The 60,948-nt window shown below is 34.6% G+C and overlaps 2 protein-coding genes and 2 pseudogenes across 2 annotated transcripts; 3 read left to right on the plus strand and 1 right to left on the minus strand.

Annotated features, from left to right (window-relative positions):
- Window positions 1–18,878: 18,878 nt before the first annotated feature.
- Window positions 18,879–26,106, plus strand: LOC18054403 (annotated as a pseudogene).
- Window positions 26,107–28,011: 1,905 nt separating this feature from the next.
- LOC112095711 lies at window positions 28,012–38,812 on the minus strand (annotated as a pseudogene).
- Window positions 38,813–47,501: 8,689 nt separating this feature from the next.
- On the plus strand, window positions 47,502–50,879 carry LOC18054404 (G-type lectin S-receptor-like serine/threonine-protein kinase At4g27290). Its single transcript, XM_024177594.1, has 7 exons — window positions 47,502–48,856; window positions 49,061–49,162; window positions 49,267–49,478; window positions 49,556–49,766; window positions 49,875–50,112; window positions 50,215–50,362; window positions 50,510–50,879. Exons 1-7 carry the CDS (start codon window positions 47,590–47,592, stop codon window positions 50,819–50,821), a joined length of 2,490 nt encoding a protein of 829 aa, XP_024033362.1. The 5' UTR covers window positions 47,502–47,589; the 3' UTR covers window positions 50,822–50,879.
- Window positions 50,880–54,639: 3,760 nt separating this feature from the next.
- On the plus strand, window positions 54,640–56,146 carry LOC112095712. Its single transcript, XM_024177819.1, has 4 exons — window positions 54,640–54,747; window positions 54,821–55,119; window positions 55,265–55,443; window positions 55,581–56,146. The coding sequence occupies exons 1-4, from the start codon at window positions 54,640–54,642 to the stop codon at window positions 56,144–56,146; spliced, it is 1,152 nt and encodes a 383-aa protein (XP_024033587.1).
- Window positions 56,147–60,948: the final 4,802 nt, after the last annotated feature.

The following is a 60,948-nucleotide window of genomic DNA, read 5'->3' on the forward strand; positions in this document are numbered from 1 at the left end:
ATGTAAATAATAATATTTAATAAATGTAATATTATTAAATAATATAATAATATTATTTAAATAAATATAACATTATTTTATTTTAATAAATATAATTATGTTATATATAGAGGGAAGGGTTAAGAAAAAAATATGTGCGAGTAGATTCTTACTCCTATCTCCCCATGGGCGTGGAAATCTCATTCCTCACTTGAAAAGTGGGTGGGACTTACAGAGTGGAATTCTCACTTCCACCTTTAAATAAATATGTAAACACTGGAGCAGAAGGATTTCAAACTTCTTACTTCCACTCCAGTAAGTAAACACATCTTAAAATGTTATTTTGATGGTTCTACAAGTTTGCCACATTTTGAAAACAAAGATGAAATAGATCATGGCTTGAAAGAACTGTTGATGAATAATTGGTGACAAAAACATTATAAGGATATTTTTAGAATGAAATGGGGTTTCATTAGAATTTGTGATAGGATGGGGCTATTCAATCCTATTAATTTTATCTTTACGCCCTCTTTTTAATAAAATTTTTAATTATCAAAATTATATTTGATAAAATTACCTTACAAACCCCCATCGCTTTTTTTCTTCCAATTCTCATTGTTCTTATTCTTCTGCACCTCACTAGTTGGCTTGATATTTGTTTTTGTAATGTAAAATTGCGAATGTATTCTTAATGTTTGTCTCCTACCAATTAGCAATTGCCAATATTAATTTGATTTTAGGCTTTACAACTGGAGGAATAAAATTGACCCATGAAATATGAAGAGTCTTTTTATCGACCATGAAAACCATAAAAATTATTTTCCTTCAAGTCTTCAAAAATAAAAATTAACATATGTCCCAACTCAAATACCATAAAGAAGATGTTGAATCTTTAATGGCTACATATTTTAATTCGTGAAGAATTTAATGAATTAAACCTGAAAGAATCGAATCAAATTAACAAGACAAAAAACCAATTTCAAGAAGAGAATATTGAGCACTGTTTCAAGCACCCATTTTAATGAAGGAGAAAAAAATTACTCTTTATTAATCACAACAATCGAGATACAAGTTGGATTATGCGAAGGAAATTACAAGGATCATAAAGAACCAAGTCTTAAACAAAATAAGCAAGAAATGAAGAAGAAATCGATCTGAAACCAGGAGCTAATCATCAGTGCCTTTTATACTAATATATCTGAGAAGATACACAATGAAGTCAGACTGCATACGAACTCTTCAAATCTTGTATTTATGCCCAAAACACCAGAAGCTTATAACCTTACACTCTCCACCTTGCAGACGTAATTCAATTGATCATTTTAGTAAAGCAACATAAAAAAAAAAAAAAAAAACCCTTCAAGCACACAGCTTAGCAACTAGAGTTATTGCCAACACCAATTCTATTTAAGCAAAACTTAAATTTGCCTGTTGGGATTACTTTTGTCAACATGTCAGCAGGGTTGCCATCTGTATAAATCTTTGTTACTACAATAGAACCTTTTCCAACTTCATCCCTGATAAAGTGTAGCTTCACATCAATGTGTTTGGTCCTCTCATGATAGACTTGATTTTTTATGAGCTGAATTGCACTATGGTTGTCACAAAATATCTGAACTGCCTTTTGCTTTAACAAAAGTTCATTTAGCAACGCTCTATACCATATTGACTCCTTTACAGCTCTTGTTGCTGCAATAAATTCAGCCTCTGTAGATGATAAAGCTACTATGTGTTGTACAGTAGCTTTCTAATTTACATGGCAGTTGTTCAGCATAAACAGATATCTTGAAATAAACTTTCTCCTATCTAGATCCTCTACAAAATCAGAGTCAACATAGCCTTTGACTTCACCGACTTCTTGTTTAGATTTACCATACACCAGACCATGATTAGAAGTACCCCTCAGATACCTCATGATCCACTTCACAGCATCCCAATGTGCCTTACTAGGGTTGGTCATGAATCTACTAACTACACTTACTAGATATATTATGTCTGCTCTGGTACATACCATAGCATTCATCAAGCTCCCAACAACTTGTGAATATGGTATTTGGACTATTTGAAGCTTCTCAATTTATGATTTTAGAGACATTTCATCAAAAAGTTTGAATTGACCTCCCAAAGGTGTCAAGACTGGTTTTGAATTCAGCATCTCAAACTTATTTAACACCTTGTTGACATATCTTTCTTGGCTTAGAAATAAGGTTCCAGCAACCCTATCTTTATGTATATCCATGCCAAGAATTCTTTTGGCATTAGAAAGGTCTTTCGTTTCAAACTCACCCTTAAGTAGATTTTTAAGCCTTTCAATATCACTAGAACTCCCACCTACAATGAGTATATCATCAACATACAACAAAAGATACATAACTCCACCTGAGTTTATGTTTCCATAATAGACACAACTATTATATTGCTCCTTAAGTAGCATTAGAGATCATAAACTGATCAAATCTCTTATACTACTGTTTAGAAGACTATTTCAAGCCATATAGAGATTTATGCAGAAGACACACATAATCTTTATGTCCCTATGCTTCAAAACCTTAAGGTTGTGACATTAATATCTTCTCTTCAAGATTTCCATGTAAGAAGGCAGTTTTTACATTCATTTGTTCAAGCTCTAAGTCAAGTAAGGCTACCATAGTAAGGAAGGTTCTAATTGAGCTGTGTTTAACAACTGGTGAGAAGATTTCATTAAAATCTACCCTCTCTTTTTGTGTGAAACCCTTTGCCACCAATCTTACCTTATACCTTGAGTCTTCAACACTTGGAATGCCCTCATTTTTCTTGCATATCCACTTGCAGCTGACAATTTTTCTATTCTATGGATTAGGAACCAATGTCCAAGTGTGATTCCTTACCAGAGAATCCATTTTTTCTCTAATTGTTTTAATCTAATTATTGTTGTCCTTGCTACTTAATGCTTTTGTGTAGCTATTAGGTTTCTCAATTGAATTACCCTTTGCACTCATTAATGCATATGCAACTATGTCTGCATATTCATACCTTGCTGAAGGTCTAATAAACCTCCTTTCTCTATGTCTGGCTAATAGATATTCCTACATTTACACCCTCTGTTAATTATCAAAATAATATTTGATAAAATAACCTTACTGACCCCCATCACTTTTTTTCTTCCAATTCTCACTGTTCTTATTCTTCTTCACCTCGCTAGTTGGCTTGATATTTGTTTTCGTAATGTAAAATTGCGAATGTATTTTTAATGTTTGTCTCTCACCAATTAGCATTTGCCAATATCGATTTGACTTTAGGCTTTACAACTAGAGGAATAAAATTGACCCATAAAATATGATGAGTCATTTTATCGACCAAAACCATAAAAATTTATTTTCCTTCAAGTCTTCAAAAATAAAAATTAACATACGTCCCAACTCAAATACGATAAAGAAGATATTGAATCTTTAATGGCTACATACTTTAATTCGTGAAGAATTTGATGAATTAAACTTGAAAGAATCGAATTAAATTAACAAGACAGAAAACCAATTTCAAGAAGAGAATATTGGGCACTGTTTCAAGCACCCAATTTAATGAAGGAAAACAAATTGCTCTCTATTGATCACAACAATTGAGATACAAGTTGGATTATGCGAAGGAAATTACCAGGATAATAAAGAACCAAGTCTTAAACAAAATAAGCAAGAAATGAAGAAGAAATCGATCTAAAACCAGGAGCTAATCATCAGCGCCTTTTATACTGATATCTCTGGGAAGATACATAATGAATTCTCAACGAGCTTTGCCACATCAACATAAAATTACAATAAGACCCCTCCAACTGAAGTCAGTCTGCATAAGGCCCCAGGAACTCTTCAAATCTTGCATTTAAGCCCAAAACACCAGAAGTTTATAACCTCACACTCTCTACCTTGCAAACTTAATTCAATTGATCATTTCAGTAACGAACATATAAAAAAAAACCATTCAAGCACACAGCTTAGCAACTAGAGCCATTGCCAACACCAATTCTATTTACACAAAACTTAAATTTGGTTGTTGGGATTACTTTTGTCAACATGTCAGCAGGGTTGACATTTGTATGAATATTTGTTACTACAATAGAACCTTTTACAACTTCATCCCTGATAAAGTGCAACTTTACATCAATGTGTTTGGTCCTCTCATGATAGACCTGATTTTTGATGAGCTGAATTGCACTCTGGTTGTCACAAAAAATCTGAACTGTCTTTTACTTCAACAGAAGTTCATTTAGCAACCCTCTAAGCCATATTGACTTTTTTACAGCTCGTGTTGCTGCAATAAATTCAGCCTTTATAGATGATAAAGCTACTATGTGTTGTACAGTAGCTTTCCAATTTACAACGCAGTTGTTTAGCATAAATATATATCCTGAAATAGACTTTCTCCTATCTAGATCCTCTGTAAAATCAGAGTCAACATAGCCCTTGACTTGTTGTTTAAATTTACCATATACCAGACCATGATTAGAAGTACCCCTTAGATACCTCATGATCCACTTCACAACATCCTAATGTGTCTTACTAGGGTTGGTCATGAATCTACTAACTACACTTATTGGATATATTATGTTTGCTCTAGTGCATACCATAGCATTCATCAAGCTCCCAACAACTTGTGAATATGGTATTTGGACTATTTGAAGCTTCTCAATTTTTGATTTTGGAGACATTTCATCAAAAAGTTTGAATTGACCTCCCAAAGGTGTCAAGACTGGTTTTGAATTCAGCATCCCAAACTTATTTAACACCTTGTTGACATATCTTTCTTGGCTTAGAAATAAGGTTCCAGCAACCCTATCTTTATGTATATCCATGCCAAGAATTCTTTTGGCATTAGAAAGGTCTTTCGTTTCAAACTCACCCTTAAGTAGATTTTTAAGCCTTTCAATATCACTAGAACTCCCACCTACAATGAGTATATCATCAACATACAACAAAAGATACACAACTCCACCTGAGTTTATGTTTCCATAATAGACAACTATTATATTGCTCCTTAAGTAGCATTAGAGATCATAAACTGATCAAATCTCTTATACTACTGTTTAGAAGACTATTTCAAGCCATATAGAGATTTATGCAGAAGACACACATAATCTTTATGTCCCTATGCTTCAAAACCTTAAGGTTGTGACATTAATATCTTCTCTTCAAGATTTCCATGTAAGAAGGCAGTTTTTACATTCATTTGTTCAAGCTCTAAGTCAAGTAAGGCTACCATAGTAAGGAAGGTTCTAATTGAGCTGTGTTTAACAACTGGTGAGAAGATTTCATTAAAATCTACCCTCTCTTTTTGTGTGAAACCCTTTGCCACCAATCTTACCTTATACCTTGAGTCTTCAACACTTGGAATGCCCTCATTTTTCTTGCATATCCACTTGCAGTTGACAATTTTTCTATTCTATGGATTAGGAACCAATGTCCAAGTGTGATTCCTTACCAGAGAATCCATTTTTTCTCTAATTGTTTTAATCTAATTATTGTTGTCCTTGCTACTTAATGCTTTTGTGTAGCTATTAAGTTCCTTAATTGAAATATCCTATGCATTCATTAATGCATATGCAACTATATCTGCATATGCATACCGTGCTGAGGGTCTGATAAACCTCTTTTTTTTTATCTCTGGCTGATTGATATTCCTACAAGTCAGTAGCTTATGATATTTCGCTTTCTGTTACTTATGTCCCTTATGAAACACCTTCAGTAGCATGTGAAACATCTTGAACAACCTATGGTTGCATATCTTCTTCATGAATACTAGATAGCAGAACTTCACTTTTTGTAATTTGATCAATGGTTTCAGCATTATTTGTCTTATTTACACTGATATCGGTCTTAGAAGTAGCATGATCAGACTTATTGATCATTGCAGCTTTATTAAACTGAACATCTCTTCTAATTAAACACATATAAACTTTACCACACCAGATTTTGTAACCTTTGATCCTATCTGGATAGCCAACAAACAAACCCTTCACAGTCATTGCATCAAGCTTCCTTTGTTTAATATGGACATATGTAGGACATCCAAATATCCTGAGATGTCCATAACTTGCAGGTTTTCCAAACCAAAGCTCTTTAAAGGTTTTGAAACCAATTGCAGCAAATGGACTCCTATTAATAAGATAACATGTTGTCGAGACAGCTTCTGCAGAAAAGCTCCTAGGAAGCTTAGAGTTGATCAACAAATATCTTGTTTTATCAACAAGTGTTCTATTCATCCTTTCAGCTAAGCCATTTTACTGAGGGATGAATCTCACCATTTTATGCCTCATAATTCCCTATTTCCGGCAATATTCCTTAAATTCTTTATTGCAGAACTCAAGTCTATTGTCAGTTCTCAAACATTTCACCCTGAAACCAGATTGAGTCTCCACCAAAGTCTTCTAAATCCTAAACTTTTCCAAGGCTTGTTCTTTGGTTTTCAGTATGTAAATCCATACATTCCTAGAGTAAGCATTTATCACTGACATGAAGTATCTCCCCCCACTTAAAGATGGCATTGTGCAGGCCCACAAAGATCAGCATGCACATAGTTTAAAGAATGTTTAGACATATGCATCCCTTTTGTAAATTTAGACCTGTGTGCTTTACGAAAAATACAGTTTTCACAGAAGTCTAACTCATTTATTTCGTCACCACAGAGCAATCATTGATTTGAGCTTATGGTCTTAGGAGGAAGAAGAAGAGCTCGGTTTCTTTTTGGGAATAATGTTACATTAATAAGTTATGAATATTTTATCTTCCTTGAGGATGATATTTATTTAAGGATATGTTATTTCATTATTTTTTTCTTTTGGAGGTTTAGAACATTTGTTGTTGGATTAGAATAATGAAATGCAATTTCACTTCAATTTCATCGTAGTACCTTGTTATGGAATTGGGGTGTTACATTTGTGGTATAAGAGCAAAAATAGGATAGGATTTCGTAGACATATCAGAACAAAATTTAGGAGTAAGACATAAATATGATGTGGTTAAAGTGGTTCACTTCTAGGGATAATTCTAGCGGTTATTTTGGATAGTAAAAAGAGCTGATTTTAGGTATGTCGGAAAAAAAAAAGTGTGTTTCTTTGTTGATAAATTCGATAATTGCATGGTTTGATGATTTTGCTTGTTTATTAAATGTTTGATCTTTTCTTAAAAAGAAAATGATTGAGTTAATTGTATATGAACTTCTGTAATACTATTAATGAAGGTGAATGTTCGATTGGTTTTGATTGTGTATGTTTGATGACCAATAGGAAAATGCTTCCTAAAAGTATAAATAATGCTAACCGAGGCCAACTTCAGATTGATAGTAGAGCGGCCTCTAGTATAGCTAATATCCCACGAGAGGATGGTGAGGGAACGAGCAATTTTCACCGAGGAGATATTAGGGCAAACCCCCTCTTCGTGAGATGGCTCGTGATCGTATGCCAGCCATGTAAGTGTTGGCTGATAGTATGATAATGAATCAGGTTTATAAGACTTGCCCAATTAGTTTTGGTGATAGAAAATTCATTGTTGATCTATTACCAAATCTGGTGCAAGACTTTGATGTTATTTTGGGGATGAATTGGTTGATGACATGTCACACTGATGTTGATTATTTCTCTAAGGAAGTGTTGTTTAATATTTTTAGAGATTCTGAGTTTCAGTTTCAAGGGAAACGAAACAGAAGTAGTGTGTTAATATATATTCTAAAAGCTCAGAAGATGTTGACTAAAGGATGTGAGGCCTTCCTATCTTTTGTGGCAGTTGATAATAGTGGTGAAGTTTCACTTAGTGACATTCGTATGGTCAAAGAGTTCTTAGATGTTTTTCCAAAAGATTTGCATGGGTTTCCTTTTAATCGAAAAATTGAATTCTCAATAGATTTACTGCCTGGCACAACACCCATTTCCAAAGCACCATATAGGATGGCACTAATTAAAATTAAAAAGTTAAAGATCCAATTGCAAGAATTTCTTGATAAGGGTTTAATTCGACCTAGTGTGTCTTTTTGGGGTGCTTCAGTGTTGTTTGTGAAGAAGAAGAATGGGTCTATACGGTTGTGCATTGATTACCGGTAATTGAACTTAGTTACCATCAAGAATAGATGTATGTTCCCTTGTATTAATGATCTATTTGACCAATTGCAGGGCGCAGTAGTATTATCCAAGATCGATTTACAATTTGGGTACCATCAGCTTAAGGTGAAAAATAATGATGTACCTATAACTGCTTTTCATACTTGGTATGGCAATTATAAGTTTCTGGTAATGCCTTTTGGGTTAACAAATGCCCCTGCAGCCTTCATGGACTTGATGAATAGAGTATTTCAACCATATCTTGATCGATTTGTTGTCGTGTTCGTTGATGACATTTTGGTGTACTCTAAGACTATGAAAGAGCATGAGGAGCATTTGAGGGTGGCTTTTCAAACACTTTGAAAGAAGAAGCTTTATGCAAAGTTTAAGAAATGTGAATTTTGGTTAGACCGTATGGTTTTCCTTGGGTATATAGTTTTCAAGGATGTTATATCAATTGATCCAGCTAAGGTTGAGGCCATAGTGAAATGGCCAAGACAGACTAATGTTACTGAGGTTAGAGTTTCTTGAGCTTAGCTAGATACTATCGGAGATTCATGAATAAGTTCTCCAATCTTGTAGTTCTTTTGACTAAGTTGACCAGGAAGAATGTAAAGTTTGAATGGAATGAAGAATGTAAGAAGAGCTTTCAAGAGTTGAAGAATGAGTTAGTCTCTGCATCTATTTTGACTATTCCATCTTGTGGTGGTGGATATGTTATTTACAGTGATACTTCTAGAAAAGAGTTAGGATGTGTGCTGATGCAACATGGTAAAATGGTTTCTTCTACTTTATGATAATTGAAGAGTTATGAGCAAAATTATTCAACCCATGATCTGGAGCTAGCAGTAGTTTTTACCTTGAAGATCTGGAGACATTACTTATATAGTGAGACTTGTGAGATATATAAAGACCACAAGAGTTTGAAGTATTTGTTCACTCAGAATGAGCAGAATTTAAGGCAAAAAAAATGGTTAGAGCTGGTGAAAGATTATGATTGTTCGATCAATTACCATTTTAGTAAGGTGAATGGTCCATGCTCTAAGTAAGAAGTCATCTCGTGGGTTGGCACATATGATTACTACTCAAGGCCATACGCTGGAGGACCTCAGAAAGCTGGGGATTGAAGTGGTTATATATGGTGAGACGGATGTTTTATATCACTTGAGTGTTCAACAGACCTTGATAGACAGAATCAGCACATAAGGAATATCCTGAACTTAGAAAGATCGTCGAGGAAATAAAAAGTGGTCGATCTGAGTTTAGAGTAGCTGATGCTGGTGTTTTATAGTTAAGGCAACAACTTTGTGTACCAACTGATGAGAAGTTAAATAAGGAGATGATAAGAGAGGCTCATGACTCAACTTTTAGTGTACATCCAGGAAGCATTAAGATGTATCGAGAAGCAAATTTTTTTGTGGAGGAATATGAAAAATGATGTTGCTGGGTATGTATAAAAATGTTTGGTGTGTCAGTAGGGGAAGATTGAGCACCAAAGACCTAGAGGGGCTCTACAATCGCTTTCTATTCCAGAATAGAAGTGGGGAGCATATCACCATGGATTTTGTGAGTGGATTGTCTCGCTCTAAAGAGGGTTGTGACTATATTTGGGTTATCGTTAATCGATTGACTAAGTCAACTCATTTCTTACCAATCATAAGTACTAACAAACTTTGCAAGTTGGTAAAGCTATTTATTGAAAAGATAGTGAGATTGCATGGAGTACCTGTGTCTATTGTTTCAGATAGAGATCCGCGATTCACTACAAATTTTTGGGCTAGCTTGTATAAAAGTTTTGGTACCAAGTTACATTTCAGTACAACTTTTATCCTCAAACAGACGGTCACTTAGAAAGAACTATCCAAATTATTAAGAACATGTTACTAGCTTGTGTACTGGATTTGGGAGGTAGATCGAGAGACCATTTGCCTTTGGTAGAGTTTGGTTACAATAACAGCTTTCACTCTAGCATTGGCATAGCACCCTTTAAAAGCTCTTTACAAAAGGAAGTGTAGATTGTCCATTTTTTGGGATGAGATTAGTAAGAGGAAGCTATTGGGGCCAAAGTTGGTTCAGATTACTTCAAATAAGATTGAGCTGATCAAAAAGCATCTCCATATAGCTCAAAGCAGAGAGAAAAGTTATGCTGCTCGGTGTAGACAAGATCTGGAGTTTCAAGTTGGAGACCATGTCTTCTTGAAAGTCTCACCTTAGAAGGGTGTTTTTCGATTTGGGAAGAATGGTAAACTCAACCCATAATTTATTGGGCCTTTTCATATTCTTGAGAGGATTGATACAGTTGCATATTGAGTAGCCTTGGCTCTAAGCTTATCAAGGCTTCACGATGTGTTTTGTGTGTCAGTGTTCAGGAAGTACATTGTTGATCATTTTCACATATTGGATTACTAACCTATCCAAATCTCAAAGGATATGACTTACGAAGAACAACCAGTGGAGATTGTTGACAAGAAGGAGCAAGTCTTAAGGTAACATACTAAATTTCGAGATAAGGAAGAAGTACCCTTAACTCTTTGGTGATTGAGGTAATGACTAAATTTCGAGGACGATTTTTTTTTTTTAAGGGGGGGAGAAGTAACACTCGTTCCATGTTTGTTTGAATTTAATTATGCTTATCTATTTAATTTTTATCTTTTGTGTGTAAATTTATTTTAATTAGCATTATTTGAGACAAGGAATAAATCTTTATATTTATTTTTTTAAAATAAATTATAAGGGATTATCTATATTTGTCGTATAATATATATTTTATTTTACAAAAGCATGTGTTTTTATAAAACTTAAACTCTTCTTATCTCCCTACGGTTTAACACTATTTAATTAAACAAACATATAAAAGTAAATAATTCTAGGACTTTCTTTTATGCACGTTTGAAAGAAATTTTGAGATATTTATCCTTCTTTAATAATGCTTTCTAATACGATCTTATGGGTTTGATGATGAATGCATGCATTGTTCTCTTTATCATGAACGACTAGCTACTAGGCATTATGAGGCATGAGCAATGTGATTTGATTACTATTTTTCATTTATTTTTTATTTGATTTCTGCACGAAAGTTTCATAAAATTAAATTAGACATCCTAAGGTTTTCAATTATGTATTTTGTACAAAGAGATTCCAAGTAATCAATTTGTTGTGAATTTTCAAATTTGTAACAGTGGTACTGGAAAATTCCCATTTTCAGCAGCATGCCTGATTTCACCGATTTTTCCGACTATCCAAATGATCTCTAAAAATTATGTTGAATTTTTATTTAATTCTAATTATGTCTACTTACTAAATTTTTAATTTCATAATTTTTGGTTAAGTATAAAAAATATTAAAAATCGTTATGTTGGGCTACTGCAATTCTGGAGACTGCTTTCTAGAATTGCAATGGATGATGGCAAAATTATTTTAGGATGTTAAAAGGTTTAGAATGACCTATAAAAATTATATTCATATAATATTATGAGTCCTCTAGGATTTAAAGTTTATTTGACTAATTTTCATTAAGTTAACATTAAGTTATGAATTTATGAAATGCAAAACACAAACCTGAAAGTTTCTGGATAGGTTTGCTGGTCTCTAAATATAAATTCGTTTAAAATAGTTTTACATCTTTAAAAATTTTAGAAATTTGATATATTGTCTTATAAGTTTCTACTATTGTAAAATCAAGTGGTCTAATTTTTATGAGTTTTATTAAATATTTTACGAATTTTCTAATTTAAATAACTCTGTTTTTATCACTATTGAACATTGTGGATATTTGCATGTAAAATTATTTTTTGCAATATGTTTCTGACTTTTATTCATTTTTTGAATTTTTATGTGAAATGCCACACATGTTTATGGTTTATTTTCCTTAATTTTACAATTTTCTGACTTATGATTAGCTTGGTAGAAATCAGCTTGTATAGGACGGTCAGGTTTAGACTAGCTTTGATAGTTAAGTATTTATGATTAGGCTTGATTATGTTGGATTTATATCAAGGTCAGAATGAGTAGTTATAGTCATAAGGATGTGTATTGATGTTTTAGGACGAGAGTGAGCTTGTGGCTAAGATTACTATTCTTTTTATTGCTAAGGATCGAGATAAGTAAATTCATGCATAGTACATGTATTTTACTATTAATTTACATTTAATTCAAGGTATGCAATATGTTTAAAGAAAACCATATGAAACTGATTTGTTTAGTCTGTTACAATATTTTGTTAAGTAAAATCATTCTTTAAAATTATTTATAACAAAACTTGTTTTATTAAAAACTTATTTTATAAATTGTCTTAAAAATGAAAATCTTTATTAATTGTTTTAGTTCAAATGCTTCGAAATCATTATCAATTATTTAAATGTAATTTATGGAAGCCTACAAATGATTAAAAGTTCAAGGATGGTTTTAAATGATTTGGCTCATTGTTCGTAATGATGTTATGTTACGTTATGAAAGGCTAGTCGGTTTTTGTGCATATATGATGTTAATATTAATGATTCTCGCAGGGTACAACGCCCTAAATGATGTTATATGCCCAGGTCATTGGGTATACAAGTGATGCTATGTGGCATTAGCTAAATATGTTTTATGTGTTTAAAATGCTATTATTGTGTTTAAAGAATTTAAATGACTTTATGATGTTGTGATTTCTTTTTGATAAATGATAATTTACAAAGGTAATTTCCATTATTATTATGTATATTTAAGAAATTCAATCAATTATATTTTAATTTTTTTAGTATTGCAAATGAATTTACTTACTGAGTTGACGGCTCACCCCTCGTTACCACATTTTTGTAAATAGAGTTAGATGATTTGAGCTTATGGTCTTATGAGGAAGAATAAAAGCTTGGTTTCTTTTGGGGAATAATGTTACATTAACAAGCTATGAATATTTTAGATTCCTTTGCGATAATATTTATTTAAGGGTATGTTATTTGATTATTTATTTTCTTTTGGAGGTTTAGAACATTTGTTGTTGAATATTATTTTGAAGGTTTTAGATATGAAAATGATTAAATGCAATTTCACTTCAATTCCACCATAGTAACTTGTTAGTGGAATTGGGTTGTTACACTAACTATAGGACATTTTATTTAAAACATACCATTAGTCGTTTTAGACAATCATTTGCATTTTAATGTTTTACTTAGAATATTTCCTAAGCACCTAAAGTATTCCAGACTTTCACCATAATTCGCCCCATGGGTGGTTCTGTAAAACTTCGTCCGTAGGCGTTCTCCTCAGAAGATCTTTTTAAGAATTGGATCTTGATCATTCTTTACAAGAATGAAGTTAAGTCTTTTCTATCATAGCCTACTTGTGGGCACTTTCCTTAGAAAACTAATTCTAAGTAATTGGACCTAGGTCATTTTTTTTCTAAAAAAGAACCTAGGTCCTTTTATCATAATTTTCCCATAGACAGTTTCATAGAAATTTGTCTATAGGCGTTCTTCATAGAAGATTTTTTCATGAGTTGGACTTAAGTCATTCTTTACAAGAATGGAGCTAAGTCTTTTCTATCATAGCCCACCCGTATGTGCTTTCATTAGAAAACTAATTCTAAGTAACTAGAGAAAGGACTTATGTCTTTTTATCATAATTCGCCCATAGATGATTTTATAGAACTTCGTTCGCATTTGTTCTCCTTAGAGATTTTTCTAAAAATTTGATTTAGGTCAGTTTTTACAAGAATAGACCTAAGTCTTTTTATTATGATTCGCCCGTGGGCGGTTTCATAGAACTTCGCTGGTAAGCATTTCCTTAGAAGATTTACCCTTAAGCGTTTTACTTAGAAACATTCTTTAAGTACCTAGGTCATTCTTTTTAAGGAATATACCTAGGTCATTCTTTGTGGAGAATAGATCTAGATCATTCTTTGTAGAGAGTAGGCCTACGTCATTCTTTGTAAAATCAATCTTTTGGCCCTTTGTCGAAGACTCGTCCTTTGGACATTTTACATAGAAATATTCTTTAAATGTCTAGATTGTTTTTTTGTAAAAAATGAAGTTAGGTCATTATTTGTAAAGAGTAGCCCTAAGTCATTCTTTGTAAAGAATGGACTTAACTCATTATTTGTAAAGAATGAACTTAGGTCATTCTTTGTACAATCATGTCTTTAGTGTTTTATCGAAAACTCTCACTTTCAGCTTTTTACTTAAAATTCTAAGCACCTAGTCCATTCTTATAGAGAATGGGCCTAGGTTATTTAATCTAAAATATTTGTATTGGGCCTATATTTTTTGTGGACTTTGGGTCATTCTTAATTTGGTCTAACAACTGTATTGCATTAGGATGTACTGCACTAATTTGTAATGCAGTACTATACTTAGTGTAGCATGGACTATATAATGTATAATAATATTTTATATTATTATTGTAAGTAAACGTTAATATTTTTTGAATTAAAAGTAATTTAATATTGTATTATTACTTATACCAATTATATATATATATGTATGTATGTATGTATGTATGTATGTATGTATGTAATTAAAATATTGACTTTTGCCACCAACCCTTAACACTAGCCCCGTATTTTGGTATCTTTTGAATAAATTTTTATATCATTTGAATCTTTATTACCAAATCTATGCAACGATATAACTATCACTAGAAAATAAGCTTCCTTTTGCTAGATCTGTGGTCAAAGTTATCTAAGAATTTGACTATAGATTTATGGAAAACAGAACCTCTTTTACTGATAATAGTTGTACCGTCATGTTGATCTAGAAATAAAGATTCTAATGATACCAAATTTTAGTACAAAATACATCGATCACTAGAGGCCAGTAGCAGTGGTAGGAGGCAACAACGGTAGTCTCTTGTTGACAGTGAAATTATTTCGATACATTTACTATATTCATCAATAATACATTATAATTGCTTTTTTAATTTATTAATATAAAAAACAAAAAATAAATAAATCTAATGCAAACCAGACATGGATGTGGATTTACCTAATGCACCAAAAGTAGCATTATGGTGGGACATATTACATTAATTAATACAATATTGTCTAATCTAATATGTCAAACACATCCTAATTACTTGTAAGTTGATGGGGACTATTTTTATAGATTTAACGAGGCTGTTTTAATAAATTTAATTTGGCTAATTAAAAACTCAAGTAAATTTTTCTTTAATTTTAAAAATTTATTTTTCCCAACGGGGGCTTAAGCCCCTACTGGTCATAAGCTGGATCCGCCCCCGTTTACATGTTGTGGTTTGTTTTATAGATACAAACTTGTTGTTGTCATCCTGACACAAATATATTGTGATTATTTACGTATGTCTGTCATTAACGCTAAGTTTGGTATTGTAGTTAAACAGTTGTAACTTAAAACATTAAAGTGTTTAGCAAATATTTACTGTTATAATTTGGAAGTTAAGTTGATTTTATCCACCCACCCCTATATGATGATAAATTTATAATATCTTCATTATTTTTGTCAAAATTATTATTCAAAAATCATATTTACCACACTCTATTATTATTATTTTTTAATATATAGCTTAAGTTTTTGTTTTTCAATAGCAACTATAATTTTTAAGTGACAATACCTCAATACCATATTAAGCCTAATATTACATAATTAAGATGTTCAATCGCAGGTTCTTGATTATTAACAAAAGGTTGCATATATTTATTTGAGACACCTTAGTATATATTGCTTAATTAGGGTGTTCACTTTTGCTTAATTATCCTATGCAAAAAATGCACCAGTTGACGTTGGCAAAAAATCCAGAATCTAACGATCTCTTATTTAAAAAAAAGAATTATCAAAGGGCTCCAAGATTGAGCAAAATGTCTAATTTTCTAAGAAATGATCAGATCTATAGAGAGGGCTATGCCATTTTTCCCCCTTCTGTTATTAAGGCTTTAGCTCTTTCATTTGCCATAGTACCTGGACAAAAATTGTAATACCCGTTATTTTTATTTATTTATTTATTAAATACCTTATTTTTAAAAAGGTTTCCTTAATGGGTAAGGGTTTTAAAAAAGCTTGGTCTATAAAAACCTCATCTACGTTTTTTTTGTTTTTCAAAACCTAGAGGCTAATAAAGAAAAGAATACAGCAGCCTCATAAGAGGGAATTCATATTTTTGAATAATAAAAAGGGAAGATTTTGATTGTATTCCTATTCTCCATTAAAGGAGTTCTTGAGTTTGGATTTTGTCTTGAAGGTAGGAAAGAATTTATAAACCTTTAAACTTTTGATTTTGATTGTGATTTTTATGTGATTGATTGAATGATTCTGCATGTGTTGTATTAATAAAATTGTGAAAAGTATGATCATGTATTAATTTATGTGTGTTTGAGTGGAAGTAGTGCTGTTATGATATCCTGGAAATTGTGAATAGTATAGATTGAACTTCATATGACTGCTATTTTAATCGAGTTTCATGCATAAAACTTTACAGATTATTAAACTAGACATCTTTATCTTTCTATCCATATATTAATTGTTCACAAACTCGTTTATATAAATTGTTTTGATTTTTTGAATTTGGAACATTGATGCTGGAAAATTTTGATTTTCAGCAGTAATTCACAGTTCTATAATTTATTTCATAACCCAAAAGACTTCTGAAAATTCTGGGAATTTTTATCACTGCACATATATATGTCTAGTTTCTTTTATTTTTAATTTCGTAATTTTGGGCTTTATATAAAAATCACTAACAATCATAGAGTTGGGCTGCCGCAATCCTGGAAACTGTATTCCAGAATTGCGACGGCTGATATTTAGGTCGGTTAGGCTAGTTTTTCATCAGTAAATATTTTGTAAATTTTGATTCTGATTCCTTTTTATTTCCTCTAATTTTTAAAACTGGAATCACTATTTTTGAATAAGTATAACTAAAGTTATGAATTTTTGAGTCATTAGTCCTCTGTATGTATCGTCACTGGACAGTTTTGATGTTTTTGGTGGAAAATCAGTTTTAAGAGATGATTATTAACTTTAATTAATATTGTTAAATTTTGTATTGGATTCCAACATGTTTACAGTAGCTTTTTGTGATATTTATGATTTTCCGACATGTTTATAGCTTGATAGACATCAGCTCCTGTATGATGGTCTAGTATAGTTAGTGAACTGATGTGCTTAAGTAAGAGTACATGGTTTAAGGATTTTTGGTTTTCCTATCTAGGTTAGAATTGAATAAGATATTGATAAGAATTTTGCCTTGAAGGTCAAGAGTGAGCTCATGTGATTAGGGTTATTGTTGATTGCATTGGATCGAGATAAGTGAATTCATGCATAATGTTTATTATAAGTATATATGTAAATATTTATTAATAGAATAATGTTCTTCAAATAGATTGGCAAGTTATGGATTTGATGCTATTTTAAAATGTTTTTCTTAAATTAGTTTTAAATAAATACTTGTTTTTCTATAAAATGTTTTCCTTTAAACTATTTGTAAAGCTTTGCCAGTTTAATGTGTTATAAGTGTTTTATCGAAATATTATTGAATAATTGATATTGAAAAGCTAAAAATTGTTTTAAATGTTTTGGCTCATTGTCTGTAGTTACCGTTATTGATATTATTGAACAACTAGCTGTATTGTGCGCACCTATTGACGATTATTGCGGGGTAAAGTACCCTAATTGAACTATTGACAGGGTCACCGGGAGTACAAGTGATATATTGAACTATTGACCAAGTCACTGAAGATTTTGGTGATACTATGTGATATGAGCAAATTGAATGAAAGAAAAGTTTTATTGATAAAAGATTTCTTACTCGATTATTTATTGAAAATGATTTTTACGTTATGACTTAACTGATTATAAGTTACATATGATTATAAAACGATTACTGCTTTCTTAATTTATAGTACTTCATAATAATGATTATATACTTTTTCGTATTACAAATCTTGTACATGAGTTTGCTTACCAAGTTAACGGCTCACCCCTTGTCTGTAACATTTTGCAGATTGATATTAGAGATGTGGGCTGTCTAGGGGAAAGGATTTGTTAGTTGTAAACTTTGACATTTTCTAGATGGATTAATTGTAGCTACTTTGACTATTGTTTAGAGTTAGATTTTATTCTGGAGGATTATTGATTTATTTATTATTTTGGAGAATATGTTTTGTTCATGAACATTGACTTTATTTGGAATTAGTTATAAGATAAATGTTATAAGACTTAATTCCAAAATTCTCATGAGTTTTTCTTGCGTGAATTTTGGGGTGTTACAAAAATGCATGAAACTTCAAGTATGGAAAATCAAATTGAAATCTGGATATCAAAAACCGGTGAAGGAAAATTCAAATTTTGACTAAAACGAAAAGATTTAAAATAGAAAACGCACTAGTCGTGGATCCCACAAGGAATATTTCTCGTTAATGCTAACTCGAAAAGCTATAGGATTAAAAATATTTGAAATGGAAAACACTTGTCGTGGATCCCACAAGGAATGCTTCTTGTTAATGCTAACACGTAAAACTATAGGATTAAAAATGTTTATGAATGGATTATAAAAATGTTTATCTAGCAAATTATCAGTTTCTTACACTTGACAAGAAATTGTATGGTCAATATTTGTTTATTACTTTTGCTAGAAATAGAGAGTTATGAACATTATCAGGGCCGGCTCAAGGGGTATTTGGGACGTCGGACGAATATTTACTTGAAAATGGAGCCTTCTTAGAATATGGGTTCCAAGCAACTACTTTGCTCGTATTCTGAAAAGTCTAAAGAAAATTCTCTGTGGAAAGTAATATTTTTGACTACTGTCAGCTCCAAACATGGATTAAATACCAGTGAAAACCCATCTAGTTTAGGTTGCCAAACGTGCCGTGAGGTGTCTACACAACTTGTCAATGGCTTCTTTTTCAATTTGCTTGCTGATTATCTCTGCTTTCAGTATGCAGTTCTCCCTGGTGGTTGATGCTGTTAGTGATACTGATAGCCTTTCAGTCGGACAAGTGATCACACGCTCAGAGACTTTGGTATCTTCAGGTAAGTTCTTTGAGTTAGGCTTTTTTCGGCCAGGGCAGTCGAGAAATTATTATGTAGGAATATGGTACAAGAATATTCCAGAAAGGACTGTAGTATGGGTTGCCAATCGAGATCAACCATTAACTAGTTCGTCACCTGTACTTACTATTAGCAGTGAAGGAAATCTTGTGATTGAGGATGGTAGAATTACATATAGGGTCAGTGAAAATGTATCAAGCAGCCAGAACACAACTGCCACTCTCTTAGATTCAGGAAATTTTGTTTTAAGAAATGAGAAGCTTGGCTTATTGTGGCAGAGCTTTGATTACCCTTCACATACGTTTCTGCCTGGAATGAAGCTCGGTTATAGCAGAAAGACTGGGAAAGTTTGGTCATTGACATCATGGAAAAGTAGAGACGATCCTAGCGTTGGGGATGCTGAGCTGAAAATGGAGCCAGGGAAATCAAATGCATTTTCCCTTATGAAAAGATCTCAAATTGTTTGGACAAGCGGGGTTTGGGATGGTTATATATTCAGTTTGGTGCCTGAAATGACATTAAACTATATCTTCAATTATAGTCTTTACACTGATGAAAATGAGACATACTTCATCTACTCTATAAAAGATTCAATTATCAGCAGATGTATTTTAGATGTTTCTGGACAAGTAGAACAGATGTCATGGTTAGGAGCTAGACAAGCTTGGTTTATTTTCTGGTCTCAACCAAGAACAAGCTGTGTCGCTTGCGGTCCATTCAGCATCTGCAACACTGCTACTGGATCCTGTCAGTGTCTGCAGGGATTTTTTATAGGCTCAGATAAAAATCTGTCTGAGTGTGTGAGAAGAACAGCCTTGCAGTGTGGGGATAACTCTGCTGATCGTGAAGACAGGTTCTTAAGGATGCATAATGTGAAGCTTCCTTCGCCAGATAAAGTATTGAAACTTCCAGGTATAGAGGAATGCAAATCGGCTTGCTTGAATAATTGTGCTTGCACTGCGTATGCTTATAATAGCAGCGGTGTGTGTTCCTCGTGGGATGGAAAGCTATACGATCTTGAGCAACTTTCAAAAAATGAGGGAGAAAATATATTTATCAAACTTGCTGCATCAGAGCTTCCAAAACCAGGAGGTAACGTTATAATCTCTCTCTCTCTCTCTCTCTCTATATATATATATATATATCAAGCACTTAGATTTTTCAGTGACTTGATCTTTTGATGACTTGTATATTTCTGATCTAGGAAATAAAGAACTGCTGTGGATAACTGTAATTGTTGTTCCTCTGCTTCTTACTGCATCTTACATCTTTCTTCGATGGAGGAGAAAACTCAAATATAGAGGTATGCCTTTGTTTCCCATCACTCTCTCATGCATTACAGTGTGAATTTAGTATATGAAAATGTACATTTTCATTTTAAGTCATATCCTATAAAAGCAGAGGAGAGGGAACCAAGCCAGGATATGTTGCTATTTGACATAAATAGTAGCACTGAGACAAGTAAGAATGAGTTGTCTGATGGGAGAGCTGGAAAAAGTAAGAGTACGGATGCTTGGTTGCCATTGTTCAGCTTTGCCAGTGTATCTGCATCTACAAATAACTTTTCTGCCGAGAATAAGCTTGGAGAAGGTGGCTTTGGACCTGTCTATAAGGTAACAATCTTATATTTCTCATCCAATTTGAAGAGTTTATTTAAATTCAAAAGATAAGATTTGTGCATTTCATCGGTTACGTGCAACGTAAAACATTCATGAAATCATTAAAAAGTTCAACTGCAGGGGGAACTACTAAATGGACAAGAAGTTGCAGTGAAAAGGCTTTCAAAGAAGTCGGGGCAGGGATTAGAAGAGTTGAAAAATGAGACAATGCTCATAGCTAAGCTGCAACACAGGAACCTTGTTAGACTCTTGGGTTGCTGTTTAGATCAAGATGAAAAGATTTTGATCTATGAGTACCTGCCTAATAAAAGCTTGGACTCATTCCTTTTCGGTATGTGATTTAGCAGTCAGTAAGATTAAATATGTCCACTATCCTTCTCACCACATCAAATACTATCACTGGAACTTGCTCTAATTTGTATAATTTTTGTGGTCTTCCTCTATTCATTCTTACAGATCGAGCTAAAAAACGTTTATTGTATTGGGAAACACGTGTTAAAATCATTGAAGGGATTGCTCAAGGGCTTCTTTATCTTCATCAGTATTCTAGACTACGAATTATTCATAGAGATTTGAAGGCTAGTAATATTCTCTTAGATACCGACATGAAACCCAAAATATCTGATTTTGGAATGGCAAGAATGTTTGGTGGGGATGAGTTACAAGCAAATACTAACCGAATTGTGGGAACTTAGTAAGTACACATATTATTGAAAACTATTTTAAATTTGTTCACAAACATCTTTTGCTTGTTGTTCCTGCAACTTTCAACTGAAGAATGGATTTTTTTTTTTTTATGAAATGATGAATTCCAGTGGTTATATGTCACCTGAGTATGCCCTGGAAGGCCTATTCTCAATCAAATCAGATGTGTTTAGCTTTGGGGTATTGCTGCTGGAGATCTTGAGTGGCAAAAAGAACACTGGCTTCTACCATACTGGCTCCCTTAACCTTCTTGGACACGTATGTCACAAAATTTTTCATTTTTATTTTTGTTTCTTTGAACAGTATGATGCAATGAGAACCATTCATTTATTTCATTTGCATAAATATTTTGATAAATGGATCGGGAAAGTTAACATTTCATATATCACGAGGTCGAGAAGTCATATGCATCTATGGACCTTCGTTTTAACATTCACATGTACTGTACTTTCAGGCATGGGACCTGTGGAAAGACAACAGAGCTCTAGACCTGATGGATCCAATATTGGAAAATGAAGCTTCATATCCCATGTTGGCAAGATACGTTAATGTGGCACTTCTCTGCGTTCACGAGAACGCAACTGATAGGCCAACCATGTCAGAGGTAGTCTCAATGCTTACCAATGAGCATCTTGTTTTACCTTCGCCGAAACAACCAGCTTTCTCGTATGTGAGAAATTTGAAAAATTCAAATGAGCCTACAAGCAAGCCAGAAGCTTGTTCAGTGAATGTTGTCACAGTTTCATTGATTGAAGCTCGATAACAATCTGCTTGGCCTCTGTTCATTTACTTCACAAATACATCGGTGACCATGAGATGAATTCACGCATGCTCACAGTTTCATTGATTGGAACTGACCGGCTTAAATTTTTATTTTTTTCAAAATTCAATGATTGTGACAGGTATCATTTAAACTTTCAAATACTTCAAAAATTCAAACTAATAAAATTCCACACCACGCGGTCAAAAAATAGAAATTATGCTACACGTTGCAAGTCTTTTTTTTTTTTTTCCTTTTCATAAAATCCATGAATCCAATCTCATAAAATTCATGAATCCAATATGCAACCACAGGACATCTTTTTGAATGGAGAACCTTCATTTGTTGTACAATTTTATTTCTTGTGTCTTTATCTTAAGCATTAAGTTGTCAATAGCAGCTGATAACATAACCCCCTCAAGATTCATTCGTGATGGAGAAAAGTTAGTTTCATCATCCCAGAGGTTTGAGCTAGGATTTTTCTCTCCTGGAAAATCGAAGTACAGGTATCTGGGAATATGGTACAAGCAGATCCCTGATACAATTGTGTGGGTTGCAAACAGAAACAGTCCTATCTTCGACTCAAACGCTGTACTGACCATCAGCAACGGTGGAAAACTTGTTCTTCTCAACCAAACAAATGGCACTATCTGGTCTTCAAACTTGTCTAGAGAAGTGAAAAATCCAGTGGCACAGCTGTTAGATACTGGAAACCTTGTTGTTAGGGATAATTTTAGCAGTAATAGTTCTGAAGACTATCTGTGGCAGAGCTTTGACCACCCATCAGATACATTGTTAGCGGGAATGAAGTTGGGCTGGGACTTAAAGACTGGTTTGGAACGTTATCAAACTTCGTGGAAAAGTGATGATGATCCATCCCCCGGAAATTATACTCACAGACTTGACATTCATGTGTTACCTAAATTATGTACATACAATGGATCTGTAAAATTACTCTGTTCTGGACCATGGAATGGAGCTATCTTTGCAGCTATTCCTTCTTATAGCTATCTTTATAAACCAACCGTGGTGGATAATGAAGATGAGATTTATTACAGGTATGATTCCTACAACAGTCCCGTCATAATGACGTTAAAACTCAACCCATCAGGTAAGATCCAGCATCTCATATGGAATGAGAGAAATAGGACGTGGGAAGCGTTTTTCTCACTCCCAGATCGTTTTTGCCAATTTTATGGGCATTGCGGAGCTAATAGTATTTGCAGCTTCGACAAGAAACCTCATTGTGAGTGTTTGAAGGGATTCGAGCTCAAATCACATCATAACAAAACAAGGCCTGGAACATGTGTTAGAAGTCAATCATCAGATTGCAAAAGTGGAGACAGGTTTATAATGCTTGATGATGTTAAACTACCCGACTTTGTAGAGGCTTCACTAAATGAGAGTATGAATGTTAAGGAATGCGAGGCGGAGTGCTTGAAGAACTGTACTTGTAGAGCTTATGCTAATTCTAAAGTAACAGGGGAAGGCAGTGGCTGTTTGATGTGGTTTGGGGACCTGATTGATATCAGAAAGGCAGATGACCGCAACAACGGACAGTCTATCTACATAAGAGTACCGGCTTCTGAACTAGGTACAATTATTTCATCATTAGAATTGATAGTGCAAGATTTTTCCCTTCTTTTTTAAAGTACTTCATTTTAAAAGCCGAGCCTTGTTGAATCAAAATGCGTTTAAGCTTCCTCGTTTCATGAAATAAATGTATCCAAACTAATGTACATGCCTCTCTCTCCCTTTTTTTTTTTGGTTTGGTGTGGTGGGGGTGGGGGGTTGGTTTGTTGTCGCGCGGCGCGGGGGGGTGGGTGGGGTGGTGTGGGACGGGACGTCGGTTTGGACTTTGCTTTCTTTCCAGTGACTTTTGTGATGACGTGTTTTTTTGGATGTAGGGGGAAAAAAACTTCTATGGATATTAGTAATTCTTGTTCTTCCGGCAATACTTTTACCTGCTTCCTACATAATTTGTCAGAGGAGAAAACTCAAAGAAATTGGTGACTCTTCTTGAAACCGTTTTCTTATGTTTATGAACCTATATGTAAATAACTTAATATGATAGATCATATATACTAATATTTTTGTAAGTTGTTTTACAGAAACAAAGAAAAGCCAAGATATGTTACAATTTGACATAAATATGAGCATTGCGACAAGAGCAAATGAATTGTGCAAGGGAAATAAAGCTGCAAATAGTAGGACTAGGGATTCTTGGTTTCCGATGTTTAGCTTGGCAAGCGTATCTGCAGCTACGGCTAACTTCTCTACAGAGAATAAGCTAGGAGAAGGTGGCTTTGGTCCTGTTTACAAGGTAGATTTCTTTTCATCTCAGCTGTATTAATTGAACTTAAACTTTTGTATGAATCAGTGATGAAATTACAAATGCAGGGGCGACTACTCAATGGACAAGAAGTAGCAGTTAAGAGGCTCTCTAGTCAATCAGGGCAAGGACAGGAAGAGTTTAAAAATGAGATAAAACTTATAGCAAAGCTCCAACACAGGAACCTTGTTAGACTCTTGGGTTGCTGTATAGAACTAGAAGAAAAGATTTTGATCTATGAGTACATGCCTAACAAAAGCTTGGATTTTTTCCTTTTTGGTATGTGATTTGTATAATTCATAAAATGAATATTTTCACCATCTTTCAACCTGTATCATTTAAGATGGACAAGATTTTTTATACCATAATGGTTTGATGTTGTTACAGATTCCACCAAAGAGAATCTATTAGGATGGGGAACACGTGTTAGAATCATTGAAGGAATTGCCCAAGGGCTTTTATATCTTCATCAGTATTCCAGACTGAGAGTTATTCACAGAGATCTCAAGGCAAGTAATATTCTTTTAGATAAGGACATGAACCCTAAAATATCAGATTTTGGTATGGCCAGAATTTTTGGTGGTGATGAGTTGCAATCAAAGACAAAAAGGATTGTTGGAACTTAGTAAGTAAATTTCAACTATTGAGACTATTAATGTCATTTGCTTTTCTGCATTCGTAAATCCTTTTAAGATAGTTAAAGTTTTTATGAAACAACGAATTTCAGTGGTTATATGTCGCCTGAATATGCTCAACAAGGCCTCTTCTCTATCAAATCTGATGTGTTTAGCTTTGGAGTATTGCTTTTGGAAACACTAAGTAGTAAGAGGAATACAGACTTCTCCAATACTAATTCCCTTACGCTTCTTGGCCATGTAAGTGACAAGATTTCACAATTTTGTTTTTTTTTTGAAATCTTTGAATGTATTAAGATGAATCTAGTATTAATCCTAAATGAATGGCATTATATTATACATTATATTCCTTGAAATGGAAAATTTAAGAATTCCCTACATCTCAATCGAACCATTATGACTCAAACACTCATTCAGTAATGGCATGTTTGATTTTAAGAAACATGAAGAAAGGAGAAGATAGGAAAAGAGGAAAGGGAAAAGGAGATGATTTCCTTGTCAAACCAAAAAATTGAGATTGGCTCTCTTTTTCCCTTATTTTCTCTCTTTCTTTCTCCTTTCTGTTCCTCTCATCTCCTCTAATTTCTTCTAACAAAAAACGGACTTAAATGTTCTGTTTTTCTTCAGGCTTGGGATTTGTGGAAAGATGATAGAGCTTGGGAGCTGATAGATCCGACATTGCAAAATGAAGCATCATATCTAATACTAAACAGATACATCAATGTGGGCCTTCTATGTGTTCAAGAGGATGCAGCAGATAGACCAACCATGTTTGAAGTTGTCTCAATGCTTACCAATAAGACAATTAATTTACCTCATCCCCGACAGCCTGCTTTTTCAAGTATAAGAGGTCTCAAAAATACAATTTTGCCGGCAAATGGGAAGGCTAGAGTTTGTTCAGGAAATTGCTTAACACTTTCAGAAATGGATGCTCGATAGCTATCTGTGCCTCAGTTTATGTGCTTTAATTTAAACTCTGTCTGTCTCTAGTTGTGAACCTCCAGTGAGAATATGTTAGTCAATTACATCCAACCAATTCTTAACAAAATTTAACCTATTCATCTCATCTTCATCCAAATCAAGCCAACTTTGTCACAATTTCATGGAAATCACTCAAGATTAACAACTATTTTACAACATGATCAAGTTATTATAAGCTAGAGTCCAATTATTATATTTTTGTACTTTTCATCCTCCATCCTCAATAAATAGAGGTGTCTTGTTCATTTAAGAGGTACAGAATTAAGAGTGAGAAATTAAAGAGAAGTAGTTAACAATGGGTAATTATGTAAGTTCTCTAATTGTTTTTATTCATTTAATTATGAACTAACTTTCTTTTACAAAGGTTAGGATAAAGTCCTTTTAATATAACAAATTCCAATTTTTCTTTATTAATAAATGATTTATGCTTTTAATGTTTTTAATTCTGGTTTCACATGATTTATAGCAAATGAAACTCTTTTCACCGTCAGTATCATATATTCTTGCAGCTAGGAATAGTTTTAATAAATCTATGCTTATTTCAGTAGTTTTAAAATCATCAGCTCATTTTATATTTTTCAAAATTGGATACATAAAATGCTTAATGTTAATACTTAATACCCTTGAAGCGAAGACGAATTTGTTTAGAAATTTCACATAAAATCTTTAAGTAAACAATGGAATAATGGATTGATTACAAGATTGTTACTCTTAAGGGGTGGACCAGAACTGAACTGAACTGAAACATTTTGGTTCAGTTCAGTTCAGGTCGGGTCATTTAATCATTTGCTGTTCAAACAATAGCTATTTCCAAAGCCTGCTTTGTTTCAGCTTTTTATATGGGATTAAAAAATATAAAAGAAACAGCAATTAAACTCAACTATTCTTCACTAACATCAAATCAAAATATGCCAAAACTCAAAATGATTGATTACAGTACATCCAGCAGTTATGCTACTGCCTAAGAAAACAAACACCAGAGAGAAGAAAATGGGACATCAGGCTAACAATTGTCAAGTGTCAAAAGCTCTGCATGAAGTTTCAAAACAATATATACACAATCCAACACAAGCTTTTAACATTCACTAACAAGAAACAACATCCTCCAGTTGAGTTAAGGATTCAAAGAAAATAGTCAAATCAATTGCTTGAAGTCTTTATTTTCAGTTCTATTAATAACTCTTTCTTTTTTAATCCAATTATACACTAAAACCTAAAAGCTTAACACTATGAAGCTGCACTAATTCATCAATTTTACTAACAATAACCAACTCTTTTGCAAAACATCCAGAGCTTAGCTATTTAAAGACATCACTTTAAGATAATTCAACAAATTACAGCAAAATCTCAAATCTATAATATGAAATAGTATGAATACCGAATGGAAGAAAAAAGAAAAGAAAATTTTATTAAATTAAATTATTGCAGTATTAATCACAACTCAATTAATTTGACTAATTTAATTCAGGCCCAAAATTAATGGGAAAATAAAAAACGAAGTCTCAACTCACTGTCTCTGGTGGCCGGCGCGATCGTAACGACTGAACGAGGCTGCGACGGCAACAGCTGAGACCGGAGGGTGAGATGGTGACAGAAGACGAAGAGAGTGAGAGAGGAAGGAGCTGCTGGTGGCCTGCGGCTGCCGTGCTGGGCTGCCGTTTTAGGGAATTACGGTTTTAGCTTAGGGCCGGTTTTCCCTTCTTTTGTTTAATTGCATGAACCGATCGGCTGTGCATTCCATTCGGTTTTGGAGCCGAACTAAGTACAAAGTACAAACTGATCGATTTATACAAAGGGTAATTTTTGGATACCTCCCCTGAGGTTTGTCCTTATTATATTTAAAAAGAATGTATGCATATATTGATATATAGTATCCCTAAACGTGTATAAGCGTTAGAGTGCCGTTTGTTTTATTGATGAAAGTACATTAATGCCCTTCACTCCTTAGTATAATAACTGACAACTGCATGCAGCAGTCTTTTGTCCCTCTAACCTCAAACAATTCAAAGAATTAGCTAAATAAATAGACAACTCACAAGTAACTTCCCTTATCAACAGCATGCAGCCATCAAAATCAGTATCAAGACTCAAAACGAAAGCACCCACTACAAGAAAATAGGGATAAGGCAACATCATTTTAACAACGTGCACGTATGAAATGTTGTCAAATTTATAATTTAACAACAATGGCAAATTGCATGTTGGCAAATATAAAATTTTAGCAACACACAATGAGTGACTGTTGAGTTAAACTTTATTACAACAAGCAATCATTTGTTGCGATATAGGAATATGTAATGACAACATTCAAACTTTGCATGTTGTAATTAGTTATTTAAGACAACATTGAATTGTCTGTTGCATAAATTATTATTTAAATAACAACATTTAATTGTCTGTTGTTAAATTTTTTTTAACTCAATTTAATATGAAGTTGGTATAAATTAGACATAAATAGATGCTTATGAAATTTATTCATAAAAATATTATAACAATTTTTTTTGAGTATATCATTAACTATATTTCTTAGAACTAAAATAGTAGAAAATAATGTGCAATAAATAAAAATTCCATTGTGCGCGCATAAGTTATACAGCGCGGCAAAAGGAAGATAAAAAAAAAAAAGACAAATTGACTAAACCAAAAAAAAAGAAAAGAAAAGTAATTGACTTAATGAAACCTGGGTTCACTTTACAATGCCACTTTACTCTTTCTCTGCCACTCAAGCAAATCAAGCCCCTTCATCGTCATTGTAATAACAAGTGCCCAAGGAATCTGGTTTATCAGGTACTTTTCTTTTCAATTTCATTAATAAAGTCCAGTTTCACTTTCCGAATTCCATTTAATTAATAGTTTGCTCTTTCCACTAATTCTTTTCAGTAGATTTCGGGCTTTGTACTAATGTTCCCACTCAAAATCGTTCCAGATGGTCCCATTGCAAATTCATTGCTTGGTAAGTGGGACAATTCTTTATTGTTTGTGGGTTCATATGTTATGACATAAACCAAACTAATATTAATTTTTTTGTGGTGGGTCATTGAAACCAAAAGATGATTTTCTTCTTTGAAAATATTTACACGGAAAAGCTGATTTTGGAGATTATATTTTATTTTTAATTTAAATTAGTAAATATTACTGGTGAGATGGATAATGATTTCTTTTAATTGAGTGGCACAATTTTAATCTATTATTGGTGTTGTTGACATGATGAAACAGGTAACTCCTATTAACGCCATTGAACATAGTCTCCTATATCAACAGTGACTTTTTACAATTTGACTGCGAAGCAAAACTTGAGGTATTGCTTTCTGCTGTATAATTAAAATTCTAAATGAAATTTCTCTATTTTGATGTTTGCTTTAAAAAATTTATTGCAGTTATATTATTTTGTCTATTTTATGTTTGTTCATAGTCTTATTCTGTTAACTTTTACTAACCTATTGGATACTCTAAATGGATCCTATTTCTTTATATTTATCTTTATATGGTCCAAACTAATCACCTTTGCACAACCAGGTCTTGCCAACATTAGTAATTCAAAATGGATAAAAGATGGGTCTACTTCTCAAGGTTTCATGTTTATTTAATAAAATAATGAATAGTTTTAGGAACAATTATAGCTTTAGATTAACCAATAAGTTATTACTCTCATTATTATTTTTTTGTAGACATTCAGATGAATATAGAAAGGGAGCACGTGATTTTGTTAATAGTGCTCGTGCAAATTCAGGTAATCTAGATATAATAGTATGTCCCTGCATTCGTTGTAAGAATGTACAACGCCACCATTTTGATTTAGTGTATGAACACTTGGTTATGAAAGGCATGGATCCTACTTATAATACTTGGGTTCTTCATGGAGAAAATTCTACTTATTCTGGAATGTCAATGCAATATGGTGATATTGAAATGACAGAAACATATCAGATGTATAGAGATCAAGTTTATTTTCAAGAGCCAAATGTATCAGAGCACACACATGAAAGTAGAAAAGTAGAGTTCACAAATCTTATCAAAGATGCTGAAACTCCATTGTATCATGGATGTACAAAGCACACAAAAATATCAGCAACTGTTTCCTTATTCAAGCATAAAGTTACCCATGGTATATCTGATAAAGGTTTTGATGAACTTCTTCAAATTGTTCGTGATATTCTTCCATCAGAAAACACACTTCCTGAGTCATTGTATTCAACAAAAAAGCTACTTAAGACCTTTGACCTTGGGTATGAAAAAATACATTCTTGCATAAATGATTGTTGCCTTTTTAGAAAGGAGTTAGGGAATGCACATATGTGCCCTAAATGTGGTGCTTCCCGTTGGAAAGTTAATGAGCGCACTGAAAAGATTCAACAAGGAGTTCCTGCCAAAGTTTTGCGTTATTTCCCAATAATACCAAGACTTAAAAGGATGTTTAGTGTAACTGATATGGCAGAACAACTTAGGTGGCATCAAACTCATAAAAGTCAAGATGGCAAAATGAGGCATCCAGTGGATTCGCTTGCATGGGATATTATAAACAAGAAGTGGCCATCTTTTGCATCTGATTCCCAAAACATTAGATTTGGCCTTGCTACTGATGGTTTTAATCCCTTCCAAGATCTTAGCACAAGATACAGTTGTTGGCCTGTAATTTTAGTCATCTACAATTTGCCTCCATGGTTATGCATGTCCAAGGATAGTTTAATGTTAAGTTTATTAATTCCAGGGCCAAAGCAACCAGGTAATGACATAGATGTTTATTTGGCACCGCTTGTAGAAGATTTGAAAGAGCTATGGATAAATGGAGTTGAAGTGTATGATGCATTGAGTGAATCCACATTTAATTTAAGGACAATTTTAATGTGGACCATTAATGATTTCCCAGCTTATGCAAATCTGTCAGGTTGGTCTACAAAGGGAAAATTGGCATGTCCCGTATGTCGTCAAAATACTTGTTCGAAATGGCTGTCACATAGCAAAAAGTTTGCATACATGGGTCATAGGCGATTTCTTCATTCTACCCATTCATTTAGGAGGAAACAAGCATGGTTTGATGGTGTCATTGAAGAAGGCACTAGACCTAAGATATTCATTGGTGAAGACATTTATTCTGAAGTTAAAAACTTAGCGAATGATTGGGGTAAATTAAGAAAAAAGAGGAAGAGGGATTCTTCATCATTATGGAAAAAGAAATCAATATTTTTTGACTTGCCATATTGGAAGGTATGTTATACTAATCATATTATTTTTATCTTCTTTCTATTATTCTATATTTGCATAATGGGTTTTAAAATGTAATATCATAGCTAACTTTTTTTTTAAATTTTTATAGAATTTGCTGGTGCGCCATAACTTGGATGTGATGCATATTGAGAAGAACATATGTGATAGCATAGTGAGTACATTGTTGAATATAAAAGGGAAAACAAAAGATGGTCTTAATTCAAGATTAGATCTGAAACGTTTGGATATTAGAAAGGATTTGCATCCTAAGAAGGAGAATAATGTACTGAAGTTACCTGCTGCATCACACACGCTCTCTAAAAAAGAGAAACTGATATTTTGTAAACGGCTTGCTAGTTTAAAGCTACCTGATGGCTATGGCTCAAATATAGCAAAATGTATTTCAGTAGATGAATGCAAGGTGGTTGGACTCAAGTCCCATGATTGCCACGTTCTAATGCAGCAACTCATACCTGTAGCTTTAAGAGGAATTTTACCGAAGGGTCCACGAAAAGCAATTTTTCGATTATGTGCATTTTTTAACGAATTGTGTAACACGGTCTTAGATAGAAGTAGATTACAACAATTGGAGGAAGAAGTGACTGAGACATTGTGCATGTTAGAGAGATTCTTCCCACCTTCGTTCTTTGATATCATGATCCATTTAACTATTCACCTAGGAAGAGAAGCTCGTCTATGTGGACCAGTACAATATCGCTGGATGTACCCAATTGAGAGGTTTTTACTTGCCACCAGCTTTTTTAAAATAAAACAATAAGTAATGAAAAAATAATTAATTTATTTTACATGTGTTATGTCTCAGGTTTATGAAAATTTTAAAAGGATATGTAAAAAATCGTGCACGACCCGAAGGATGTATAGCTGAACGGTACATTGCTGAAGAGTATGCATCAGTTTGTAGCAAATATATAAAGCAGGCAGCCGAAATAGGTACTCAACATGGGAGAAATGAAGAATCTGAGAATGACTTATTATTAGGAGGGCGTCCAATATCTAGAGGCAAGTCTGTTAGCCTTTCGGATGAGATGTTACATATTGCTCATCGATATATTTTATTTAACAGCTCAGAGGTCCAACCTTATATAGAGTAAGACTTCAGGACAATATGTAATTGTTGTTTTTCAAGTTTAAAAGGTGTGAAAATTAACTTACAGTTCATTTTTTTACTAGAGAACACTTGGAAGAATTGAAGTGTATGGATAAACGACTTTTGAGAAATGAAACCATGTTACAGAAAAAGCATATGGATAGTTTTAGCTCGTGGTTAAATAATAAGGTTTGTAAGTAAGTTAGTTTTACTTTTACAAATATGCAATACTTATGTTTTTGAATTTTTAACCTTTTTTTTTTTCAATAGATAACAATGCAGCAGAGACAAACCAATTTGCCAAAAACTTTAACATGGCTTGCAAGAGGACCAAGGAATCAAGCAATGTCATTTTCTGGATATGTTATTAACGGCTTCCGATTTCATACAAAGGAAGCTGAAAAGTCTCGACAAGATAGTGGTGTTTCACTTGAAGCAAATACAATTTGTAGAGCTAGTGCAAGGGACCCTACACAAGTTGTTGGGAAAGTCACTTATTATGGAGTGTTGAGGGATATATTAGTGCTTGACTACAATACTTTTCAGGTCCCCATTTTCAAATGTGATTGGGCTAATATAGTTAATGGTGTTAAAGTCGATGAAGGATTCACTTTAGTTAACCTTCACGAAGGACAAAGCCAATTTGGAAATGATCCATTCATTTTAGCTTCACAAGCTAAACAAGTATTTTATTCTGAGGATATTGAAAAATCAAATTGGTATGTAGTATTGAAAGCACCACAAAGAGGGTTCCAAGATTTATTATTGGCTAGTGAGAGTAATTACAATATATGCCTACCAATTGACATAAGTGGCCATGAAACTGAAAATGATAATGAGGACGAACCTCTGAGAAGGGAAGGAGTTGAGGATATAGTGTGTGATGACTAGTTTAGTATATTAATTATTTATGTATTCTTGAATTATAGTTTATTGTTATAATTATTTGTTTTCATGAATCTATTAATTGGTTCCTTAAATTAAACGATTATGTTAATGTGCTTATTTCTCCGTGATTATTTTTATATGTTTATTTCTAAACAAAGCTCTAGCTTTGTCATTGGCATTAATCTCTTGTCATAATAATATAAACATTTTGTTCAGCATTTAACAATTGTGCAGGGGGGTAAAAGAGATGGACAATGCTGAAGTAAGTAAATTTTTTTTTTTTGTTCAACTTTGAATTATAATTTTTTATCTTCATATACTTATTTTATTTTTGTCTATTCCTACATTAATTATGCTATATATAAAGTCTTCTAGGCAAGGTGAGAAAAGAAGTCGAGATAAATTTGGAGAAAATGCAACTATTCAAGAGGAGAATGGACCATTAGCAACTAGCAATAGAGAAAATGCGCACATATCTCAATCTGATGACAAAGGCGCAAAAAAGAAAAGAGGTCCAACCAAACTTGGAATGATTCAAGATCGTTCTCCACCATTGAGCATTGAGTTTAACGAATGTGGCCAGGCAGTAGGTGTAAATTCTGATAAATATGCATCTTTTATTGGAGTTATAACACGAGAACATGTGCCTGTTTGTATGAAAAATTGGCTTTCAGTTGACCACAAGCTAAAAGAAGATCTTTGGTCATTAGTGCAGGTATATGATATTATGCAATAATTATCTTTATTAACAAATATAGCATTTATCTTGAGATTTATTATATCAGCTATTGTTTGCATTTTTCTTATAATTTATACAGGAAAAATTCGTTGTGGATGAGTCTCGTAAACGCTTGGCTTTAAGAATGATGGGTGATTGCTGGAGACGATACAAATCAGAGCTAACAACTAAGATCAAACAAGCCAACAAAGAGCATAATAAAGCACGTGTACTTGCTCTTATCAAGCCAAAAAATATAACTTCCAAAGAAGATTGGGCTAAATTTGTCAAAGAAAGGTTGTCTCCAGAATTTAAAGTAAGTTAGTCCATTGCATTGCAATAATGGTATTCAAATTAAGTTCATATCTATTAAAACTATACATTTCAATGTTTGATTGATAGGCAATAATTAAGAAGTTTAAAGAAATGAGAAATAATCAGGAAGTGGTTCATTCAATGGGCCGACTAGGTTATGCTAGGAAGGAGCATACCATGGTATGAATTTATTTAATTCGAATATTTTTTTAGACTTATTTGATTTACTTTAAATTACATATTTTTCTTAATTGTAGAAAAAAAAGAGTTCAAATCCATCTGAAATCACTAGAGTTGATGTTTGGATTGAAGGCCATCTTAAAAAGAATGGTCAACCTGTTAATGAAGCAGCTTCTAAAGCATTGGTAGGAGATATCTATACAAAGTATTCTTGTTATAACTATTCATATGTATGTTTTTAATAATGTTATTTTGCCTTCTCATAGGAAAAAGTTAGAGAGTGCCATCATTCAAAAGATAATGCAAGGTCTAACAACATACGTAATGATGCTATTGCAAAAGTATTTGGACCTGAAAAGCGTGGACAAGTTCGAGGATTGGGGTTCGGAGCCACTCCCACTCAATTAGAAGCACATATTCGATCTACTGGAAAAGTAAAAGAACTTCAAAACCAACTGCAAGCTCAATCTGAAAGAATGTCTGTCCTTGAAAAGAATTATGAGCATTTGACAGCTGCGCTTTTAAAACAATACCAACAGGTAAATGACTATATGATAATGCATATATACATGTAACTAGTTATTTGAAATCCATTCTAAGACTTAAGAGAATTCTAATCATTTACATAATCCAAGCAAAGGTTTTGATGATATTATAACTTCTCAAGCTTGTACTCCTCAGGTAATGCTTTTTTATCTTTTTTTAGACTTATTAAGAATGTTTCATTGAAAAGAAAAAAAAAAGTACTTGCTAAACCAACTTTTATTTCTCACTCCTATAAGTTGTAAATCCATATTCGTCTTGCTTATAGTCACAACAAGGAAGCGGTACAATGCAAGAAAATGGCCACTATGAAAATGCAAGATGTTATTTATTGAATTGGTATTCAGATGATGTTGATGAAATAGTGGCTGAAGGAACGATTGCCTCAACAGACCCTAAGGCAAAAGTTCACCACATGCCTCTTGGAAGAGATTGTTGGAAAGTTTGGGTGGAATCAATATCTGATGGTATGGATGAAGTGACTTTATATAAAGTGACAGATGAAGCTCATATAATAGTTGAGGCTTTGGGAAGCACTGTTGCTTGGCCAAAAAGTTGCATTAAATTGTTTTAAAGAAGGTATGTAGGCATACAAATATTCTCTTTGGTATGTATATATAATTATTTTTCAAATGCAGCAAATAAAAATTGATTTAGTTAACCTTTTTGTAGGAGTTTATGCCTTGAAGAAGATGTTTTTGTTAGCGTGTACATATGCCTTGAAGAAGATGTTTTTGTTGGCGTGTATGTATGCCTTGAAGAAGTTTTTGCTGGAATTGCAAGCTGAAGAAGCTTTTGTTGGAGATGATTTTTTGAATTTGATATTTATGGAATTGCAATTGCCACTGATGTGTTGTAATTATTTTTTTTTTTTTTGGTGTTTTGCTAGATGGAAATTATACTGATGTTGGAAATTTCTATGGATTAATTGTATGAATAATAAAATATTTGTGTGACTTTTAGCGGGGATGTGTGGTCATTACTATGTTTATCAAATCTTATTACAATAAGCCGAATATTTGAATTAGTTCATATACATTTTATATATGGTGGCAGCAGTGTAGTAGTAGTTGTAGTAAGTAAGTAAGTAAGTAAGTAAGTAATAATAATAATAATTATTATTATTATTATCATAATTATTATCATTATCATTATTGTTATTATATATATATATATATATTTATTATTATTATTATTATTATTATTATTATTGGCAACATGCAAGATATGTTGTTTATTGAAAAAAAAAATTGAAATTAATGGCGACAATTAGTTGCTTGTAGCTATATAGTTTATGACAACATTCACAAGTTTGTAGTCAAAAATTTGGATGCACATGACCTTTTTAACCACAATCACTACAAGTTGTCATAAGACATTTGACAACATTCATATATTTTTCAACAACATGAATTGCGCGTAGTTGAAAGTTACCTACTTTTCGCTACAGCAAGAACCGCAACATGCATGTGCTCGTCGTGAAACCCCTTCCACAACAAGCTTTGCCTGTTGTCATATAGTATTTTTCTTGTAGTGACCATTTGCTATAGGTTGCACTAACTAGGCAATTGAAATTTTATTAGCAGGCAAAAACACAATAGAAGGGATGCCAATAGAGGCACAATAAGCTGACAAAGCAGCTGAAGTGTCACCAGTTGAAGCACAACCAACCCCAATAGCCGGCTTGTTCATTTCCTTTAACCTATTCACTTGACTTACCAAAACAATCATGCCCAGATCCTTAAAACTTCCCCTGTGACTAATCCCACAGTGCTTAACCCACAAATCATTCATTTGCAAAAACTCTTTGCCAAATCTTTCAACCCAGAACAGATTCGAGTTCCCTTTGAAAGCGCTCACGATATCATCACTATCAATCTCCGGCGGCACCCACTCTTTCTTTGACCAAACCCCTTATCCGAATGGCCACATCGTTTTCCTGACTCGAGAATCGAATAGCACCCTCCAGTAAGCGCCATCATAGTGCTTTAAAGCGCCCATGTCGTGCTGCATGTCGAGAAGCCCCCCAGATTGTGACCTGCACACAACCTCGTCGAAAGAAAACAACTCGGTACATGACGGCCCTGCATTGAATAGCATGTACTTGTGGGTGTGGATAACATTGCGTCGACGTGCCTCGTCCCTTAGGTTGATGCCACCGCCGCCACCTTTGTTGGTGTCTTTTTGTTGAAATGGCTTGTTGTTAGAAGAAGCTCTTATTATGTGAAAGTTATAGGAATTTGGCTTTTTGAGAAGGCCGGTTTGCGATGTTTTGGGGGTGAAGCAATGGATATGGCAGTGTGGTTGGTGAAAGAGAGAAGTAGAGGCGGCTATTTAATACAACCAGGAACATATAGAAGTAGTTTAGAGGAGAAAGTATTTGCTTGTATAACTTGCTGCCTTTATTAATGAAAACCTTGGCCATTTATAGACCTTGCAGTACAACTGAGTTACACAATTTATGGCTAAGAAATGGGAACTAACAAGCAGAAAATAAGGAAGCATAGCAACTAAATATCAGCTACCAACTTATTCAAAGTTTATCCACTAACAGATACTCTTGACTTGGTCTGCTACGTTCAGCACATATCATTCATCCCCCCTTAGACAATCCTTGTCCGCAAGGATAAACTTCGGATAAGACTTTAAGAAACGTCGTTGGTCTTCCCACGTTGCATTCTCCATGGGGGCTCCAGCCTATTTAACAAGAATCTCAGTTTTGGGTCGATAAGCTCCTTTACGAATGATACGTTTATCAAGGACACACTCAGGCTGAGGTAGTATAGTGGACGTGTCTTCAGATACAGGGGGTAATTCCATAACAGCAGGGGGCACATGCCCTACGAACTTTTTAAGAAGACTGACATGAAACACATTGTGGATTTGGGACCCTGCTGGTAATGCCAATTTATAAGCCACAGGACCGATCCGTTCGAGAATTCTATAAGGGCCAAAGTAACGTGGGGCTAGCTTAAGAGAACTGCGAAAAGCCACAGACTTTTGACGATAAGGTTGCAGCTTGAGATAGACATAATCACCAACAGTAAAAACAACTTCCCTGCGATGATGATCAGCTTGAGTTTTCATCCTATTTTGAGCCACCACAAAATTACGACGGAGATCCTTGAGAATGGAGTCACGATCTCTTAACCTCTCATCCACAGCATGGATGTGAGTAGTACCAGGAACATAGGAGAGTAACGTTGGAGGGGGTATGCCATAGACAGCTTCGAAAGGAGAAATTTTGGTAGAAGTGTGTACTGAGGTATTATAGTTATACTCAGCCCAAGGTAGCCAATCCAACCATTTGTTTGGTTGTTCACTTGTGAAGCAACGGAGGTACTGCTCCAGGGTCCAATTGACGACTTCCGTTTGTCCGTCGGTCTGTGGCTGGTAACTAGAACTCATACAAAGCTTAGTTCTTTGTAACTGAAACAAAGCCTTCCAAAATGAACTGAGAAAACTTTGTCTCTATCACTAATGATGGAACTTGGTATCCTATGAAGTCGTACAATTTGAGCCATAAAAACCTTGGCCACTGTCAGAGCTGTATATGGATGTTTCAAAGCGACGAAGTGTGCATATTTTGATAGACGATCCACGACAAACATGATGACAATGTATCCTTGTGATGTTGGGAGCCCATCTATGAAATCCATAGAAATTGAGGTCCAGATTCTGTCCGGAATCGATAAAGGTTGAAGAAGTCCTGCTGACCGGAGATTGTCTACCTTACATCGCTGACAAACTTCACAATGTCTTATGAATTTCTTGATCTCTGCACGCATTCCAGGCCAATAAAAATTGGATTTAAGTCAGCTAAGAGTTTTTTGATAGCCAAAATGTCCTCCCATTGGTGATGAATGTGCTTCCTTTAAAATAGCTTGTAAAAGTGACGAAGCAAGACTCAAATAAAGCTGTCCATGTTTGTACCAAACTCCATCTCGTTGAATAAGTGGCTGAGTTGAATTAGACAACTGACTATAAAAAGGATCATGTGCTACCTCGTTTTGCAGAGTAGCCCACCAATCGGCTAAAGGAAGAGAGATTGCTAAAAACTCAAGCTCTGCTAATCGTGATAGAGCATCGGCACCTTGATTTTCTGATCCTTTTTTGTATTGAATTGTGTAATCATAGCCAAGAATTTTTGGCAACCATCGTGTCTGAGCCGGGGTTGTAATGCGTTGTTCCATTAAATATTTTAGGCTCTTTTGGTCTGTACGAACAATGAAAGGCTTACCCAACAAATAGGGACGCCATTTGCGAATAGCCTTGACGATTGCAAGCATCTCTTTCTCGTACGTGGACAAGGCCAACATAGAACACTTGAGTGCCTCACTAAAAAATGCTATTGGCTTATCATTTTGTGATAAGATAGCTCCAATACCGACTCCACAAGCATCACACTCGACAACAAATGGCTGTGAAAAGTCCGGCAATCGAAGGACAGAAGGAGATGTTAATGCGTGCTTCAATTGAGTGAAGGCAGATTCTGCTTCGGAGGTCCAATGAAAGCCTTCCTTTGTTAATAGCCTAGTTAAAGGTGCTGCAATTCCCTCAAAGTCTCGAATGAATTTACGGTAATAACCCGCTAATCCAAGAAAGCCCCTTACTGCTTTAGCCGATGATGGAATTGGCCAATCAAGTACGGTTTGAATTTTCTTTGGATCAACAGCGACTCCTGCAAGGGAAATAAGATGGCCCAAATACTCCACCTGCAAAACTCCAAAACAACACTTGGATTTTTTTGCAAACAAAGAGTTATTAGATAAAATCTGCAGAACAGTTTTAAGATGGAAAATATGATCTGCCCAAGTTTTGCTGTACACCAAAATATCATTAAAAAAAACGAGGGCAAACTTTCGCAGACAGGGGCGTAACAGATCATTCATCAGGCTTTGGAATGTTGAAGGTGCATTAGTCAAGCCAAATGGCATGACGACAAACTCGTAATGGCCATTATGGGTTCTGAATGATGTCTTGTGAATATCAGCTTCGTGAACACGTACTTGATGATATCCTGATCTCAGGTCTAATTTGGAAAAATATGTAGCTCCATGCAATTCATCTAAAAGCTCATCGATGACAGGTATTGGATACTTGTCTTTGATAGTAATATTGTTTAATGCTCGATAATCTACACAAAAACGCCAACCCCCATCCGCTTTTTTAACGAGCAATACTGGAGATGAAAAAGGATTGGTACTTGGTCGTATTATGCCAGAGTCAAGGAATTCTCTTACCATCTTTTCAATTTCAGCCTTTTGATAATATGGGTATCTATATGGGCGAACACTTATTGGGTCTTGATTTGGTTGTAACGGTATGCGATGGTCATGGGGTCTCTTGGGTGGTAATTCAATAGGAAGGTCAAAGATATGGCTATATTCTGTTAAGAGTTGGTTAAGGTCAGCAGGATATTCTGGGGGACAATTTGGTTTATTTGCTGCAGTGACTTGTAAAAAGAAAGCAGTGCCATATAAATAAGATAATTCTTTTTCATTTAAGGCCGTTAGTTCAGGTCTTCCCATACCCCTAAAAGTGTGAGTCTGCCCATGTTGAGTAAAAGTCATCGTCAATTTATTGTAATCGGTTTTGATGGGACCCAATGTTGCTAGCCATTCGACTCCTAACACAGCCTGGCATGCCGAAACTGGTAATACATAGAAGTCGGCTTGTATGGGATGGTTCTGTATGGTGATGGTGAGGTTGAGGCATCGTTCTGCACACTCAATCTTTTCTCGATTTGCAACCATGACTTGAAACCTCTTGTCTCGCACCATTGGTAATCCAAATTTGGAAATAACATATTGATCTATGAAATTGTGGGTGCTTCTGCCATCAACTAATACCATGATATCTTTGTTCTTCAATTTCCCCAAGACGCGAATGGTTTGCGGATGCTCAGTGCCTGCAATTGCATGGTAAGAGATCTCTGGTATCGACTCGCCGATGTCTTGTTTAACTTCTTCTATAGTCTCGAGACAGTCGTGCTGTGGGGAATCTTCAATCATGAATAATTGAGGACTTTGGCAACGGTGACCAGGTAGGAATTTTTCATCGCAATAATAACAAAGTCTCTTCTCACGTCGTTCACGGGCTTCTTGGTTCGTGATGCGTCGAAAGCGAATTGATGAGTTGCTGGAACTTTGGTTTATTTTTGAAGTGGGGAATGGACCCAATAAACCAGTAGAAGTGTTCGGTACAGCCCTTTGTACTCCTGTTGTTGTTGAAGGACGGAATGAACTGCTTGCTTTCTTTTGCAGGTTATTTCGTTCTTCGATCAGCCGAGCGACACCAATAGCGTCTGTCAAGGTTCGTGGGCGCTTGATTTTAACATCCAAGCGAATTTTATCTTTTAGGCCTGCAATGAAACAACCCATTAAAAATTTGTCAGGTATCCCGTCAACACGGTGAGACAATTGTTCAAAAGCTTCTTGATAAGCCTCTACAATTGAAGTTTGTTTTAAACGAGTTAGAGCTTCAGAAGGGTCTTCATAATCTGTTGGGCCAAATCGTTGAAGCAAGGCTCGTGTGAATTCTTCCCAATCTAATGGTCCTTTTAATTTGGATAGCCATCGGTGCCATTGTAAAGCAATGCCTTCAAGATGGAAAGAGGCAAGCTGCACTTGTTGATCTGAAGCAATGTTCTTAAACTCAAAATATTGTTCCGCTTTGTAAATCCAGCCTGTGGGGTCGTCTCTGCCAAACTTGGGGAAGGAGAGCTTGAGATTATGGTGGTTGTGGTCAAGGGAAGAGCTGGGACGTTGGGTATCTGGACGAGCTGGCTGGTGTGATGATTCTCCAGAAGCAAATGGATTGATTTCAGTGTTGGGATGGTTTGAATTACGAGAAACTCGCAGAGATTGAAGCTCTGTCAATAAGGTTTGTAAAATGGCATTAACTTGATCGAAGCTAGACTCGTGACGGGCTAGAATCTCGTTAACTTCACTGCGAAATTCAGCATTGGTTTTGCTACGGGTGTCCATAATCGAAACCGTCTCTGATACCAGTTAATACAACCAGGAACAGATAGAAGTAGTTTAGAGGAGAAAGTATTTGCTTGTATAACTTGCTGCCTTTATTAATGAAAACCTTGGCCATTTATAGACCTTGCAGTACAACTGAGTTACACAATTTATGGCTAAGAAATGGGAACTAACAAGCAGAAAATAAGGAAGCATAGCAACTAAATATCAGCTACCAACTTATTCAAAGTTTATCCACTAACAGATACTCTTGACTTGGTCTGCTACGTTCAGCACATATCACTATTGTTGACTCGAGAGGGAATGTTTTTAATGCTGACTGGCTTAGGCTTGTGTTGTGACTTACTGAGCTTGAGAGAAAGTTGATGCAATTACTTGGAAATGTGCATATGGTGATTTGCTCAGTGACTTGGAAATGTGCATAGTGATTTGCTCAGTCAGTCACTATGCATTCTAGGTGCAAATGATTTCTTTAATCAATTAATAGAGTCTTTACCGTTTGAAAAATTTAAATATTTGTAATTACTTTTCTACCCTTAACTACCAAACAGCAGTCTAACCCTTATACACGTTCAGGGGTGCTATATGTCAATATATTCATTAATTCTCTCTAAGTGTAGCAAGGGCAAACCTCAGGGGAGGTATCCAAAAATTACCCTTTATACAAATCCAAATCGTTCGGTGTTTTCGTATTAAACCAAATTGAACCGAATCAAATAATTTCATGGCGTGTTTACTTCATGAAATAAGGAATGAGAATGAAGAAATGAGAATACAATTTATGTTTATTTGACAAAATATAATTTGGGAATGAGGATAAAATATGTGGGTCTCACACAATTTGGGAATAAGGAATGAGAATCTCATTCCCATGGGGGTTGTGAATGAAAATAAGGGAATAAGAATGGAATATACGTTTACTTTTATATCCCTCTAATTTTTTCATATTTTTTAAATTACCCTAATTCAAATCATAATTAATTTTATTATTTTAAATGTCATTAATAATAATAATTATTATTATTATCATTATTAATATTGTTATTATGAAATTTTATCAACTTTATTATTTTAGTTATTATTAATTATTTTTATTAATATTATCATTATTAACCTTTATTATTATTATTATTAAATTTTATTAAATTTAATAATAATAATAAATGCTAATAATGTTAATATTAATAAAAATAATATTAACAATAATTAATAATAACTAAAATAATAAAGTTAATAAAAATTAATAATAATAATAATAAATGTTAATAATGATAATATTAATAAAAATAATAATAACAATAATTAATGGTAACTAAAATAATAAAATTTAATAATAATAATAATAATAATAATAATAAATGATAATAATGATAATATTAATAAAAATAACATTAACAGTAATTAATAATAACTAAAATAACAAAGTTAATAAAATTTAATAATAATAATAATAAATGTTAATAAGGATAATATTAATAAAAATAATATTAACAATAAGTAATAATAACTAAAATAATAAAGTTAATAAAATTTACTAATAATAATAATAATAAATGTTAATAATGATAATATTAATAAAACTAACATTAACAGCAATTAATAATAACTAAAATAATAAAATATAATAATAATAATAATAATAAATGTTAATAATGATAATATCAATAATAATAATAATAATAACAATAATAGTAATAATAACAACAATAATGATAATATTGTTAATAATGATAAATTAATTATTTTTATTAATTATTAATACTATGGGTATTTTGGTAAATTGATTCTCATTCTTATTCCTCATTCCCATTTATTTTGCCAAGTAAACATATCAATGACATTCCAGCACATTCTCATTCCCATTTATTTTTGCCAAGTAAATATTAAAATCTCATTCCCACAGCTCATTCTCATTCCATGAAGTAAACGCACTATCAGTTTAATCTGGTTTGGTTCAAAAAAACCAAACCGAACGTCTAACCTTAGTTATCCTAATTTAGGGGATTTAATGAATAAATAATTGGATCTATAAAATTAATACTGATGGCTTTCAAAGCCTTGGTATTTTATCACTATTGAATTTTCACCTCACTTTCATTTATTTTCTTACTAAAGATTGTTTATTTTTTGTCTAAAGTCTAAACTTTAATTATTTTCAAATATTTAGAGTTTTTGTTTTGTTTATTTTCTGTCACTTACGTCCGATTATGAGATATTTAGGTCTGAATGAAAAAAAAAATAAATATTCTTATTTTTATCTTAATAGTAAATCATTTGAATAGAACTTTCTAAATGGAACTTTAATATTCTCTCTCACTAATACTCTTATTAAATAAATTTATTTCCTATTATATAAATTATCTTTTTTTTTTCATTTATTCCCCCTTTTTTTGTTATATATGTGCATTCAACTTTTTTTTTTTGTGAATGAGAATTTTAAACATAATCTAAATATAAGTGAGTGTGTTTTATAATAGATCCATCTCTTCATATTAATATTTACTATTTTTATAATAGATTTTGCATTTTATTTCATACATTAATTTTAATTCAAACAATTAACAATTCTTGATTAGTTTATGCAATTAATAAGAAAAAATATCAATATAATATACTAAAAATAACATTAAGCATCATATATTAATAGAAAAAAATACATGTGTTAGATATATATTTCATTTTTCATGCTTTATTAAGGTAAACATTATCAAATTTTTTATTAATCAAATAATTTATTTATAACTTGTCATGTGTTTAACCAATGAATATAAATATTGTTAATATTTATGAGGCTATAAATGCGAAAACATCATATTTTATATGTTTTCTTTTTTAAAACAAACAACCGAACACTTGTGTTCAGATAATAGAAAAGAAAATGTCATTTAAATATATGTATTCAGACATATCCAGGCTTTAGCCAAATTTAAACCCATTCAAATTTTAGAAAAAAAGACAAATGCTATCTAAGTTAAATATTATTTCCATCCTTAAAACAATCTTCGTTAACTATATTAAAATTAAGTTGATATAGGTTTGATTTAGTTTTTCCAATTTATAATTGACAATCCTTGTAGTTTCAACGCCATTCTTCACAAATATAAACTTTACTAGATTCTTGTGCGTGAAAGTATATTTTAAAACTAAGATTTTAATCTTAACACAAGAGTGGTATTTGGTTTTTTAAATGAAATCTAAATAAACTTGAAGCTAAATAGTCTGATGATGTGTTTACTTGAGGGTTCAGGAAATGTAAATGAATGAATGAAAATAAAACCCATGTTTATTTGGTAAAATATAATTTGAGAATGAAAATAAAATATGTGGGTCCCACATAATTTGGGAATAAGGAATGACAATCTCATTCTCATGGGGGATTGGGAATGAGAATGAAACCCATGTTTACTTTTGTATCCCTCTAATTTTTTCATATTTCCTAAATTACTCTCGTTCAAATCACAATTAATTTTATTATTTTAAATGTCATATATTATTATTATTATTATTATTATTATTATTATTAAATTTTATTAACTTTATTATTTTAGTTATTATTAATTATTGTTATTATTATTTTTATTAATATTATCATTATTAACATTTATTATTATTATTAATTTTATTTTTTAATTAATATCATTTCTATAATAATATTTATACATGTATGATGTATCTAGTTAATGAAAATTACATTATTTAATACTATGAATATTTTGGTAAATTGATTCTTATTCACATTCCTCATTCCCATTTATTTTGTCAAGTAAACACATCAATGGCATTCCACCACATTCTCATTTCCATTTTGAATAATTTTTTTTTCTTTTTGAATCTCTGCTAATAAGTATTAAGTTTGTCTGTTTTCTTCAAATTAAAAAGAGAAGACTAGTACTTTTACATTTTCACCCTTACAAATTTTAAATGTTAAATAAATAATAAATATTTCAAGGAATATAAATAAGATAATATTTTATCATAACATAAATTATTTTCAAGTAAATACAACCTTCTAATATTCCAAACTAGAACATTTTAATCAATTTTATTGTAACTTATGATGCATATTATGAAAATGTTCATATTTCATAAAAAAAGTTTAAATATAAATAATGTTAATTTGAACAATATAAAAAGATAAAAATAATAATAATGATCTACTATTATGTTATCACAAGTTAGGGAGATAAGTAATAATGCCAATTAGTAATTTTTATTTAGGTAAGGATGAAAATAAATTAATTAGATATAAATATTTTGGAGAATTCCTTTAAATGATGTCATCTAGACTTTTTAGACAAAAACAAAAAAAAAACAAATGCCACCTAAGATAAAAAGTTAAAAAATTAGCTTAATACTTAATGACTAAAAATTTTCATTAAGTTGAAAAAAAAACAAACTTAATAACTTAACTTATTGAAATTAAGTCAATTAAGTTATTAAGTTAAAATAATAAATGCGTCAAAATATGTTCGTTTCAATAAGTTTGAGTACCCAATTGTGTATATTTATTGGAATATTAGTCACATATAAGGATCAGGCTACAATGCAACTGTGGTACCGTGCCACAGTTGCACCAGCCGTTAGATCCACTTAAATGAGTGGAGTCCACTTGAATGGGTGAAATTCCAACGGTTTGGTGTAATTGTGGCACGGTACCAGTTGCACCACAGTTTTATCCCACATATAAATACAAATGTAGATAACTTTATAGCAAATTTTTTGTATAGTGATATTTTATATAAGAATAACTTTCATGTAGTCATAAAAAAGGTTTAGTCATAAGTTGGGCCAATTATAAAAAAAAATAAACTCCTTATTATAATAATTAATTTATAAATTTTTTGGATCTCGTGTTAAAAATTAACTCCACATGGTAATAGTTACCTGAATATTATAAAAAAAAAATCCTATGTAATATTAAAAGTTTTACTACATATTTAAACTTGTGGTTACGCAATCACTTATCAGTATTGACACCTTCTTGTTGAAGGTAAAATATTTTTAATTTATTCATTATTTAAATATTAATAAAGTGCATACTTTACTTCTATATCACTTACACTAAAACTAATCTTCTATATCACTTACACTAAAACTAATCAAGTCAAAATAATAATTTTTGTTATTACAATCTATTAAGTTATTATATTTTTATAGTATTAAAATTAATTTCTTCCAAAAATTATGACAATAGAGAAATTTTATCATACTACATGATGTAAACGACAACCATAAAGAATTCACCGAAACAAATTTAGTTATGCAAAAGTTTTGAGCCCTAAACCACATCCAGCTGAACACGTAAAGAATCTTGACAAAATTGATATAAGATTATGGCACCACAACACCATTAGTCAATAGGAACGGAAAGGCTTAAATTTTTTTTCGAAAATTCAATGGATGATGTCACGTATCATTGAAACTTTCAAATACTTCAATCAAACTAACAAAATTCCACACCACAAGGTCAAAAATAAAGAAAAGAAAATGTGCTACACTTTGCAAGATATTTTCCCTTTCATAAAATTTATGAATCCAATCTCCAAACATTGGACATTTTGCTTGCAGCTTTTTTAATGGGGAACCTTCCTTTTTCGTACAGTTTTATTTCTTGTGTCTTTCTCTTGAGCATTAAGTTGTCAATAGCAGCTGATACCATAACACCCTCAAGATTCATTCGTGATGGAGAAAAGTTAGTTTCATCATCCCAAAGGTTTGAGCTAGGCTTCTTCTCTCCTGGGAAATCAAAGTATAGGTATCTGGGAATATGGTACAAGCAGATCTCTGATACGGTTGTGTGGGTTGCAAACAGAAATCGTCCAATCTTTGATTCAAATGCAACATTAACCATTGGCAGCAGTGGAAACCTTGTTATTCTCAACTTAAAAAATGGCACTATCTGGTCTTCAAACATGACTAGAAAAGCAGGAAGTCCAGTGGCACAACTGTTAGATACTGGAAACCTTGTTCTTAGGGATAATTTTAGCAGTAATAGTTCTGAAGGCCATCTGTGGCAGAGCTTTGACCACCCATCAGACACATTGTTACCAGGAATGAAGTTGGGCTGGGACTTAAAGACTGGTCTGGAACGTTATCAAACTTCATGGAGAAGTGCTGACGATCCATCCCCTGGAAATTATACTCACAGACTTGACATTCATGTGTTACCTAAGTTGTGTACTTACAATGGATCGGTAAAATTACTCTGTTCCGGACCATGGAATGGGGTTGCCTTTCAAGCTGCTCCTTCTTATAGCTATCTTTATGAACCAACTGTGGTGGATAATGAAGATGAGATTTATTACAGGTATGACTCCTACAACAGTCCCATCATAATGATGTTAAAACTCAACCCATCAGGTAAGATCCAGCGTCTCATATGGAATGAGAGAAACAATGGGTGGGAAGTGTTTTTCTCAGGGCCAGATTATTTTTGCCAAATTTTTGGGAGTTGTGGTGCTAATAGTGTTTGTAGCATCGACAAGACACCTAATTGCGAATGTTTGATGGGATTTAAGCTCGAATCACAGCTCAACCAGACTAGGCCTAGATCATGTGTGAGAAGTCATTTAGTGGATTGCACAAATAGAGACAGGTTTGTAATGATTGATGATATTAAACTACCTGATTTGGAAGAGGTTTTGCTAAATGAGAGTATGAATCTTAAGGAATGTGAGGCGGAGTGCTTGAAGAACTGCACTTGTAGAGCTTACGCTAATTCCAAAGTTACAGGTGGAGGCAGTGGCTGTTTGATGTGGTTTGGGGACCTGGTTGATATCAGAAAGGCCATTGGCCACAACAACGGACAGTCCGTCTACATACGAGTACCGGCTTCTGAAGTAGGTACAATCATTTAATCATTAAAATTGATAGTGCAAAGCTTTTCCCTTCTTTGTTATAGTACTCCATCTAAAAGCTAAGCCTTGCTGTTGAATCACAATGCATTTAAGCTTACTCGTCTGAAGAAATGAATGTATCCAAACTGGTTTTTGGACTTTAATTTCCTTCCAGTGACTTTTGCGATGGCATGTATGTTTTCGGATGTAGGGAAAAAAAAGCTTCTATGGATATTAGTAATACTTGCTCTTCCAGCAGTACTTTTTCCTGCTTCTTGCATAATTTGTCAGAGGAGAAAACTCAAAGAAAAAGGTGACTCTTTTCGAAATCAGTTTCTTAAGTTTCTGAACCTATATCTAAATAACTCCACATGACAGAACATTTACTCTTTAACATTTTTGTAAGTTGTTTTACAGAAACAAAGAAAAGCCAAGATATGTTACAATTTGACATAAATATGAGCATTGCGACAAGAGCAAATGAATTCTGCAAGGGAAATAAAGCTGCGAATTCTAAGACTAGGGATTCTTGGTTTCCCATGTTTAGCTTGGCCAGCGTATCTGCAGCTACGGCTAACTTCTCTACAGAGAATAAGCTAGGAGAAGGTGGCTTTGGTCCTGTTTATAAGGTAGATTTAATTTCATCTCAGCTGTATTAATTGAACTTAAACTTTTGTAGAAATCAGTGATGAAATTACAAATGCAGGGGCGATTGCATAATGGACAAGAAGTTGCAGTTAAGAGGCTCTCTAGTCAATCAGGGCAAGGACTGGAAGAGTTTAAAAATGAGATAAAACTTATAGCAAAACTCCAACACAGGAACCTTGTTAGACTATTGGGTTGCTGTATAGAACTAGAAGAAAAGATTTTGATCTACGAGTACATGCCTAACAAAAGCTTGGATATTTTCCTTTTCGGTATGTGATTTGCATAATTCATAAAACGAATATATTCACCATATTTCAACCTGTATCATTTAAGATGGACAAGATTCCTCATACCATAATGGTTTGATGTTGTTACAGATACCCCCAAAGAGAGTCCATTAGGATGGGAAACACGTGTTAGAGTCATTGAAGAAATTGCTCAAGGGCTTTTATATCTTCATCAATATTCCAGATTAAGAGTTATTCACAGAGATCTCAAGGCAAGTAATATTCTTTTAGATAAGGACATGAACCCCAAAATATCAGATTTTGGCATGGCCAAAATGTTTGGTGGTGATGAGTTGCAGTCAAAGACGAAAAGGATTGTTGGAACTTAGTAAGTAAATTTCAACTATTGAGATTATTAATGTCATTTGCTTTCCTGTGTTCGTAAATCCTTTTAAGATGGTTAATTTTTTTATGAAACAACAAATTTCAGTGGTTATATGTCACCTGAGTATGCTCAACAAGGCCTCTTCTCCATCAAGTCTGATGTGTTTAGTTTTGGAGTATTGCTTTTGGAAACACTAAGTAGCAAGAGGAATACAGACTTCTCCAATACTGATTCCCTTACTCTTCTTGGCCGTGTAAGTGACAAGATTTCACTATTTTTTTCCGAGTTCTTTGAATGTATTAAGATGAATCTAGCATTAATCATAACTGAATGGAGTTAGATTCTTTGAAATTATGACTCAAATACTCATTGAGCATTTAAATGTTCTGTTTTTCTTAAGGCTTGGGATTTGTGGAAAGATGATAGAGCTTGGGAACTGATAGATCCGATACTGCAAAATGAAGCATCATATCTGATATTGAATAGATACATTAACGTGGCCCTTCTCTGTGTTCAAGAGGATGCTGTAGATAGGCCAACCATGTTTGAAGTTGTCTCAATGCTTACCAATGAGACAGTTAATTTACCTCATCCCCAACAACCTGCTTTTTCAAGTATAAGAGGTCTTAAAAATACAATTCTGCCTGCAAATGGGGAGACTGGAGCTTGTTCGGTAAGTTGCTTAACGCTTTCAGTGATGGATGCTCGATAGCTATCTGAGCCTCAGGTATATGTGCTTTAATTTTAAATTCTATCTGTCTCTAGTTGTGCCTTCCAAAGACAATATGTCAGTTAACTAAATACAATGCAAAATTGTTGTGTATTTTTAGTAATGAAGTTTATCGGTCACCTTGATTGTTTTAAGTTGGGTGTTATGCTAATGGAAACGGTATATCAGATCAAAATTGTCTCATTACCGTTTATTTTTTTAATTTTATTATTTCAACCCAGAACAAAACGTGGCACGTATTGACACTTTTTTAAATGGTTCAGCATAAATGGTGCTGGATCCACTGGAAAACAAGAACAATGGATTACTCCATGCGCCGAGATGTTTCCCCCTCCGTCCAACGAACTAAACGACTTTTACCAACTTTTGACCAAGCCTTTCACGCGCGAGACGTGTGCTAACTTAAGTCATTTGAAAACGACATGAATCCCTGTCGTTTAGGGTATGGGTTAGGTAAGGCATTACTCCATGCGCCGCACACGTGAGCTCAGTCGAACGACTCCAGACGATCGCATCTAGTTGTCGGTTGGCTGCTGTGCTCTGGGTCCGGGGTGGGTAAATTCAGCTTTGGTTCGGATTTTTCCAACTTTGATTTGGGATATAATGAGCTTGGTTTAGAGAATTTAACTTAATTAGGCTCAAATTATAAACTCGAATTGAGATAAACCAAACAAAAATAAAATTGGATTGGTTTGGATTACAAATTCAAATTTAATTACTTATAAATCATAATTCTATGGATTTATTCTTTCTTAGATCTCATCTAAAAATTAATTAATTAAAATCTAATTTTTTATATTTAACAATTAATATAAAAAAAGATTGGAAAAAATTTGAAAAGAAGTGAAAAAGGCCAGTGCCAGAAAGAAAAAAAGAAGAAGAAGAGTATGCAAGTGATTAGCATATGTTCATGATATTGAGAGTGTTAGAATTAGATTGATATGAGTTTTTTAAATTTTTTTGGCAGTTTTTTTCAATTTATTTAATTAACCCAATCAGGTATTAATATATAATCAATTAATTTTGAGTTTTAAATCTAAATTAGTTTAAAGCTTCAATTCAAACCGAGCCAAATCCAAAACTAGATCCGAATGCCTACCGCTACTCATAGGTATTAACTGTGTAAGGTGTTCTCTTTTGTATTATAAACGACATTTCCATTTGAAACCGAAACAAATAACGACAATGTCGGTCGATCAGTTTTGAAGTCACATTTCAACAGTTGCGGCTTGGTATTAATTTCTATTACAGTGTTATGTCATCATCATTCCTTCGAGTCTGTAGAAAAACGGATGAATAGGACAATTGGTCTTCCGTTTTGAACTTTGGCTACGGCTTCTAATCCTGCAATTTTTTTTTTTCAGTAAGTAATAATTACTCTTCCTAAATTCTAATCATTGCCTGTTGATTTTTTAGTCTTTTAATCCCTTAGGGCATGTTTGGTGCATGTGATTATAGTATATTATAATACTGTTTACATTCATGTTTGAAATAAAATTGCAAGGGATTGGGGTGGGGGCTAATGCGTCAACTAGCTTTGTTTTTTTTTTTTTTTTTTTGCTTTTGTTTTTTACTTTATTATTATTATAATACTAAAATAATAAATAAATATAGTTTTTAATTTAATATAATATTTTTATTTTATTTGTTTTTACATTATAATTATTAATATAAATTAATAAATAAATAATTTATCATTCAATAATAGTATATTTTTTTATTTTTACATTATAATTTATTAATAAATTTATAACTTATTATAACTAATAAAAATATTTAAATATGAATAAATTTAATAATAATATAAATAATAACATAAAACATTAATGCTATTTAAATATATTAATATAATATAATATTTAATTTAAATTAATTAAAAAAATAATACAGTATAGTGTAGCATCAAGCATTGTACAACATTATTATAATACAATGCTAATGCAATACAGCATAATACAATACGCCAGTATTAAAATAATGTAATACAGCATAATACAATGCAGTGTGCCAAACGCACCCTTAAAGCACTTGACTTTCTATGCCATCCTTAGAATATTGCGTTTTTAAGTTTTTTGATAAAAATTTATTATTATAATTCAAAAATTGAATTGATTTTATACCACACTTATTTATACTTCTTGGTGGACTCTATTTGATATTATATTTGAAAATTACTAAAGTAAAAATTTTTAGTAAACACTTATTGTTATAATTTAAAAATTAACTTGATTTTATCCCATATTTATATAATAAAGGATCTATAATATTTTTATTTATTTTTACCAATACTATCTTAAGAAGTTATATTTATCTCAAACTATCAAATTTATTTGATATTTAAATTTTTTTTTATGATAAATGACTTAAAACCTAAATTACCTCAATACTACATCATAAAAAGTTACTATATCACAGAATTGATAACTTGAAAGAATTCACCAACACCCCCACCCCCCACCCCCCCCCCCCAAAAAAAATTGTGACATTGTTATTGATGTTGAAATCTGCTCGGCCATATCACATTCTTTCTGTTTCAACGATTGCTTGAGTCCCTGGGGTTTGAATCACCCTTTCTCCTCTTTCTAAGCCTGCGTTCACAAAAACAAATCAGAGATGCCGGTGGTTTTACCGGCGTAAACCCTCCGCTGCTTAAGTTAGTACAATGTGTTTACGGGGAAACTATGTAATTTGAATTGTGTGATTTCTTGTAATGCTCTCAAAAGTTTGTATGGAATGTAATCTGGTTTCAATTTGGCAGAGTTTTCCCTTTACTCTCCATCTTTTTTCCCTTTTTTATCGGTCTCATGGCTTCTTATAGCCGTTGTCCCATGTTTCTGCGTACTCTTCACGTCCCCCTTTTCCGAGTGATGGCAAACCCTCATGGATCTCTAACCACTAGATCGTGGGAAAACGTGGGATGCCATGTCCTTTCCAACGGTTCGGGACATAGCGAAACTATCGCGATTTCGTGAGATCGTGTGTCCTTTCTTTGGGCGATGAGCATTTGGCCGGTATACATCTCTGGTTGGTATATTTCTCTGGTTGGTGCTCGTCTCTAGTTGGCACATGCATGTATAAGATGTTTTACCAGGACTTTTCTCGTGCCATTCAGCTAAGGAGATTCGCCTCAGGGCGAGAGATGAGGGCATGGCCGAGCTGGTATTTTTCATTACTCAACACCAGTACCCCAGTTTATGGTCTTGTGAGTGAAACGAGTTAAGATTAGAAACTGAGAATTAGATCTTACCAACCTCGGGAAATATCTCTCTGGTCCTCGTGTTGTTGTGACGGACCTGAGGTTCCTTATCTTGTTTAAGAAGATTTCGGTCTGAGTATGGGCCTTCGTGAGCGTGTCCAATATATAGCTGGGCTAACATCTCATCAGGCCTTTTCTAATGGACAGTGACGTGTCGCTTCTTGCCCTTTCGTATTTGAAATTTGAAATTTGAAACGACGGCTTATCTATCCTCGATATGCGGCAATTAAGCTGACAGCCGCGTAACTTAAACGCCTACATTCCTCCATTTCGTTTTAAATCCCTAAATTGAAACTACCATTGTGTTTCGCTATCTGCCATTCCGCCGTAAGCCAACTCCCTCTTTGGACTTTAATCGCACTTTCCGCGTCGGAAACCTCTGTTTGCTGGGCCCTTTCTTCGTCACGGTAACGCTGCCAGTGCCAATCTATTCCAGGTATCGCCTTTAACTTCTTCTCTGGTTGTTGTTGCTTGGGTTCTGTATTGTCCCTTTTTTGTACCCATATACTTGGATTTGCTGTGCTTTCCCTTTTAAGATTTCAATATGTCAAACCGAAAGGGAAAAATAATTGTAGATGAGAGTGACGAAGAGGTAGAGGATTCATACCCCAACTTGTTTAGACCCAATGATCCCCTATGCTCTTCTCGCAGTGTAGGTCCCTCCTATCATAGGGATACCTTTGAATACCCTCGTCCCATGACCACTTTGCCTTCCCCTGATTTAGAACCCGTGGGAAACCGTGGTGGACCAGCGTCGGGCTCTGGTGAGAATCATAGTTCTAAGGGGGCTGGGGTTCCTGAGGAAAGTGGGTGATGGTGAGGAGAGCAGTTCCGAGCCGAGCAGACCCTCTAAGAAGAGAAACCTTGGTCATAGGAGAGAGGCAGATGCTTACCCTATTGACTATATTACTTGTGCTACTTTCCACACTGACCTACTCAAGCTTAGAAATCTTTACAATATCCCTGAGGAGGTTCTCCTTGTAATCCCTGGGAAAGGTGACGTCCCCAGTCGGCCTCCAAGAGGGTATGTAACGATGCATCTGGAGAGGGACTTGGTTGCCCCTTCAACCTTATTTTGTTAGGATATTGGGTAGCATGCATCTGGCTCCCGGTCAGCTTCACCCGAACGGGTGGAGGGTTTTTTCAGCTTTGTATGTGCTATGGGAAAGGTGTGGACTCGGGGAGCCTTCCCTTGTGGAAGTAAAGCATTTGTATCAACTGAGGAGCAGCCCAAGGGAAGCAAGCTGGTACTACTTCATGTCAAGCTTTGTGAAGAGGAACTTATCACCGACTTTCCTTCCTCATGTAAAAACTGGAAGAACAAATTCTTCTTTGCTGGGAGAAATTGGTATCCAGCAATCCATTCGCTTGGTGGTGATATTCACCTTCCAACGCGTTTTGTCACCCCAGGTCGTTTATTTTTCTATATATTTCACTTCTCTGATTGTTACTTATTGGGTTCCTTAACCTTGTTTATTCTTTCAGAGTCGTGGGGCCTGATCAAGAAACTTGACGACAAACTATTGCTCATGGTGGAAACTGCTCTGGTGAACGAGTCTACCTGTAAAAATCTCCTGTTGGTAACAAATCTTGTCGGGTCACGCTTAGTGGACGTAGCTGTCGGGATGGATAACAAGATCCTCAGCGCTATGTCAAAGAAACGTGCTCGGGGTTCAAGTGGCTCCAGCAACCCCCCTCCCCTGAAGAAAATCAATGTTGGTTCTTCCAAGGCTTCTGCTCCTACTCTACCCCCTCCTCCACCTCGAACGAATGGTGGGGAGAAGGTTAGCGACAAGAGTCCTGAGGTTAGTGTTCAATCTAGAGACCGATCTTCTCCTCTTCCGCCTCGGGACCAGGGTGACCATCTGACCTCGTACCATAGGGACTCTGGCAAGTTAATGGGACCTAAAATGGTCAAAGATATTAAAAGCATAAACCTTAGCGAGTTAGCTGGTTCCGTTCAGAGGGTCTCCTTTAAGCTGGCTACTCTGGTTTCTTGCTACAAGAACAAGTCCACGCGCCATGAGAGGAGGCTTCAAGCTGACAACTAGGACTTAAAGAAAAAGGATGAGTCTGCTAATCGCTCGAAGGAGAAGCTGTTTGATCTACATAAGCAGATCATGGACCTGGAGGAGAAAGTGGCCATTACTGAGTCCAACTCCTCCAAGCTTGAGAGCGAGTTGGGTGACCTGAAGTCTGGTCTCCAGGCTACTCAAAGTGAACGAGATACCTTGAAGACGGCCCTCGAGGAGCAAATCAAGTCCTTGAATGAGCAGGTAGCCGAGCTGAAAGGTAAATCTGCTGAGGTGGACGATCGGCTAAATGCAGAGTATAACTCTGGGCTCGCCTTTTGCTAAGTGCATCATGAGCAAACTGGAGGCGGGAGTGCAGAAATATACGGCTGAGTCAAATCAGGGGGATAAAGGCCAGAGGGACCAAGATCAGGTTAAGGCACCTTTAGGTGGGGCGCTGGAGGAGGAAGCAGGGGATCATGCTCTGGAAGCAGGTCAGGGGTCAACGCATGCTCCTTCAGAAGTCGCTGGTCCTCCTCTTTCCAAGATTGCTGATCATTCTCCTACTGAGGCTGCTGATCCTTCTAATCCTTAGGCTTGTTTTTTATGTAAATTCTGAATTTTCATTTTGTTTACAAACGCTTGAATGTTTATAAACTTTTGATGCTTTCCAGTTGTTTTCTTGCCATGATTTTTCTTATGAGTTGTTTCTGCAAATTACCTTAAAAAATATGTTTGCTTGTCTTTGAGTGACTGAGGAAAAATAAGCGATTCCTTGCCTTAACTAATTTAATGGGTTTTACCTGCTGGTCCTTTAGCCGACCGAGCAGGAATAGACACTTGCTTGCCTTAACTAATTTAATGGATTTTGCCTGCTGGTCCTTTAGCCGACCGAGTAGGAATAGACACTTGTTTGCCTTAGTAAAATTTGTCTAACAAGGGATTCTTATGTTGAATTCATCTTTATTGAACTTTGCATGGATTACAAAAGGCGAAATATATGCATGTGCCACAATTCATTATCATGCATTTAACAGAAATAGCTTATCGAAATAAAAAACTTGGTAAAACACTTTGCTTACTGGAAGTATTTCTTCAAGTGCTCAGCGTTCCACGACTTCTTCACATCTCGTCCATCTGGGTAAGTCAGCTGGTAAGCTCCTAGGCCAGTTGTTCGTACTACTCTGTACGAGCCCTCCCATTTCGGGCTAAGAACGCCATGATTAGGATCTCTTGTGTTTTGGTTCACTTTTCTAAGTACCCAATCTCCTGCTCGGAACTGCCTCATGCACACATTCTTGTTGTAGTAGCGCATGATTCTTTGCTGGCATTTGGCCACTCTCTGCTCGTAGTGCGTGTGCCAGCCTGAGCCCAGCGATGAATGCTTCATATTCGGCTGGGTTATTTATGAGCTGGAATTCGAACTTTACTGCATAGGATACCTCAGCCCCTTCTGGGCTTCGTATTACAACTCCTGCTCCGGACCCCTGTTCACTACGTGACCCATCAACCATTACCAGTCACACCCCTTTTGGTTTCTCCTGTTTAACTGGTTGCTTATCCTGAACTTCTTCCCCTGGTTCAATACGGTCAACCATAAAATCGGTCAGGGCTTGAGTTTTGATTGCTCCTCGTGGTCTGTAAGATAGGTCGAATTCGCTAAGCTCTACAGACCATTTTACTAGCCGACCAAATGCATCTGGTTTTTGGAGTATTTGTCGAAGAAGTTGGTCAGTCATCACTACTATCGGGTGGGCTTGTAAATATGGTCTGAGATTGCGTGCTGCCGTTATTAAAGCTAACTCATATTTCTCCATCAGTGGATATCTAGTTTCTGTGTCCACCAGGGCCTTGCTAGTGTAGTACACGGGGTGTTGCTTTCATTCTTCTTCTCTAACTAATACCGAGCTGGTAGCCCATTTAGAGACAGCCAAGTACAAATACAGCTTGTCACCTTCTCTCGGAGTCGATAGTAACGGGGCACGGGTAAGATATTCCTTCAGCTGCCCGAATGCCTCCTCACATTCTGATGTACACTCCATTTTTCTCCCTTTGTTTATAGTTTGGAAGAAAGGATGACATTTATCCGTGGCCCGCGAGATGAACTAGTTCAATGCTGCCAACTTCCCTGTAAGGCTCTGCACCTCCTTAACTGTCCGGGGGGACTTCATTTCTGTTACTACCCGTATTTTTTCCGGGTTGGCCTCTATCCCTCGGTGGCTCACTAGGAACCCCAAAAATTTGCTCGAGCTAACTCTAAATGCACATTTCTCCGGATTCAACTTCATTTGGTACTTCCTCAGTAGTTCAAAGGTCTCTTCCAAGTGCTTCACATGATTGTTCGGTTCTTTAAACTTTGTGATCATATCGTCCACGTATACCTCTATTGTGTGACCGATCAATGGCTTGAAAATCTTAATCACCAACCTTTGATAGGTAGCCCATGCATTTTTCAGGCCAAATGGCATCACCCTATAGCAAAACAAACCCATGTTAGTTATAAAGGTGGTACTCTCCTCATCCTACTCGTCCATGGGTATCTGGTTGTATCCCGAAAAAGCATCCATGAAGCTGAGCAGACTGTAACCCGCCGTTGAGTCAACCAATTGATCTATTTTAGGTAAGGGAAAGCCATCTTTTGGGCATGCCTTGTGAAGGTCTGTGAAATCCACACACATTCTCCATTTTCCATTGGCATTCTTTACCAACACTACATTGGAAATTCACTCTGGGTATTTAGCCTCCTTTATGAATCATGCTCTCAACAGCTTCTCCTCCTCAGCATTTATGGCCTCGTACCTTTCTTAGTTAAAGCACCTCCTTCTCTGCCTCACCGGTCTTACCCATTTCCTGATTGCCAGCTTGAGCTACCCCGGGATCAATTCCTGGCATGTCCTCATGCGACCAGGCAAATATATATGCATGGGACTGTAGGCACTTTACCAGCTCGCCTTTTATCGCCTCGCCCAATCCTGACCCAATTCTTACCACTCTGCTCGGGTTATTCTTGCTCACCAAAACCTCTTCCAGTTTCTCAGCTGGCTCCTAGCGACTCTTTTTAAAATCTCCTCGGTTATCCAGAGTGGTAACTTATAATGTTTCCTTGGCGGCTGTGGCGTAGCAATTCCTTGTCATTCTCTGGTCACCTTTTACTACGCCCACAACCCCGTTCAATCTGTATTTCATCGCCAGATAATGTGTGGATAAAACGCATTGGCTTACCCTCATGAAAGGTCGCTCCAGTATCATCTGATAAGGGCTTTTCTCTTCCACTACTACAAAGTCCAGTATCACTGTCTTTTCAAATGGTTTTGTTCCTACAGTAATCGACTGCTCGACGATCCCCATGGGGGTCAACCATCCTCCTCCAAATCCCTTCAAAGATGTGTTTTTCTGTTCCAATTTCAAATCCGTAAGCCACATATCGTTTAGGGCCGACTTAAATAGTATGTCGATCGAGCTGCCTGTATCCACCAGTATTCGCCGGAATTCTTTACCCGCCACCATCGCCTTGATCACCAGTGCATCCTCATGAGGGTATAAGACACCTTCTTCATCTTCATCTTCATCTGTCCACATAATGGGAACTTACCTTACTTTCGCCTTCTTGGCTGTTGGCAAATTGAATAGCACATCTTTGCTGGTCAGAGCATATCTCTCATAATTCTTCCGTGCTCTGTTCAAATCTTTAGCCAATGTCGGCCCTCCTGCTATCACTCGGATAGTTCGCTGCTCACGCTCTAGACTTCTCTCAACTCCATCATCTAGCGTGTATTGTGATTCAATGATAGGGGACACTCCATCTACATACTCATCCAAGTACCGGTTCCTCACCAAATCCTTCACCTGAGTCTTCAGGTCACGACACTGATTGATAGTGTGACCATGAGTGTCGTGGAATTTGCAGAATCTGCTTTTATCATATTTGTGGGCGGGTTTGGTTATAGGGGCAGGAGGGTACAGCAGGCCTCGTCTATTGATCCTCTCATACAACTCCTCTAGAGAGACTTTCGATGGGGTGTACTGTTTATCATCCCGGGTTGGTATTGCAGGTAGCTGGTTTGGTCGACCAGCCCTGGAGTTAACTGCATGCAGCGCCCTGGGAGCGTTGTGATAAGGATGGGCAGCCATCTGCTGGAATTCTCGTTGCCGCTCCGGGAATGGGGGGCGTTGAGGCTGAGTTCGGTTGTGTTGGAACTGTTGCGGTCTCTGAGTTATGAGATAAGGGCGAGACCGAGCTGATATTCCACCCATTACTGATGATTCTCCAGCTCGCTTTCCTGACCCACTCCCATTCAGGGTTCTCTTTTCCTTTCGCCCCAGCTCCTCTAGTTGCTTACTCTTTATCCTTGCCGTTTTTTCCTCTTCAATTTTTATGTCTCTCTTCGCCTGCTCATACCCCGTCGAATAATTTTGAACGATAGAACTTCTCAAGTTGTACCATAATCAACCTATCGTCACACCCTCTATTAATCCCCGCAATGCCTGCGGGTGATTAAAAGCTCCCAGATCAAGTACGGTCCGATGATATCTTTTCACAAAATCCCGAAGGGATTCGTGTTCCTCCTGCTTCATCCCCATCAATTCCATCATATTGTCCTCTGGGGCTATCGCTCCTCGAAACTGCTCCGCCAACTCTTGGCACATCTACTCATATCCCCTTATACTTCCTCGTGGCAGATTACGGTACCATTCTCGGGCTCGTCCCTCTAGTGTCAACAGGAATACCTTGCAACTCTGAGCTGGTGTTAGCCCCTGCACACCCGTCATGTCATTGAAACGCTCAATATGTACTAGCGGGTCACTTTTCCTGGAGTATTTGAGGTCGGAAAATCAGAAAT

Source organism: Citrus clementina, unplaced genomic scaffold (genome assembly GCF_000493195.1).
Source record: "Citrus clementina cultivar Clemenules unplaced genomic scaffold, Citrus_clementina_v1.0 scaffold_1, whole genome shotgun sequence".
In the NCBI taxonomy this organism is placed as follows: Eukaryota; Viridiplantae; Streptophyta; class Magnoliopsida; order Sapindales; family Rutaceae; genus Citrus; species Citrus x clementina.

Coding starts and splice junctions, on each gene's coding strand:
- LOC112095712 (XM_024177819.1), top strand. CDS start 54,640: ATGTCAAACCGAAAGGGAAAAATAATTGTAGATGAGAGTGACGAAGAG. Junction 55,120..55,264: donor CCCAGTCGGCCTCCAAGAGG/GTATGTAACGAT, acceptor GCTATGGGAAAG/GTGTGGACTCGGGGAGCCTT. Junction 55,444..55,580: donor TTCTTTGCTGGGAGAAATTG/GTATCCAGCAAT, acceptor TTATTCTTTCAG/AGTCGTGGGGCCTGATCAAG.
- LOC18054404 (XM_024177594.1), top strand. CDS start 47,590: ATGGGGAACCTTCCTTTTTCGTACAGTTTTATTTCTTGTGTCTTTCTC. Junction 49,163..49,266: donor GAGAAAACTCAAAGAAAAAG/GTGACTCTTTTC, acceptor GTTGTTTTACAG/AAACAAAGAAAAGCCAAGAT. Junction 49,767..49,874: donor CTTGGATATTTTCCTTTTCG/GTATGTGATTTG, acceptor ATGTTGTTACAG/ATACCCCCAAAGAGAGTCCA.